At 38.3% G+C, this 72089-nt stretch overlaps 4 protein-coding genes across 9 annotated transcripts; all 4 read left to right on the top strand.

Annotated features, from left to right (window-relative positions):
- Nucleotides 1-19814: 19814 nt before the first annotated feature.
- On the top strand, nucleotides 19815-20391 carry LOC144715293 (uncharacterized). Its single transcript, XM_078590223.1, has 2 exons — nucleotides 19815-20198; nucleotides 20332-20391. The coding sequence occupies exons 1-2, from the start codon at nucleotides 19815-19817 to the stop codon at nucleotides 20389-20391; spliced, it is 444 nt and encodes a 147-aa protein (XP_078446349.1).
- Nucleotides 20392-33653: 13262 nt separating this feature from the next.
- Nucleotides 33654-37089, top strand: LOC144714848 (uncharacterized). The gene is made up of 4 exons (XM_078589638.1): nucleotides 33654-34340; nucleotides 35196-35804; nucleotides 35999-36070; nucleotides 36733-37089. The coding sequence occupies exons 1-4, from the start codon at nucleotides 34047-34049 to the stop codon at nucleotides 36961-36963; spliced, it is 1206 nt and encodes a 401-aa protein (XP_078445764.1). The 5' UTR covers nucleotides 33654-34046; the 3' UTR covers nucleotides 36964-37089.
- A 12327-nt stretch (nucleotides 37090-49416) lies between these two features.
- Nucleotides 49417-52620, top strand: LOC144714859 (inositol polyphosphate multikinase IPK2-like). Of its 4 annotated transcripts, none has more exons than XM_078589652.1 (4): nucleotides 49417-49556; nucleotides 49673-49870; nucleotides 50785-51589; nucleotides 51682-52619. In XM_078589652.1, exons 3-4 carry the CDS (start codon nucleotides 50790-50792, stop codon nucleotides 51827-51829), a joined length of 948 nt encoding a protein of 315 aa, XP_078445778.1. In that variant the 5' UTR covers nucleotides 49417-49556; nucleotides 49673-49870; nucleotides 50785-50789; the 3' UTR covers nucleotides 51830-52619. The 4 variants fall into 4 exon arrangements, with proteins under 4 accessions (XP_078445778.1, XP_078445776.1, XP_078445777.1 ...); XM_078589650.1 differs by having other exon boundaries at nucleotides 50777-51589; nucleotides 51682-52617; XM_078589651.1 differs by lacking the exon at nucleotides 49417-49556 and having other exon boundaries at nucleotides 49602-49870; nucleotides 50777-51589; nucleotides 51682-52617.
- A 253-nt stretch (nucleotides 52621-52873) lies between these two features.
- On the top strand, nucleotides 52874-61273 carry LOC144714858 (uncharacterized). Of its 3 annotated transcripts, XM_078589647.1 has the most exons (5): nucleotides 53013-54362; nucleotides 55576-55686; nucleotides 57992-58144; nucleotides 59725-59966; nucleotides 60839-61273. In XM_078589647.1, exons 1-5 carry the CDS (start codon nucleotides 53216-53218, stop codon nucleotides 61160-61162), a joined length of 1977 nt encoding a protein of 658 aa, XP_078445773.1. In that variant the 5' UTR covers nucleotides 53013-53215; the 3' UTR covers nucleotides 61163-61273. The 3 variants fall into 3 exon arrangements, with proteins under 3 accessions (XP_078445774.1, XP_078445773.1, XP_078445775.1); XM_078589649.1 differs by lacking the exon at nucleotides 53013-54362 and having other exon boundaries at nucleotides 55579-55686; nucleotides 57958-58144; XM_078589648.1 differs by lacking the exons at nucleotides 59725-59966; nucleotides 60839-61273 and having other exon boundaries at nucleotides 52874-54362; nucleotides 57958-58130.
- Nucleotides 61274-72089: the final 10816 nt, after the last annotated feature.

Here is a 72089-nt window from a genome sequence, read left to right as displayed (position 1 = left end):
ATAACTTGAAAAATACTGATCGTCTACAAAATTAAGTGAAGACATGTCAAAATATTTTGAGTTAAAATTAATGAAACATTCCCACCTCAAACACTTCTAGGTGCCATCCCTTAGAAAATATTGTTGTGACTCCAACTCTGCATATCGGTACAACCTTCTTTAAGTTTCTAACATTTGGATCCTTAACCCAAAATGTGCAAGCCCACAAGAGGGAGCTAGCTTCGAAGTGAAGGCTTAATTTTATTTGGTTGGGTTAATGAGTTCGAGTTCATTTGATGAATGCGATAATTTTTCATATCGTGTATACACAAATTGGTATTAATTAGATCAGCTTACCATGAAAATTTTTTTAAAATACTTTGAATTGATTGGTTCCAGTTTCTTGTATCAATATGATTTTGAAGGCTCATCTACATAAATTAAGATAAAAGTGTTTCTAAAATTAAGTTTAATATAAAAATAAACTAATAAGATGAAATTCATTGCTAAATATAATACAAATATTGATCAAAATTAAATAATTTTAAAAAAATTTCCCCCAAAAATGTTATTTAATATTTCATTAAAAATTGGTAGAGAAACATTCATTACCTGTGGTACACAGAAATGTTAAGATATCGGATAGTATCCACTAAAAATCATTAAGTTTATATCGATAATTTCATAAAAATCAGTTTTTTATTCATGAAAAAATTCCTTTGCCTGTCAAAAATAGATATTAGTCTTTAAATTTTAGATGAAGCCCATTTTTAATTAGTTTGAAGAATGATTGGCAGGATCCGCAAGAGTGATGGGAGATTTTCGACGACTATCTGTATAAGATGTGGTAAATCAAAGCCATTTATGTTCACAATTTATTGAATATAAGGTACTGACTGAGTGTTTAGTCACTATTTCTTAAGATCACAATAATGACATTTCTGAGCACGGGGATGTTGTCAGTAAAGTTGGTTAACATATCTACTCCAACTTGGAATATTAGCTTTTTAGTAATGAGCGGTCTACTGTAAATTATGAAGCCAGTACCTGGTGAATATATGTTTATTAATATACCTTACTCAACTGGAGATCATGGATACAAATGCTATGCTTCTTTATAAGTTTCTTTCTTCATTAACTTATACTTATCAATAAAGTATTTATCTGGTAGTATGAAAATAAATGAGACTTTCCCTAGTGTTTAGAGTCACCATTAGACACTTAAATAACTTAAGTAGTAGGAGATTAAAAAAAATACACATACTTTAAACACGAAAACTAAAGATGGGAAAAATTAATTGGCCCCTTCCTTTGACATAAACATTAGGGCATGTGTAAGCGCCTTAACAAAATGAGCTATAGACCTTGTGATAAATATCTTAACATAAAGATAATTTCTTTTCAAGATGGGTATGTGATGATCTCCATCATAGTTCTTTGCTCATTTCTTTTTTAGTAATTGAAGGATTGGCCTCTATTAGAAGCCTATTCTATGAATGATCCAAAAAGCAGAAGTCATCGGTTCAAATCCAATAGTAAATACAACTTATTAGATACCAGTTATTCTGTTATCCAATCAGTTTTATATCCATTTAATTTTTTGGTATTTATTAAACTAGACTTAATCTCATTGTTTTTCATTTTTGGACTCAAACACACAGTCTTCTCTAATAAATAACTTCATTTTATAGTTAAAAAAAGACATTATAATTAATGAACATAAGTTATTTCTTAAGATCACGTGGAACAGAGTTTATAACATACTCTTAAATAGAAATAGAATATTCCTAATATGCCATGACCGGATTAATAGTATGAAGCAAAACTTGTGTCATAAAAGCAAAAGCGATAACCGTCCTCAATTAAATAGTCTAAACCCAAATTAAGACTGCCATCCCCACAATATACCATTACCTGAATTGTGAATTAGTTTTTTCTGACTCATGTGATAATTTATAATTATTAAAATTTCCCACTATTCTTATTAAAATATGTGTAATGCGCCTTCCCCAGGAACAATGACATGAGTTTCATAATGATATTATATTGCATGGCTATCTGCTAATTTATAAATAAATACAAGGTCTTGATGTCGAGTTATTAAGGGAAGTTACATCAGATAAAATTCATGATTTTAAGAATAAAATATTATGAATTTGTGATAATCCAATGCATTGGTTAGATAAGTATGTTATAGTATGTTCCTACATTTTTATAATTTTTAATTTTATGTTACAAAACATATAGACTATCAGCTGAGATGAAAAAAGCTTGTTAACGTCAAGAATTTCAGATCTCACTTCAAATCTTTGCCATTTCACTTAGAGCTAATGCTGCTTTATTTTACTCTATATCTCTCTTAAATTGACAAAAATCGAAGAAACATAGTATTTTTTAATTCCAGGTAAACAGATCAGGCATAGTGCAACGATAAATAATGTTTTGGATTTGATGTATTAGGAGTTTTCATAGTCTAAAGTTCTAGGCCATATTGATTATGTATCATGCTCTTCAGAATAAAATGCAAACTTTATTTCAATACTTACCTTATCATTCCTATTTTCCATTTCTTTCATAGCTTTCTTAGTTCTCACTTCAAAATTTTTAATTTTAAGGATTACCATTGCTGATAGTGATGGAGATGGAATCAGGTATATGTTGGCAACTGGCATAGTGGAACAAGAGATATGGAGGAAGATATTCATTGGTGAGTGGCAGAGTTGGTGGTAGTGTGTAAAAAGCTTGATGATGAAGAGGGAGAAAAAATAGATCGCCAAGATTGTTCAGACCTCAAAGCTTGATATCTGATGATCTACAAGGCTGATTGAAGTGAAATTTTGTGGGTCACTTCTTCTTGATCCCTCTTTCAATTCATGTGGTCTTATATATAAATAATGGTGTACATCTATGTCAAATTCATCCTTAAACTTGTTTACTATACTTTTGGGCTAATTTAAAGCAAGTGATTTTTTTAGATCTATCAAACTTGTTCTCAATGTCCTGAGTGTGTGAGAAGATGCAATATAGGAGAGAGGAGCTTACCTTTAGTAACACTTACCAGGATGATGGTGAAATTTTAGGATCTACGATAAGTATATGTGCCTAACATTGGTTCTTTTGGTTATCATTGTTAGGTTACAACCGTTTCATTGTCACCGTATACAGTTGCTTTATGTCTTTATTCTATTTGATCATATCTTACTATTTTCGGGAACTACACTGATACCCCATCATTTGGATGCCCTATCACCCAAAACCTGCGGCCACATAAGAAATAAATAGAGAATTATCAAACAATCCATATGCTAAAGATACATTATGGTTAAAGATGAACCATACTTGTCTGGCGTTAGCGTCACCATCATGAGAAACATCACACCATTTTGTTTTTTTCTCCTCGACACTAACACTTTACACAAAAGAGTGCCTCCATAGTCGGCCCTTGTAAGTGACAACTGCTTGACCAGTTGAAAATGACCATTGTAATGGAGCACTTGTTGCAGATATTAACAGAAGTTTAATTCTAGTCTTTCCTAGTGGTTTATAGATAATACCACCTTAACTACCCACCAAGCCTGTAATTTATACCCCTCATTGATGTGTATAGAGAGATAGATCCATCCATCTGTCCAAAAAAAAGAATCGATTTAATTCAACATTTGATTCAAAGGACTACACTCCACCCTGCTCATGAAATGGCTCTACTGTAATAGCTGGCAGAGGGTATGTAGTATCCGAAGCACAACACTGATCCGGTTGCAGGGAAGGAGCCTAGAAGTGCCTGGTCTCAAAGCCCTCCAAAGGGGGAGCTGGTGATGTTATTCTTATAACGTATTTTGTCTGACGGGCCTGATTCACCCAAGCCTTCTATGGTTGTTGTTGATGAGGCATGTTTGCATCGCATTTGTATGGCTGATATTGTAGTAGGGAGAATTCATTGAACATAGGAGACTAACTTCAAGTAGGTTGCCTCATCAAACATTGACCCCTTGCAAAATGAGGATGCCATCATTGTTCCACAACAACTTCTTCTGGTCGGCCAGTTTTATTTACATGGTGATGCATGTAGCTGTCAAGGATGCTCCCTCATCCTGAGGCAATCTCCTATTGGTGAACCATGTGGATTCAGTAACACACTTCATGACATCCTCCATGTGTCATGATAAGGGCATCTCCAACAGTTCACACATGCCCAATAGGAAGGCAAACTCCTTGAGCAACTCCCATTCTTTGTGTGAGATCTTTGTTTAGCTTCCCCCTATTGTGAAGAATGCACCCCCTGCATCATTAACATATCTCATTGAAATAACTTCTTCTATAATTTTATGTGTGCTACTCTACTATGTCGTGCAATTAAGTGAAGCTAATATTGGCTTCAATGTATGTGTTCTCCACCGATCATCATAATTTATTCTCCATTTTGCCGTTCGACGAATAGCCCAAACTATTACTCTCACTTTAGCCAATACATAACCTTAAGAACTGGTGCATCCACGACATGAGTTGTCCTCTTCCACTCCCTCCTTCACCTATGATTCATGATCATAGACATCAGCAGTCATGCTGATATTGCTCAATTACTCACCTATGGTTGTTGTAGTAGGGATATCAAAACTGTTGAGTTTAGCTTGAATGACAATGTTTCTGTATATGTTATGTAGGGAACATGTTGTATGGTTCTAAACCCCATGTTTATATTGAAAAATTTTCTCCTTAATATAACCATAATTTGTTTTTGTTGATGCATTTTTAAAAGTTTTATCCGTTAATAAATTACTCCAATATGAAGAAATAAATTAAAACTTTACAAATTTCAGTCCAAGACAAATGCTTTCTACCATAAACTGCCCATCATACTTCCCATTGAGCTCATGAGCTGTGAGGACATATTCATGATTGGTCTACGGAGCATCAATCGAGTGAACAGTTATGCCCAAAAGTCAATGACCATTGCCTACTTTCCGCAGGTCTGCTATGACCAACACGCATGTCAACATTAGATAGCATGCACATGATCTCAACCTTCATCTTCTCAAACAACTTTATTATACATGCCTTGATGACCCGTGCACTAAGACGGAGCACCTTAAAATGCGTTGCATATCAGCACATCCCATTCAACACATTAGTATGAACCCAACACTATTAAAAGTCAGTGCAAGAAACTAGTTGACAAATGACATCCTTTGTATATTCTAGGGTTTGATCCTAAAAGGGTCACATTTGCCAAAGAGACCTGATATCTCCTCATTTGCTAGCTCCTTTATACAACATTGCATCCTTGTGCTGCCCTTATACCCATCATATGGATGAATGTGAAAGAGGCTAGAAGATGTGGACAACCTTTGCCGCATTCTTGGTTCAAAATATTTCACACTCATATGTGGAATCCCCAACAAGTGTAAAGTACTTCAATTTCTGGGATCATTTTGTTGGTCGACATAACTTTGACATGTGAATTGTAAGTCGACTCCTCTTTTATGTGTTATAAAGTGCTTCTCTCATAAATATGACAGCAGGTTGGGTCAAGATTAAGTTATAAATGTAATGAACATGATACATTTCTATTTTAAAAAATGAGATCTATAGAGTAAGTAGATGTAAAATGTATAAATATCTCCAAAATTGAAACATACGATATAGAAAAGTTGAAACATAAAAAACTCGAAGGGGGAACATTGAAGAATAGGGAAATGTATATTTACACATTTCAAAAATTATTTTAAAAATTCAGTTGTATTAAGGGGTAACAATAAGAAGGCATTAGATACATTCATATAGTTTCATTTGAAGATCCTTGTAAGAAGGCATTACATATATAGATATAGTTTCATTTGAAAAGCATTTTAAAAAGGCATTAGATACATCTAATTGATGAATCAGAAATTTTTTATTGATGGATTCAGAAAGGAAATTCTCAAAGTTGTATGTTTATTAATGACTAAATGTTTCAATATAGTCAAAAGCTTCCTCTTGATTAAGGCATTAAGCTACCAATCTAGCGTTAATCCAATCGATTTGACAATTGGTCTGAAATTTAAGTTCGTAACTCCATTTAAATCCAATAACATTCATTATAGGGGACCTGTGAATTAGATCATAGGTATTGTGTTGTATTAAAGCCATGACCTCAAATTCATGGCTTTAACCAAGAGTAGATTTTGTTCTGCAAGTTTTTAGTTAGTTTGTTCTGCCATAGGTCAAAGTATGTTGGAGAGTCACAGGGGATGATTAAATCTGATTTTAGCCTTTTGGTTTACTACAAAAATGCTTATTCTTAGATTAGTGTAATACAATAAGATCAATTCCAAGATCAACATAAATATCTTGAAGTTGTTTGACTCTTGGATTGGGTGGATCAAAAACGTTTGAAGATTAGGTTGAATTGAGACCAAATATTAAGAATTTTCTGATTGGTGTACATGGTCATGTGGAGACTTTTTAACTGAATCTTTTAAGGAGTCCTGCATGAAAATATTCAGAATATGTTGCACTGGAATCTGGTTTATACCTAGAATTCCAAGGGCGGAGAATGAGTTTGATGGTTGACAGACACATGAATTGATTTCTGAATTCGAATAAGTAAATATATTTGCATAAAAATAACATCTCTTAAAATTAAAATTTTACCTGACTGAAGTGACTAACATTGGTAGCCGATGTGCATTCCACTGTATTCCAACAACACATTGTCCTGGTTTACATGTAACTCTGTGAAGAGCATATGGTCATAGGTTAGGGCAACCAAGGCCCCTAGAAGTTTTGAGAAATCCATAATCAGGTGATAGAGGAAAAAAACTTCATGAGGGGTTTTGTTTTGAAGATAGGGAGTAGGCACGCATCTTAAAAAGCTTCATCCCAAAATTTTTCTGGCATAGACGCATGGCGTAACTGTGATTAACCAGTTTCAACTATGTGCCTATGTTTCCTCTCAACTGTTCCATTCGGTTTGTGTGTATGTGAATGAGTCAAGAAAACTATCTGGAAGTGATCCGTAAGTCCGTGGAATTCTCCATCCCAATCAGATTAAAAAGCTATAAATCTTTTTGAGAGTTGTCTCTCCATCTTCCCCTGAAAATCAATAGAACTTGTAATGCATCACTCTTCCTTTTAAGAGGATAGAGCCATGTATACTTACTAAAATCATCAAGAAAACTAACATAATAAGAAAAACTAAATGAGATAAAATGGGTGATGGATCTCAAATTTGTGAGTGTACTAGGCGTTAATCTTTGAAAATAAAGTAAATTCTTTGTTATAAAACTCAAAGCTGCAAGATGTTTTTCATTTGCTGAACTATGTTTTGATCAACCATAGGACATAATATTAAAACCTATGCCATCACCTATGTGAAGTGGTTTGAGGCCGTTTTATGGGGCAGTATGTTGAATTTATGATGAATCTGGTGAGGCATGATGAGTAGCGCCACCGGCTTGATACCAAGAAACTGATGAGCCAATTTCAGATGGGGATGAAGCATTAGGCATGAATACTTGAAGAGAGTGAGGGTACCTTTTGGAATTGGATGCCCATAACCTCTGGAGTTGTGTGGTCAGAAATTTTGAAGATGAGTTTGAACATGCCATCCTTGAAAATTTTGGCTAAAACAATATCTTGAGTCATGAACTTTGTGGCCAAAATATCCACTGAGTTGACATATTGGTGAATATAAATTTTGATGCCCTCTTCGTCTTTAATATTCCTCTCCCTCGTCCTCGATCAACAAACACATTGAACTGAGCTTGGTTTGCCATAGGTCAAAAGTTTGGTTAAATACTTCTGTTTGTTTAAGACATTAACTCATCTTTTTGTCTAATCTTAGAAAGGACATCTACAAGGCACAGGCTATGAAAATGATTGTTCAGACCCGAGACAAATACACTGTATTTGGGTCTCAATCCTCTACAAAAATGAAAATCAGGAGTGACTCATCTACTTTGAAACCTGCACCTGATATTTCATTGTTGATACTTCTCAGTTGCCATTCTCCCCTTTGTAACATTATGGAGCTTGCTATAGCGATGCATAATCTGGGATTTGTTTCTAGTTGAAACACTTTTCCAAATGGCTTCCCATGCCTCTTTTCATGAGTTTCATATCACAATACCTAGCAGCACAAATTCTGAGAGTGATGTGGAGATCAGCATGAAGACATGTTGATAGAGTCGAATCCACCTCTCATAATCTGGATTTATTTGAATGTTCCCATTTTCAACCAGAAAAATATATTACGGAAAATCTTCCACAATGATTTTGGTAAGCCGAGAACTCTTGATCTGTGGGCTAAACTCCACACAAGACGATTCTGCCGCCTTGATAGCAGATTGGTGCTGTTAGACAGATGGCTCTGAAATCATGTGAAAGAAAATGAGGAACATGAAGAATATGTATAGGACAGGAAGAGGAAATAGAGAAAGAGGATAGAGGAATAGAGAGATGAATTGTGTATTATAAATACATTCAAATAAGTGCAAACGACTGTGAAAGAATAGTATGTTGCAATTTATAGGCACAGTTATGTAAACCTGCATGCTTTTAAGGCATAAAAGTCAACAGCACTTATAGCCATTGCAATGTTCTACTTTCAATTTTTGATTGTTGGATTTTGGTTTTGACATTTCTTTTAGTGAGGTACATGTTCATTATCAATTTAATGTTGATTAAGAGCTTCCTTCTTGGTTGGTTTCCTATTTTGTTTTTATTCTATCCCTTACTCTATTAGGTGGTTTTTATTTAATTGTTCATTGTAATGTATTTTACTATTGGTTGACCTTAATAGTTTCTTGTTTGATCTAAGATGGGGCTGGATCCAAAGCCTACACTCGATTGAGATAGGCTTTGAGTCTAAAGCTATCTTTTGAGTCAAAGATCATATCATGATTCTTCAACATGGAAATGTCAGTTAGAGATTGCCCAAAAAAACCTCTATGTGAATATGACACATTCAAATCTAGAGCTAAGAACAATGCTTGGATCAAATGCATGATGGCCTCAAAGTTTAGACAAGTATACATTGCTTGGAGGTTAAGGAGAGAGGGTAGGGCTAGGACCTTTGCATCGAAAGCATCATTGCATTATAATAAGCATGATTAAATCAAAGGCTATATCTATTACAAGGAAAAGACCCTAGATGATAACAAAGTAATGAGACGGAGAACAACACGCACATTGGGTAGTGGCACTCTTGCATCTTGAAGCCCACAGGCCCCTACATGTGCTTGCAAGGACAACTGCTACGAGCCTGCCCTTGAGTCAGGAAGACCGCAGTCCTAACCTATGCCGTTCCATCCTACGTAGGCCCCCTTCACGCTGAACACGACCCTATTCTGCCCTAAGCAGGCTTAGGGTCTGTTCAAGCTGGGGGGGGAGGGGGGGGGAACCATTTCATTTTAAGTAGGTCCATTTCAGCCACTGAATGGGGTCTGTTCAAGCTCTAGAGAGCTCAGATTGAGACGGGGAACACATCTATATGGACATGAATCAAAATAGTGTGAAACCATCTTTTCACACTTGTTTTTTGCCGATTTAATATTGTTCTTCATCGGAATAAAGGCATATGTCTCTGATACCATTTTTGGGCTGTTAGAGCCCTTGATATGGATGAATACGAGGATCAAATGAACATAACAATATCCACAAAACACTGAACCAAAGCACCTATGCACGGTTCACATCTATGATTTCTTGTATCCCCGAGCAAGACGAGTCGAGCTACTCAAGTGTGCAGCCTCAAGACGTATGCATGTGATTCTCATCAAATGGAATCTCTTCCATCACCCTTGCAACTCTGTTCACCCTCTATTGTTGTCATTACACCATCTCGATGGCATCTCGAGTGGAGAGGGGTGGGGAGAAGGGAGAAGAAGGGTAAGGCCCCTGAACAATTCTGGTCGGGGTGAATTTTGTTTAGGGCCTTATGATGGAGGCAAATTATGTAATTATTTCAAATTGTCATTGTAATTTTAATTTGCCTAAAATAAAATAATTTTTTTAATAAAGTATAGAAACTTACTCAGGTGTATGATGTGAGTAAGGTCGTCTCCACAAGGAATGACCTTTAGGTATATATTTGATAAACGAGTAGTTAGTTAAGATATAATAATAGTACTAGACATAGTGAATATAAGAAGAAATAATTAATTAATAAATAGATATAAAATAATAGGATAAAAAGAGAAGTAGAGAAGAGAGAATATCTGAGATTATATGTATATATGTACTAGAGATACTAAGAATAATAAAGAATTGAAGAGGTTAGGTATTATATTTAAGATAATAGTAATATAATAATGGCACAAGTATAGAGTACTTAATATCTGTAATTAGTAATAAGATGGAAGAATAATTGAGGAAGGAGTCAGATAGAAAGAATTATTAATTATCTAATTATAGTATACTAAGCAAGTATAAGTATAGAGAGAGTATTAAGTAATTATTTAACTAAAATATACTAAGTATAAGTATAGAGAAATATTAAGGAGTAAAGAGAGATAGTAAAAGAAATTGATAAGCATTTATAATAATATAAAAGACCTATAGGTATAGAATACTCCTCAGAATTAGTATAGGTATATATACACTTGTACGATTTATAGTTTTTATGTCTTTTTATAGTGAAAAGTCGAATTTAGAATGCGTTATTTAGTCAAAATAGGACTTAATATAGTAATAATATAGTTTATTTAGTGTTTAGCTCATCCAGCTGTTTCACCAGCGTCTTTCTTAGTATGATTTATATATCTTCTACATATTTATTTATAATCGATTTTGATAATCAATGGCTCGATTTAGTCGAACACCCGAGAGGTGTTCGACCTACTACCTGTTAGAGTGTCAAAGAGGAGAGATAAATCTATAGTATTTAATTAATAATAAGTTTTTTGAATGTTTTTATATAGATTTTATAAGAGGAAATGAAATATAAGGGGTATTTCTATCTAACGACCGCGAGGTGTTCGACAGAATGCCCGGCAGAAGTCGGGTAATAGGAAGTCTTTATATTTTAAATTTTATAAAGTCTAGATGGTGGAACTTAGGTGAATCGAGCAAATAATCATCGAACACGTGAAGTGTTTGATGCAATGTCACGATGAGTTCCCGGCACCAAACTTCGATTAAAACTCGGGAACTAAGTTTATTGGACCAGAAATTAAGCATCTAGATTAATGGAAAAGATGAAAATTAGTCAAGGAAACACATAAATTAACCTCAATCACCCTGATTTGAAGAAGAGAGTGGTGGCGGCAATCACTGCCGCTGAGCTTCGGTTTAAGGCATCCCTCGTTCTTCTCCTCCGTCCGGGTGCAAGTCCAGGCTTCTTCAAAGCTTCTTCAGCTCCTTCCTCAGTGTCCACAACCGCTTGCGCTGTCACGATGCGGCAGCTTGCTTCCATACGTGGAAGGGATCTCCACCGTCCGACGAACTTAAGGTAAAAAAATGGGATGAATTGGGGCCTTCAAGGCCCCTTTAACGGCTTGGGAGGGATCCCTTAGGCCATCCGATGGAGGGAGACGGCCTTGATGGCCCTTTCTGCCTATTGGATCTCTGCTGGTCCCCCCTCGCCATCCAAAAATGCCCTTCGGTCAGCGGCGTCGACGGCCAGAGGCAAAATTAGATGGAAATGCCACTGGCCGTCTGATCATCCTTATAAAACTCCAACTGCTGTGATTAAATAGCAGTCGTGGACCCATCTTATGGTGCACCTACAAGCCACGTCATCCAACCTCATCAGCATGCCTCGTCAGCCTCGTTTTCTTCTAATTCATCCACTAATGGGCCCATGATCCACGTCAACGTCCAACGGCCAATCAAGAAGGCCTGCAATAGAAATAAGAGAGATAAAATAGGACAGCCAGATCTCACCACCTGATCTTCTTTACAAAGATCAGATGGACGAGATAGTGTCCCTCTTTTTAAATAAGCTCGAAAAGACACGGGCTTCGGGCCGATCTGGTTCGAAGCCCGGTCTTAAGTTTCTTCTTTTTTTCTTTAGATCTTGGCCTGTTGGGCCACGATCAAGCTATTGTGCCCGGGTCCGTTGCGACTAAAAACATAAGGGAGTTTTTATCTCATATGGAGAAATTCTAAAACATGACACAATATATAAATGCCGGCGAAAATTAGATTTCAAATTGAAATAACATACCTCTCTATTGCGCGCTTAAAATCTCCATGGGCCTCCCTATGGGCCTCTTATCCATAAAGCCGACCGGATGTGCCTGCTGGGCACGCAGGCCCTTGCTGGCTGTGCGCTGGCTTGAGCCCTGTGCTTGCTGGCCTACGCCAGGCCAGCTCTTCAGCTGGCCCAGTAAGCCCCCTTTTTTATATTTTTATTATTCATTCTTCTTTCTTTCTCCTTTCAATAACTCTGTCTTTCACTTTGAATTCTTCTTTGCTAAACATATAAGCTGAAATACTAGATAGAGCATTAGCAATTACAATGTCTTAAACATGTTTTTGCTAAGAAATTCTTGATTATGTTAAACATGTATAAAAAATGACAGTAAAAATGCATTATTTTATCATTTGATCTATTTAGTGAATGAAATAGAAAATCTTATTGATAATCTCAATTTTAGGGTTAAAATTTATCATTGGTAATTGAGATTATTCAATAAAAATATATGTAACCATACTTGAAAATACTTAGTGATGAGTACGGATTGTCTCCACAGGGAACAATGATTAAGGAATTATTTTCTTATACTAGTGATGATTGATGAGAAGATCGATGGAAACAAGATTCAAGGATGTTAGCTAGTGATATTGATAAAAATTATGTAATTTATAAGTTAAATTAACTTAAAGAGAAGAGTGAGTGATTGTGATGGATATGACGATGAACGATGGTATAAACGAGGATAGTGGTTGGTTATGGAGTGGTATGACAGCAAGGATGGAGAGACGAGAGAAGAGAGTAAAATGAGAGTGCAAGAACAATGATTGATACTAATTATGTTAACTATGGCGTAGGGAAAGAGACAACGTAAGACGTAGATACTTATCTTAGATCCTTACGTTCCGCCGGGATCACGACGATTTACGAGTGGCGGTAAGCTCCCCCTCTTCTCCAATGCTTCTCCCCACACACCTAGGACACCAAGAAAACTCTTGATGGATCTCAAAACTTACTATCTTTCAATCAGCCCACAAAAGTAGGAAGCAAGTTCAAGATGATTTTTACAATGATCCAGGCCTCTATTTATAGATCAGAGAGTATGGATAAAAATAGGAGGGGAAGATGAAGTAACATTGAAAATTTCAGCTCAATAGGAGTAGTAGATAAAAAGTTATGGCTGTTTCAAGTTGAAGCAATCCTAGCCTTTATTTTCTTCTTTCTCCTCATCAATGCCATGCCTGTTAAGAAGTCAAAACACTTGGTATTGGGTGGCATTTTGTATTCTGTGGCTTTTCTTATTCCTTGATTTTTCATATTCCGTGGCTTTTTGTATTTTATGCCACGTGTACATGACAAAAGGACAAAAAACAAAGAAAAAAACCTCTTTCTCGATGCTGATGTGGCGGCGCATCAGCACGCCACGTCATCCTACACTATAAAAAGCCAAAATACATAAAACTTCATATTAAATAAAATAAAAAGCCAAAAAATATGTATAAATATATATTTTTTGACTCAAAAAATCATATCTTTCCAAATTTAATCTCAAACAATTCCAAAAAAATCATATTCCATCTCAAAAAGTATATTATTTTAGAATATATTATTAGACAAATCCCAAAGAATGCAGAAAATTCAAAAAAAAAATCTAAAAATAGATTTAATCATTTTAAGCTTGATAACATGCAAATATGAGTAATTTAATGCAGAAACATGTAAATATAATAATATAAGGCACTAGAAATGGATGTTATTACTTATAAAATTGGGTAAAATATACATGAAATCATCCCAAAATGATCTTAAAATGTGTATAATTACATGACACATTTTGGGTTTATCATCTTACCCTTCTTACAATAAGTGGGTATTCTTCATTAAAGCCTCCCAAACTTCAGTATATCTTTCGACATCCAAAGATCATTTTTGTGTGTCTCTCTACGCACTTGTATTAATGTAGTTAATGACTCCAACAACCTAACTAATGGGTTTTAGAGGCCTAGATCTGGATGAAGAATTCATGACAATTATGAGCAAAAGACTTTGGCGGAATCGTAATGAAATCGATAAAGCCATTGAACGAAGAACATGTACACGAATCGTATCGGTGATTTCATGGATTCCAGAGTGAGACAAGTTAAGTTGCTCAAGTGTATAGCCTCTAGACGTATCCACATGGTCCTCGACACCTCACATTTCCTCCTCCTCGTTGACAAGCCCTGTTCAATCTCCGTCGCCATCATTACACCATCCTGATTGCATCGGGAGTGGAGAGGAAGTCCGGGGAGAAAGGAGAAGATGAGGAAGGGCCCTGAACAATTCTTGCCTTGGTCGATTTCATTTAGAGCCTTACCCTATTTATACTAAGTGGGTACAACTTAAATATATCTTGCAACGTCCAAAGATCATTGGTGTGTGATCCTATAGGCTCATGTATTAGTCTAGTTAATGACTCAAACGGCCAAACAACCTTTATTTGCCTTCCAAATTAAGTAACTATATCAACATTAAGATTAATAAAATTCCAATCAATTTAACCCAATTGATAGATTGAGTCTCCAACACGGAGTGCCAAGCTACACCTCGTGCTCTAGAAGATACAATGGAGTATGTATCGACTCACTCATAGAACCTATTCGTCATCAGTTATTGTGTATGTATAGTCCCTCATCCACTTGACGCTCTTAAGACTACTTAGGGTATGGTAAACTAGCAAACCCTAATTGGTCATCCAAGTTAGTACTAATGCATTCAAAAATCATTTGAGAAGTATTTTCCCAATATTTCACTTCTCTTGGCCAAGTACTTCATCGCATCGTCTTCCTTGAGCGGTCACCTCTTATAGCGAGGGTGGACAATCCCATCTTGACCACTCAATCATCTTCGTAAAATTATTGATGAACCCGAACTAAGAAATTTTTTTAGAATCCCATGATTAGGGACACGTAAGTAATAGTCAAAGTACAAGTGTCCATCCACAAGACATCTTTAATGTCTCAAGTCTAAGGACCACTTACACAACCATAACGTGAATCAACTTGATTGACAGTTTGGTATAATACCATTTAGGGATTCATATGGATCAATTAAGTGAACTCTTTCCACTAAAGAGCACCCACTATCTATCCTTAGTGTCTCCACACTAAAGGCTAAGGGACCGCCCATACTTATGAGTGAGGCTAGATAGTGCTATTCTATCCAGATACTTTGATGTCCTTCTCAATTATCCTTTGAATAAGAATATTTAGAACACATGCTTAAAGACTAGTGATCTATGTTTTACGATCTCATCATAATTCATTAAGTTAGATATTGTATTCATGGACTTCATTATAAGCATCACACGTGCACTATAATGATATGTTTTATTAATGAACAGAGAACAAGATATGGAATGTGTGATTGGCTTATCAGGTTGCTATATTTCCCCTTTTGAATGGCAAGTGCCCCCATAGTTGAGCCAAGTGTCTAGCAACTTCACCCAATTCTCTTGGTTGGGTGAGACATAGAGTCACAAATATTCTTTAAGCATTACATTAACGACTGGCCATAAGTTTGATGTTGATGCTCGTTGAAACTTTGAGCTTATATCCCAAGTACTTGAATAGCCACTCTAAGAAACGACTTGTGAATCTTATATATTGGTCGTTGATGATGTCTTGTGGAATCCCCTATTGCTTCAACACGTGTGACATGAAGAGCAGAGCTACACTGTCAGCGTGAACCTTTGTCGTGGTAGGGATAAAAGTTGCATGATACGAGAAATGATCCACGACCATAATACAAAAGCTTCATCACCTGCCTATGAACGAGAGGGAGGCAGGTGATGAAACTCATCAAGATGGATTTCCATTGTGGGCTCTTACCTACGAGAGGTTCCAACATTTCAATCGCTTTGGCCATCTCCATCTTATCTTTCTTGAACATTAGTCATGAGAGAACATAAGTTTCCACATCTCAATCAATTCTTGGCCAGTGCTAGCTATTGGACTGTAAGAATTGGTGGCCTAAAGAGCCAATCAAAGTACATTCTTGAGTTTATAGTTAATTCTATCGAGACTCTTGTTTTCATTATTTCTATATCGTACATATATGATTAATGAAGTCCCAGGTAATGTCCATATGTTTGAGTGAATTATGAAGAGTTCATAATTTAGGGATCACTAGACTCAAAGGACATTAACCTAAACAATCCCATTCGAAGGAAGTCTAGTAAGGGACACTAGATATTCCGGAAAGAGTGGTGACATCTTTCATGATCACTTGGATGATGATAATGGCCGTTCCCAATAGCCATTTGTGTGATGACACTAATGATGGATGTCAGGTGCTTCTTGGTAAGAAGAAGTTCACTGTATTGATCCGTATGAATCACCTGGATGGTTAAACATCTAAGTCAACCAGGAAGATTCATGTTGTCATAGTATCAATGGTCCTTTGACCTAAGGTATCAAAGATATCTTGTGATGTAAAGTTGTGCTTTGATCATGTTGACAAAGGCTTCTATTTAGAGGCCCGGTATAAATATGATTGGGCACTTCTAGAGTATCATGGAGGTAATTGAATAGCCGATTAGGAATCATTCAACCGATGAATAGAAGTTATGGTCTTACTAATAGATTGCAGTGAATCTCTGGCCAGAGTAATAAAGGAGATTCCAATGATGTGATTCATTGGAGATCTCTTATGCAATCATATTAAAATTGATTCATATGATTGGGATTTGACTGAACCACCATATCCCAGATATCAATCATGAGATCATTAATGAATGAAGGACTATATTGATATGGTATTGATAACAGAAAGGTTTTCATGAAGCAAAATGCATGGATGAAATTCATTTGTCTTCTAGGCTAATGCAAGTGAAGCTTGTCCTTATGGCATGGCAGGAGACTCAACTAACCAATTAGGTTAAATTGGTCAAGGTCAATTAAATTATAAGTGAGTTATGAATTTAATTGACTGGTAAAGTTGATTGGATGATCATCAACTATTAGAGTCATTAAACTAGAATGAGAAGTGAACATATAGGGTCACACACATAAGATCTTATGAGGTGAAGTTATAATTAATTGATGGCATAATGGAAATTAATGCCAAAGGACATGTGGAGAGCCCTATTTAAGGAAATGTGGGCCCTGGGCACAAGAAACCAACTCCAGGTCGAATTTGGTTCTCTCTCTCATCTTTTCTCATCCCCTTCCTCTCCTACTCACTTGGAATTGGAAGAATTCCAAAGAGCATGCAAAGGAGAACAAGGAGGGGTCAAAGAGAAGGATCTGTGAGAGCACCAGTGAACTCACCTCCAAGGGAAGATCGTGTGGATACCGGTAGAGGCCAAACACAAGGGAGGCTCAAAAGTCCATCATCTTCTTCAAGAGGAAAGCTTCTTAGATTAACTTCAACCATTTCATCATTACCAATGGCAATGGTATGTTATTTATTTGCTTTATGATGGAAATGTATTTCATACAATCATACTATGAATAGATGATTGTAATCCAGTTGAGTTTGAGGTTCAAGAAAAAGTTTCAAACCCCTAGAACTCATAAGAGAATCATAGAACGCTTCCGCTTAAGTCACGTTTTTGACCAAGTTAGATATCAGAATTTTTTCAAATGGTATCAGAGCATGAAAGTAGACATCACAAGCTTTCCAAAACATCCAAGATCATCAAATTTGGATTAAAATTGGAGGAGTTATGATCATTTGAATTGTTGTGGCAAAAATGGCGCGCTTGGCGCGCGCTGCGCGCGGCCTGGCGCGCGCTGCGCGCGCAAGTGGTGCGGGCATGCGCGCAAGGTAACCGCCAAGGTGGCGGTTACCGCGACGTGTCATAAGATAACACGTCGCTTAGTGGGGCCCGCACGCTCCAATAAAAAAACCATTTTTTTTTAATTTTAAAGGGACGTGGGCCCCACCGGTTATATTAAAATAACCTCCACCATGCCACGTCATGTCCGCGTGGATGACGGTCATTCGCGGACAATGACGTGGCATGGTGCCACATGGACAGATGATGTGGACGGTGCCACATCATCGAAACCCTAAATTTCAAAAAAAAAAAAAAAAAAAAGAAGGGGAATGTTCTTCCCCAAATTGGGGATTCGATCCCCGATCAAGATTGATCGTTAATATTTTTATTTTTTTTTTTTGTTTTGTTTTGTTTTGATTAATCCTTTTGAAGGATTAGTCGATTGAATCTGATTCAATCGATGAAATCAAAAAAAAAATAAAAAATAATGGATCGCGGGATTAAAATCCCGCGATTTATGTTCTTCCATCCGGAAGAACATTGACGGCGGATCGAATGATCGCCGAGAGAAAAAAAAAAAGGGGTTTCAATCCATTAAATCGTTAATGGATTGAGAATCGGAAAAAAAAAAAATTTGTTTTGTTTTGGCGAATCGCGGGATCAAATCCCGCGATTCAGTTCTTCCGTCCGGAAGAACGAACAATCATCAAAAAAAAAAAAAAAATTTGATTGATTGTTTTTGATTTCATTAAGTTGTTAATGAAGATCAAAGCGAATTTAAAAAAAAAAAATTAATTAAAACACGAGATCGCAGATTTTGAATCTGCGATCGTTCGTGACAAACTTCGCTGCGCGCGGTGAGCACGCGAGCAGGTGCTGCGCGCGCGCAGGCGCTGCGCGCGGCAAGAGCGCACACACAGGCGCCGCGCGCTGGGCGCACAGGCGCCCGCGCTGCCGCAAGAGGCGCTGCGCGTGCGCACGGGCGCGACAGAGCCCTCGCGCAGCGCGCAAAGGCGCTGCGCACGGCGCGCGACGCTGCAGGCGCTGGCGCGCACGCGCAGGCGCTGCACACGGCGCGCGACGCGCGTGCACAGGCACTATGCGCAGCGCACGCGCGCTGGCGCAACTCGCGGCGCGCGCACAGTCGCCCGGCGCGGTGCGCAGCAGGCGCTGCGCTGCGCGACGGCACCACAAGACAGCGCGCTGCGACAGCACTGCGCGCGCGCGCATGCGCCCCAAGCACGGCGCACAGGCGCTATGCGTACAGCGCGCAGGCACAAACACCAAATTAGAAAATTTTAAAATAAATTTTTATGATTTATTGTTTCAATTTTCATGAGATTTTTCATTTGTGACTTCATTGTTAAATGAAAAATGTATTGTTTTAAAATAAATCCCTCAATTTTAAAAATCAATGACTTAAATGCATGATTAACAAATCTTGCATGGTCCTCCTATGTTATAATCAATATTACATCTTGTGCATTGAGGGAATGATTGAGTTACCCCAAATTCTCTTCCTAAGTGCTTGATGGTAATTATGATTAAGTATGTGATACAAGGCTTAACGATGAGGTAGCATGAATCTGATTGGAGTTACCCCAGGGTTCTTGTGAACTCATCGGAAAGCAAGTAACATGGGTATGTCTTGACTGAAATCGATGGTTGTTTGGAGCTACCCCAGGCCATTCGAAAGTAAGGGACCGAATATGATTGGATGTCATAGGTGTATGAATCTTATGAGATAAGTTCCTCTGGAACATAATGTAATTGTTTGGAGTTACCCCAGATTACATTATGAGAAGGAGGATTCCGATCCCCACGAGAAGATAATCAGAGTCTTCGAGTAGAAAACATACTATTGAGGGTTATGTTTCTTAGTGGGAGAATTAATGATTGAATTGACTATTTTTCTGCCTAATATAAATTTGTATGGTTTTCTATGTTTGATAGGATACCATGATGGGCCCTAGTCCTCTACGAGGGATTATGGAATCGCAAAAGTTGACGGGTCCAAATTTCGCTGACTGGCTTCGTAATCTCAGAATCATTCTGAAGAACGAACGCCGTCTCTATGTCCTTGATGAAGATGAACCCGAAATGCCGCCAGCCGGTGCCCCTGATGAAGAACTTATGAAGTTCGAAAGATACAAGCTAGATGTTGACATAGTTCAATGTTACATGCTTGGAACCATGTCAAATGAGTTGCAAAGGCAACATGAGGACATGCACCCTCGGACAATGTTGGCTCACTTACGTGAATTATATGCCAAGAATAGCCGAACAGAACGCTATGAACTTGCAAAGAATTTGTTCCGAGCAAGGATGCCCGAGGGGTCTTCGGTAGAAGCTCATATTCTTAAAATGATCGGACTCATTGAAAGAATGGCTTCTTTGGGTTTCACATTCACTCCGGGACTTGATATCGATCTCATCTTGCAATCACTCCTAAGACTTTCTCCTCTTTGTTATGCAGTATAACATGGGCAAGTATGAAAATACTCGCCGAACTCCTCAATATGCTAAAGGAGGCTGAGGGAAACATCCCATCGGATAAATCCCAGGTTCTTCTTGTTGGTGAGACTAGCAAGAAGAAAAGAAAGCCCAATCGAACTTTGTAAAGTACAAAGGGAAGAAAGCAAAGAAGGAGAACCTCAAAAGAGGAAGAATGCTAATGTCTCAAAGGACAAGGGAGAATGTTTCCATTGTGGCATCAAAGGCCATTGGAAACGAAATTGCAAGAAGTATCTTGAAGAGATAGTCGCAAGAAGAAGCATGCCAATGCTTGGAGGTAAAATCAATATGATTGATTGTTACTTGTCTTCTTGTGATTGTTCATTGTGGGTAATAGATACCGGATGCACAACTCACATATGTAATGACATGCAGGTGATGACAAGTAAACGCAAGTTAGCGACGGGAGATGGTGATGAGGCTTGGCAATGGGGCAAAAGTTGCTGCTATGCATGTGGGAAGAGCCAAGCTATCATTATCTCCTGATTTCGTTTTCATAGATGACTGTTATTATGCTCCGATATCGTATCGAACATCATTTCAGTTTCATGTCTAGACCTTGCTGGTTTCTGTTTAACCTTTGGAAACAAATGTTGTTTGATTTACTTTCAAAGTAAATTGGTTGCTACAGCTCCTTTAGTGAAAGGGTTGTATCTTCTAGACACGTAAAAACGAAATAAATCTAAATGTGACTTCTAAGAGAAGTGAACATGAGGTGAACCCCACTTATCTATGGCATTGTAGATTGGGTCACATTAGCACAAAAAGAGTTCAAAAGTTGCATCAAGACAAAAGGTTGGGTGAGTTTGATTATGAATCATTTGACACCTGCGAACCTTGTCTTATGGGCAAGTTGCCAAAGCAACCTTTCAAAGGAAAGGGAACTCGTGCTAATGACATATTGGAACTAGTACATACTGATGTATGTGGTCCAATGTCCACACAAGCAAGGGTGGATATTCCTACTTCATCACATTCACGGATGATGTGTCAAGATACGGATATGTCTACTTGATGAGACATAAATCCGAATCCCTTGAAAAGTTTAAGGAATATAAGCTTGAAGTAGAGAAGCAAACCGGGAAAAGTATAAAGACTCTTCGATCCGATCGGGGAGGAGAATACTTAAGTACCGAGTTCACCAACTTCCTAAAGGATAATGGGATCCTTGCGCAACTTACGCCTCCCTATACCCCACAATTGAATGGAGTTTCGGAGCGTCGAATCGAACTTTGTTAGACATGGTTCGATCCATGATGAGCGCTGCCGAGGCACCACGCTTTTCTATGGGGATATGCGCTGGAAACAGCAGCATATTATATCAACATATTGCCTAGCAAATCCGTATCTTCTTCACCTTATGAGATTTGGTGGGAGAAGAAACCAAGTTATAATCATATTAAAATTTGGGGATGCTTGGCTCATGTTAAGAAACATGATCCGAATAAGCTAGAGTCTCGCACCGAAAGGTGCATGTTTGTTGGTTATCCTAAGAATTCTTATGGATATTATTTCTATCGTTCTCAAGAGCAAAATGTTTTTGTCTCGAGAAGGGCAATTTTCTTAGAACAAGATTTCATCTTGAATAAGAAAGTTGGAAGTAAATTTGAGCTTGAAGAAGCTCAAGACCAACAAACGGAATTGAGATCTTCAGAAGATTCTCAATTGACAGAATATGTTGATCCCGATACGCAAAAACCACGAAGGTCTACAAGGGTGACTAGAATCCCTGATCGATACATTGGACGTATTGATGTAGAGGATGAGGAGTCAATCACCACTATGAGTGGAGATCCCTTGAGCTTTAAAGAAGCTATAAATTGTTCTGATTCCATGAAATGGAAAGAAGCTATGGATTCTGAAATCCAATCCATGTACACCAACCAAGTTTGGAACTTGGTCGACATTCCAAAAGGTAAGACACCCATTGGATGTAAATGGATCTTCAAGAAGAAGATTGGTGTAGATGGATCCGTTGAGACTTATAAGGCCCGGCTAGTTGCGAAAGGGTATCGTCAAAGGTAAGGAATTGACTATGACGAAACCTTCTCTCCCGTGGCAATGATTAAGTCGATACGGATACTTCTTGCAATAGCTGCATACTATGATTATGAGGTATGGCAAATGGATGCCAAAACAGCTTTCCTTAATGGAGACCTAGAAGAGGAAGTGTATATGACACAACCTGAAGGTTACACATCCAAGTCCCATCCAAACAAAGTATGTCATTTGCGTAAGTCCATTTATGGACTCAAACAAGCTTCAAGAAGCTGGAACAAGAAATTTGATCATGCGATCAAGACCTTCGACTTCATTCAGAATGGAGATGAACCTTGTGTGTACAAGAAGACTAGTGGGAGCTCCATTACTTTCTTGGTATTATATGTAGATGATATTCTTATCATTGGGAATGATAAAGTGATGTTGAATTCAGTGAAATCATGGTTTTCTAAGAACTTCTCCATGAAAGATCTGGGAGAAGCAACTTATGTATTGGGAATACGGATCTATAGAGATAGATCAAGGAAGTTGCTTGGATTAACACAATCCATGTACATAGACACGATAGTCAAAAGGTTTGGCTTGTCGAATTCCAAAGGCGGGTATCTACCAATACGCCATGGAGTTAAATTATCCAAAAGGGATTGTCCAAACAATCCTGAAGAGATAAAAGCATCTGAATCGATTCCTTATGCTTCGGCTATAGGATCGATTATGTATGCCATGTTATGTACACGACCAGATGTAGCATATGCTCTAAGTGTTACGAGCAGGTTTCAATCTAATCCAGGTTTCAAACATTGGATTACAGTCAAGAATATTCTTAAGTATTTGAGAAATACAAAGAATGATTTTCTTGTTTATGGAGGAGGTGAACTCAAAGTTCAAGGATTCACTGACTCTAGCTTCCAGTCTGATCCAGATGACTCTAAGTCAACATCTGGATTCATTTTCATGTTGAATGGAGGAGTTGTTTGTTGGAAGAGTTCCAAACAACCAACAGTCGCTGATTCAACTACGGAAGCGGAGTATATAGCAGCTGTTGAGGCGGCTAAGGAAGCGGTATGGTTAAAGAAATTTGTTTCTGACCTAGGTGTGGTTCCTTCAATAGAAGAACCCATTCCTTTATTGTGTGACAACAATGGGGCGATTGCACAATCAAAGGATCCAAGGTCTGGACCAAGATCAAGACATGTCTTGAGACGCTTCCATCTCATTCGTGAGATCATAGAGAGAAAGGACATAGTCATACAAAAGGTTGACACATCTGACAATGTGGCAGATCCACTTACCAAGCCAATGACGAAGAACGTGCTAGACGAGCATAGAAGATCTATGGGTCTCAAATGCAAACCTGATTGGCTTTAGTCCAAGTGGGAGATTGTAAGAATTGGTGGCCTAAAGAGCCAATCAAAGTACATTCTTGAGTTTATAGTTAATTCTATCGAGACTCTTGTTTTCATTATTTCTATATTGTACATATATGATTAATGAAGTCCCAGGTAATGTCCATATGTTTGAGTGAATTATGAAGAGTTCATAATTTAGGGATCACTAGACTCAAAGGACATTAACCTAAACAATCCCATTCGAAGGAAGTCTAGTAAGGGACACTAGATATTCGGAAAGAGTGGTGACATCTTTCATGATCACTTGGATGATGATAATGGCCGTTCCCAATAGCCATTTGTGTGATGACACTAATGATGGATGTCAGGTGCTTCTTGGTAAGAAGAAGTTCACTGTATTGATCCGTATGAATCACCTGGATGGTTAAACATCTAAGTCAACCAGGAAGATTCATGTTGTCATAGTATCAATGGTCCTTTGACCTAAGGTATCAAAGATATCTTGTGGTACGAAAGTTGTGCTTTGATCATGTTGACAAAGGCTTCTATTTAGAGGCCCGGTATAAATATGATTGGGCACTTCTAGAGTATCATGGAGGTAATTGAATAGCCGATTAGGAATCATTCAACTTCGATGAATAGAAGTTATGGTCTTACTAATAGATTGCAGTGAATCTCTGGCCAGAGTAATAAAGGAGATTCCAATGATGTGATTCATTGGAGATCTCTTATGCAATCATATTAAAATTGATTCATATGATTGGGATTTGACTGAACCACCATATCCCAGATATCAATCATGAGATCATTAATGAATGAAGGACTATATTGATATGGTATTGATAACAGAAAGGTTTTCATGAAGCAAAATGCATGGATGAAATTCATTTGTCTTCTAGGCTAATGCAAGTGAAGCTTGTCCTTATGGCATGGCAGGAGACTCAACTAACCAATTAGGTTAAATTGGTCAAGGTCAATTAAATTATAAGTGAGTTATGAATTTAATTGACTGGTAAAGTTGATTGGATGATCATCAACTATTAGAGTCATTAAACTAGAATGAGAAGTGAACATATAGGGTCACACACATAAGATCTTATGAGGTGAAGTTATAATTAATTGATGGCATAATGGAAATTAATGCCAAAGGACATGTGGAGAGCCCTATTTAAGGAAATGTGGGCCCTGGGCACAAGAAACCAACTCCAGGTCGAATTTGGTTCTCTCTCTCATCTTTTCTCATCCCCTTCCTCTCCTACTCACTTGGAATTGGAAGAATTCCAAAGAGCATGCAAAGGAGAACAAGGAGGGGTCAAAGAGAAGGATCTGTGAGAGCACCAGTGAACTCACCTCCAAGGGAAGATCGTGTGGATACCGGTAGAGGCCAAACACAAGGGAGGCTCAAAAGTCCATCATCTTCTTCAAGAGGAAAGCTTCTTAGATCAACTTCAACCATTTCATCATTACCAATGGCAATGGTATGTTATTTATTTGCTTTATGATGGAAATGTGTTTCATACAATCATACTATGAATAGATGATTGTAATCCAGTTGAGTTTGAGGTTCAAGAAAAAGTTTCAAACCCCTAGAACTCATAAGAGAATCATAGAACGCTTCCGCTTAAGTCACGTTTTTGACCAAGTTAGATATCAGAATTCTTTCATGGACAGGAGTGCGAATGTGCGCAGTTGCCCCGAGTGCCTTGTGTGGGGTGCATTGTGTGCTTCATACAGGAGCTTGCAGCACAGTCCACCCACGCGTGGTACACATGGTCATTTCCTATGTGCATATATGATATTATCCTCCATCTAGAAGCATTCTGTCTCACTTGCAGCAATGCGCTTCATTGGGCAAATGGAAACTGTATCGTCTTTTAGTGCCAACTTGATATCATCTAAGATGCTCCCTCGGATCGCTAAAAGTGCAGCCACAAGAGCTTTGGACTCTTTGTGGCTCAGTGCATAGGCTACTTGGTTGGCACACCCCGCCTTGCTTGCTTTAGTGTTAGTTTCTTTTGGAACTTAAGCAACTAGCGGCCACATTATTTGTGTAGACCATGAATTTTCCCTCGAGGAGATAGTGGTGCCACACTCGTAGGCAGTGTGCCACAACCATTCTCGTGCAGAAAGTATCTCCTCTCAATGTCATTCAACTTTCGACTCTTGGATACCACCAAATGCCCCTCTTACATCAAGATGCCTCTAAGAGCAATCACATGCATTGTTGTGTGCTTCATACTACTTATCAAACCTGGGCAGTCAAAGCAGGGGTTCACTAGTGACTGCTCTCTTCAATTTGTTGAAGGTCCTCTGGCAAAGCGTAGTCCACTACCACTTTGTGCCCTTCTTCAAAAAAGTCATCAACGGAGCAGCTAGATTATAGAAGGTCTTGAGGAACTTCTGATAGTAATTAGCTAATTCAAGGAAGGAATGAATTTGCGGCACCCCTTTTGGTGCTACCTAGTCCTGGATAGCACACCTAGTAGGTATCCATGAGCACACTTCCTCGCGCAACTAGTGTTGTAGGATTTCAATTTCTTCTAAAGCAAACTCACACTTCTACAGGTTGATGTAGTGCTCCTGCTTATTAAACTTGGCCAACACTTTCCTCAAGTGCCTCACATGGTCATCCAAGCTCCAGTTGTACACACGAATATTAACAAAGTATATCACCATAAAATCATTGATATACTCTCAAAAAATGAGTAACACATGCTGTCTTCGGCTAACACCCCCTTAATCTACATTTGGTGATACCCCCACTTGAGATCCATCCACGAGAAAAAATGAGCATCCCAAACTCAGTCGAACAGCTCCTTAGTATTCAACACGACGTACTTGTTCTTCACCATGACCTTGTTGGGCGCTTGATAGTTCTCATAAAGTTGGAACGACCTGTCCCTCTTCAGAAACAGGACTAGCACACTACATAGTACCTTGGATAACCGAAATTAAGCCCAAAACTCTAGTAGCTAATGGAGTTGTCGCCTCAACTTCTCCAAGAAGGCTAGGGGAATCTTGTTGGGCAAGCACATGTGGATGAGTTTCTAGTAGCAGTTCAACTGTGTGGTCCATGTCTTGCCAATCTAGTAGGTACGCCAAGAACTCCGCAGATCTCACCCCAATGAACTCCCATAGTATGTTTGCGATTGCCTTCGATAGTCTCCCCATAGCAGCAGCAAGGTTGTCTTCATCGTTATCACCCCAATTATGTGTCGCTAGGTGGGCTGGTGCAAACCTTTGCTAGCCATCCCTCTTATTTGGTGTTGGCCTACGTATCGTGACAAGGAAGGTCTCTTCCCCTTAACTCAATCCATCATTGACTTGCATTGTGGACATGAGAGCAGTATCTCACGGCCTCTAGCCCCTTGGGCCATCACAAAACAAGGGTGAGATCCTTCAGGGAACAAGATATTGCAATTTGGGGAACACAACTACACACGCTCACAATAAGAAGTCGAGACTCAAGATGACAAAGAAGTCATCCATGGGGGACACCATGAAGTTGGTCCGACCTTCCAACGTGCTCACCCGAATTGACACTCCCTTAGCCATGTCGATGATGTCATGGGCCTCTAAGTCCTCCCCGCACTTGGAGAAAGATTCAAACTGAGCTGCTTTGCTTCCTTTTGGGCAAGGATGTTGTGCATTGCCCTCATGTCGACCATGGCTGTGGTGGGTTAGCTATTGATGAGTACTTGGACATGGAGGTCAATCACTTCAAATCGGAATGGGGCACCACTTTGCAAAGTCCCAAGGAATTAAAGGGATTTCAATTTCACTGTAGTGTTACCCCCCAACGTCCGGCAAAGCTGGGGCCACGTCCATTGGATTGACATTGGTGGCCGCCTCCACCCTTCATGAGCAGTCCCTCAAAAAATGATGTCCTCCACAAGAGAAGCACCTCGGGTAGTTACCCCACCACCTAGGGTCATCGTCATGTCCTGATGGAGTGGTAGAGCATGTCCTTGTTAGACATCCCAATGATCCGTAGGAAGAGAGAGGCAAATTTCCTCACATCCTCCCTCGGAGCCCCATTCATCTTGAGGTATTTGAACTCCTCCTGTGCCATCCAAGAAATATTGTACATCATAAAAGTCTCTTTTCTTTCCTGTACAAACTCCTCAAATGTAGTTGAAGGCCGACTCTCCTTGCCAAATGCTGTCGCCACCAGATCTTGGTGTCTCCCGAGAAGAAGAAGCTAGCCGTTAAGACTTTTGTTCCTCCAAAGTACCCATTAATTTGAAATATCATTTCAAATCATAGAGGAAGTCGAAAACATCCTTTTCCCTCTGCCCGTGGGTGAATTTCTCTTGAGAATACCTCTTGCCCCCCCCCTGTTGGATGTGGAGAATGAACTGGTATTCTGCCAGTCCCATGTGGGAAGGTTTTGTCCCACATGGAAGAAAAAGAAAGTTGATCTCCTCCTTGGGCTATAAAAGGAGGTACCCCATGTGGGTAAATATGCTTTTTGCTGTTTGCTTTTGCATGGTTGACTTGTGGTATCTCCGTTGTTGAGATTGTAACCACTGAAGTCTGAATATATTTGTTCAACGTTTTTGCTTCTTCACATCTTGGATTAATTCCGTGACAGATAGAGAAGTCTGATTGGGCTTACCAAAGCCGGGTATTAGACTATCTTTTTCTTCTCTCTACAACTGGTATCAGAGCCCAGGTTCTGAATTTCCTGATTTGGAAAATTCTGGTTGAAAGCAAGAGTGGGAGCAATGGCTGTTGAACAAGGAAAGGTTCGAATTGAAAAGTTCGATGGTACTGATTTCGGGTACTGGAAGATGCAAGTAGAAGACTATTTGTATCAAAAAAATCTTTATTTGCCACTGGCTGAAAAGAAGCCAGAAACAATGTCTGAAGGTGATTGGGCCCTGCTGGACAGAAAAGCCATGGGTTTCATTCGGTTGACGTTGGCAAAGAATGTGGCATTTAATGTAAAGAATGTCAAGAGTACATCAGAAATCATGAAGACTCTGTCCGACACCTACGAGAAACCGTCCGCGTCCAACAAGGTACACCTTATGCGCCGCCTATTTAATTTGAAGATGGTTGATGGAGCGAGAGTAGCAGATCACGTTAATGAGTTCAACGTGATCATCAGCCAATTATCGTCTGTTGATATTCTGTTTGATGATGAGGTGATGGCTTTGATCCTGCTATCTTCACTGCCTGAAAGCTGGAATGCTACCGTGACGGCCGTTAGCAGTTCTTCCGGAAACCAGAAGATGAAGCTTGAAGATATCCGAGGAATGATCCTCAATGAGGATATTCGGAGAAAAGATTCAGCTGGTCCATCAAGTTCTGCCCTCATCACAGAGAGCAGGGGAAGATCTCGAGAACGAGGCCACGGAGGTGGAAAGGAGAAGTCAAAAGGAAGGAGTAAGTCAAGACCAAGAGCGGATAAGTGTTGGCATTGCGGGAAGACGGGGCATCTGAAGAAAGATTGCAGGCTCAGGAAGGGTGATGATGGACAGAAGAATGAAGATCATTCAGTAAATGCTGCTGCTGCTGAGGTACAAGATGCTCTAGCAATGAGCGAGGATGTTCCAGATGAATGTTGGTATTTGGACTCCGGGGCGTCGTATCACTACACTCCTCATCGAGAGTGGATTAGTGACTTTATTGCCAGAGATTTGGGCAAGGTTTATCTTGCGAATGATGGTCCGATGCACTGTCATGGATCAGGAGATATGCATATCAAGACTGCTGGAAATATGATGTTCAAGCTATCCGGTGTGAGGTATGTTCCTGGCCTTAAGAGAAATCTGATCTCTGTGGGACAGCTTGATGATGCAGGATATGGGATACACTTCAAGGATGCCTCTTGGAAGATCACCAAGGGGGCAATGATTATGATGAAAGGCTTGAAGGGTGGTACTCTATACAAGACGACTTTGAGCAGGGATTGCATAGCTCTCGTTGGGACAGAGGATGATACCATGACTTGGCATAGAAGGCTAGGTCACATGAGTGAAAAGGGAATGAAGATCATGCTGGACAGAGGCATGTTGCAGGGGTTGAAATCACTTGAGATGAGCCACTGTGAAGATTGCATTCTTGCGAAGCAAACAAGAGTCTCTTTCTCCAAGTTGGCAAGGAGGCCGAAGAAGGAGAAGTTAGAGCTGGTTCATAGTGACGTGTGGGGTCCTGCACCCGTCCCTTCACTTGGTGGATCGAGGTATTATGTTACTTTTATTGATGATTCGACTCGAAAGGTGTGGGTTTATTTTCTGAAGAATAAATCTGACGTATTTCTGACCTTCAAGAAGTGGAAGAGTCAGGTTGAGCTCGAGTCCGGCTATACAGTGAAATGCCTGCGATCAGACAATGGCGGTGAATATGTTAGCCATGAGTTCAAGGAGTTTTGTTCACAACAGGGAATTCGGATGGAGAAGACGATTCCCAATACACCACAGCAGAATGGTGTTGCGGAGAGGATGAACAGAACCTTGAATGAGAGAGCTAGGAGTATGAGACTGCATGCTGGATTGCTGAAGACATTTTGGGCTGATGCACTGAATACGGCGGCTCACTTGATTAATAGGGGACCTTCTGTGCCTCTTCAATCTTGGCTTCCGGAGGAATGTTGGACCGGGAAGAAGGTAGATCTCTCTTATTTGAAAATATTTGGCTGTCTTTGCTATGTTCTTGTTGACCCTGAAAGCAGCGATAAGTTGGACGCAAAATCCAAGAAATGCTACTTCATTGGATATGGTGGAGATGAATTTGGTTATCGACTATGGGACGATGAGAACCGGAAAATCATACGAAGCCAAAATGTGGTGTTCAATGAAGCCGTTGTCTTCAAGGACAAGGACACCATGGAGCAGCAGCAAGATGTTTGCAAAGAGCTTGTGGAGCTTGAAGAGATTTCTGAAGAAGATCTACGAAATGGGGTTGCGCAGAACCCTGAGAACGTCGAAGAAGAGGCAGAAGAGGTGGAAGTAAGCACTCCTATTGTTGAGTTACGGAGGTCTACACGACTCCGACGACCTACGGCGAGGTACTCTCCATCCTTGAGTTATATCCTGTTAAGAGATGGAGGAGAGCCGGAATCATATGCGGAGGCAATGCATATGGATGATTCGGTAAAGTGGGAGTTGGCGATGCAAGAGGAGATGGATTCTTTGCACAAGAACCAGACTTGGGAGCTAACTACTCTACCGAAGGGAAAGAAGGCGCTTCACAACAAATGGGTGTATCGCAAGAAGGAAGAGGCCGATGGCAGCGAGAGACACAAGGCAAGAGTTGTTGTGAAGGGATTTCAACAGCGTGAGGGTGTTGATTATAAGGAAATCTTCTCACCTGTTGTGAAGCTCACTACGGTGAGGTTGGTGCTTAGCATTGTTGCTACGGAAGATCTTCACTTGGAACAACTTGATGTGAAGACGGCTTTTCTTCACGGTGAGCTGGAGGAAGAAATCTATATGGTTTAGCCGGAGGGTTTCATTTGTGCTGGGAAAGAAAACCTTGTCTGCAAGTTGAAGAAAAGCTTGTATGGGTTGAAGCAAGCGCCAAGGCAATGGTATAAGCGTTTCGATGCATACATGATCGAGATCGGTTTTGTGCGGTCTGATATGGACCATTGTTGCTACTTGAAGAAATTCAGTGGGAGTTATATTATCTTACTGCTTTATGTAGATGATATGTTGATTGCAGGCGCTAGCATGAAAGAGATCATGAAGCTCAAGAAGTTGTTGGCAAAGGAATTCGCCATGAAAGACTTGGGAGCGGCGAATCAGATTCTCGGGATGAGGATCAAGAGGGACAGACAAGCAGGTACTCTCAAACTGTCCCAAAAACAGTATATAGAGAAGGTGCTTTGCAAGTTCAATATGCAGAATGCAAAGCCTGTGAAGACTCCGTTGGCGGCTCACTTTAAACTTACACATGAGCAATCTCCAAAGACAGTGGAGGAGCAGAAAAATATTGAAACTGTCCCATATGCATCTGCTGTTGGGAGTCTCATGTATGCGATGGTGGGAACACGACCGGATATAGCCCAAGCAGTGGGAGTTGTGAGTCGGTTCATGGCAAATCCAGGGAGAAAACATTGGGAAGCTGTGCAGTGGATTCTCCGATATTTGAGGGGAACCTCAGGTATGTCTCTTTGTTTTAAGAGAGGTGATCTGAATCTTCAGGGCTTTGTAGATTCAGACTTCGGAGGTGACATTGATACCAGTAGAAGCACAACTGGATATGTTTACACCTTCGGTGAAACGGCGTTGAGTTGGGTCTCACAACTACAAGATGTTGTTGCTCTGTCTACTGCCGAGGCGGAATATATGGCTATCACAGAGGCTAGCAAGGAGATGATTTGGCTGAAAAATTTACTTGCTGAGTTGGGGAGGAATGGTGTGGATTATAAACTGTTCACAGACAGCCAAAGTGCTATTCATTTAGCGAAGAACCCGGTGTTTCACTCCAAGACGAAGCACATCCAGCGGAAGTACCACTTCATTCGAAGCTTGTTGGAGGAAGGGGAGCTGAAACTCGAGAAGATTTCCGGAGCAGAAAATCCTGCTGATATGCTGACCAAGACGGTTGCAGTGGACAAGCTGGCGTTGTGTGCAAGCACCATTGGTCTGCAGGGCTAGCTGCTGATGATGTTTTTTTTAAGAACTTTTATTTTCTTTTCTTGTTTGCATCCATTCTCCAAGTGGGAGATTGTTGGATGTGGAGAATGGACTGGTATTCTGCTAGTCCCATGTGGGAAGGTTTTGTCCCACATGGAAGAAAAAGAAAGTTGATCTCCTCCTTGGGCTATAAAAGGAGGAGGTACCCCATGTGGGTAAATATGCTTTTTGCTGTTTGCTTTTGCATGGTTGACTTGTGGTATCTCCGTTGTTGAGATTGTAACCACTGAAGTCTGAATATATTTGTTCAACGTTTTTGCTTCTTCACATCTTGGATTAATTCCGTGACAGATAGAGAAGTCTGATTGGGCTTACCAAAGCCGGGTATTAGACTATCTTTTTCTTCTCTCTACACCCCCCCCATGCGCCTTGTGCACAGCTTGCGCGACCCGTGCACGTGCAATGCTTAACACCCGCACCTGTGCTCTCGTGGCGTGGGCGGCCTCCACCTGCATATCCTTGGGAGCTTGCGTACGCAGTGCCTATTGCCTGCACTCGTGGCCTGCCCTGATCTGGTGCAGATGCACGCTAGTAAGCATGAGCATCTCGTGGGCCTTGGCTTTAAAAATCAAGGTCAAGCATTACCACCCATGATGCGTGCGGTGTCCACTCTACCACATCAGTCTCTAATTCTGAGTCCAAGTATGGCGGCATATCCTCCACACTAACACACAGGCCTCTGCATAGGGATGACGCCTACTTGGGGGACTTAAACTGAGGGTTGGGACGGTTTCTAGAAATCGGGCAACTAGATTTGCATCCACTGTGGAATCATTTATTCACCGTTGGTCCGCAAACGAACCTAACAGTATATGTTGGCTGTTCTTTCAACGTCGATACAATCAACCAACTTTCCTTCTCTGGTCATGCTCTAAGTTCCTAGCGTCCCAGGGATAGCTATTATCTAAAAGTGGGAAATCTTTTTGGAGCCAATTCGGTCGGCTATGTGCAAAACGGCTTCATCCAATCAATCAAGTGGGTAAAATGGTATGCTTTCTTTAATAGATAGGTAGGAAACTTATTAAACCAATGAAATCTTTCGTCGGCAGGCTAATTGAAATTAAAAATAACTTCATTTCGGATAAGATATCGCGTGAAGCATGTGGGACAGTCTGTCGGTGGTCCTCAGAAAGTGACGCTTATGATTCCGAATCAAAGAAGGGCGATTAGAAGCAGAAATATTTAAACAAATACGTAGCAATGAGACTGTGCAAATGATTCACAGATATACGTTAACCGTTGAAGGAATTGCTATAGATTTTCTTCGAGTGAAGCTAAACTCTAATTGAGTTCACATCAAGATCTGCGAAACCACTCTGAATTCCCAAAAGTCGGCATGGTGCCATGTTGACCTTGTGGGAACACAGAAACGACCAACCCGGCCTCACCGTCTTCTTCCTCTTCCTCACCGTTTCATCCAGATCTCTCTCTCTCCCCCCCAATATCTCAATCTTTCTCCCTCTCTTTGTGCTCTCTCTCTTTATCTCTTGCTCTCTCCATAACTCAATCTCTCTCTCTATTTGTGTTCTCTCTCTCAACCTTTCAATTTTCTCTCTTTGTGCTCTCTTTATCTCTCGCTCTCTCCATAACTCAATCTCTCTCTCTATTTGTGTTCTCTCTCTCAACCTTTCAATTTTCTCTCTTTGTGCTCTCTCTCTCTCTCTCTCTCTCTCTCTGTCATGGAGGGCCTGATCAAGGGGCTGATCGACGTGGCCCTTGGCGGGGGAGGAGACGATCAACAGCCCCACCGCAGGCGAGGAAACGATGAACAGGGCGATGGGTCGCGGCAGAACGAGCAGCCAAGATCATCTTCCTGGGCCGACGTTGTCTCTTCCCAAAGCCAAGAACAGGGCAACGATTACAAACCAAGTAATCTGGCAAGGCCACAACATGTAGAAGAATCCAGCGATGGGGAATGGCAAGTCGCCGGCGACAACCGCCATAATCGCCGCCAGCCACGCCACGGAAGGATGGTCAGATCTTCCTTATTTTCATTATCCCGGCAAATTTCTAAAGTTTTTTCTAATCAATTTTTCGAGTTGATTGGTCTAAAGCCTCTCTGCGATTCCACTAATAAAAGTTTATACGCCATTATCAATATTTCGAGTGAACAATTTTGAAGTTGTTAGAAATTGATGCCCTCCATTAATAAGCGTGTAACTCGGATAGTATTTTAAATTTCCTAACTCGGTCTCATGCAACTCGAACGCTTCCTGTAGAATAGTAGAATTTATGAAGTTGTTGGAGTCCTCTTCAAAAAGATAAGTTCTGACATTCACAATCTTTTTCTCGTATTCAACTACCAAGAGCCGTCGTTTACAGCTCCTTGGAACAGTTGGGTTTGTTTCCTCTCCTTGATTTCTCGTTGACAAGAATTAACGGCTCCTGTCTTTAACGCCTTGTGCACTAATCGTTGGAGTTTAATTTCCGAAACGGGAAAATAATATGTATAACTGAAGATTATAAGCTATCATATAAATCGCCGTAGCGTGATTCAATTAAATTAAAATGGGATCAATACATTCCAGTAATGTGGAGCTTAATTTATGTATAATGATGGGATAAATTATCTCCTGTAAATTAAATAATTAGTTCTTTTGAACAACATCTTCTTTGATAGTCCCCATTACTATTAAGAGATAGTTCCTAGAATTACTACCCCTCTAGAGCAACCTAGGTCAATATACTCAGGTTCATTTTCCATCCTCTGTTCAGTAATTCATCCATCCTAAAGAATGTCAAGAGAGAAGACCCTTAAGTCAACTTCACCCAGATCCTAAATAAATGTGTGTAAAGCGGAATTTCAGATAAAAAAATTTTAATTTCAGGTGCCAATTGAGGAATGGAGCGGATTCAAGGTACCTCCAAGCCAGCAGGAATACTCGTCCCATGTTGAGGATGGAATCGACGTAGAACCAACGGCTGAAGAGCTCGGCGACCTGTCCATGGCTTGCAACAGGTTGTGGGCACTTGATTTGAACGGCCTTGTTCCAGGAAAAGATTTCATGATAAACCTCGGAGAAGGCAAAAGAGTTTATCAGAAAGGCGACGCGGCGTCGGAGAGCCTCTTCAGCTGGGTGAAAGAAGATATCTTTCAACGACCCACTTACTCTCGCTTCTGTTCTCTCTTGGATAACTACGAACCCAGCCAGAGAACGAAAGAGGTTGTGACTGAAGAGGAGAAGTATGAACAGGATGGGTTCATTGAAGAGATTAGCAGGACTGCACCCGTGCAGTATCTCTTCCGGCTCCTTAGCCTCAAGGGAGCTGTTCAAGGAGATTACGAAGAGTTTAAAAAACTCCTAAAATCCCTTTGGTTTGATCTTTATGGAAGGGGCGGCGTGTGTGGGTCGTCGTCTGCGTTTGAGCATGTTTTTGTGGGCGAGATTAAGGAGCAGAGCGAAGCCCAGGTTTCGGGATTTCACAACTGGATTCAGGTTATACATATGTTTTATTTTTTTCATATCTTAGTACAGTCTTTGAATATTTTTCTCTTCTCTTTTTCTCTTTCATTCATTCATGCGTCTTTTATTTATACATTTGCTTTGTGTTCTTCTTTTGATCTTTGTGTATCTTATCAAGTATTAGTCTATCTACTGTAATACGCTAAATCTAAGCATCTAAATTGCAGTTTTACCTCGAGGAAGCCAAAGGACGAGTAAACTACCATGGCTATATCTTCCCCAGGAACCGTTGTGAAGTAGTAAGTACAACCCCTCTCTTTCTGTTTTTCTCTATCTTTCTTTCTCTCACTCCCCTCTCACTCTCTCTCTTTCCCTCCCTCTCTCACTCCTATCTCTCTTCTTCCCCTTCTCTCTTTCTTTCTCCCACTCTCCCTTCCTCTCCGTCTCCTCTCCCTCTCCTCTCTCTCTCTCGTTCCCCTTCTCTCTTTTCTCTCCTCTCTCTCTCCTTCTCTGCCTTCTCTCTCTCCCCCCCTTTTTCTCTTCCCACTCTCTCACTCTCTCTCTCTTCCTCGCTCTCCCTCTCTCTCTCTCTCTCTCCTAACCTCTTCCTCTCTCCCTCTCTCTCGCCTTCTTTCCTCTCTCTCTATCTCTATCTCTCTCCCCCTCTCTCCTAACTCCTCTCTCTCCCTCCCTCTCCCTCTGTCTCTCTCACTCTCCTTCTATCCTCTCCGTATCTGTATCTCCCAAACCCAATCTCCCTCTCTCTTTCTCCCACTCCCTTATCCTCTCTCTCGTTCTCTCTCCCTCAGCCTCTCTCTCTATCTCTCTCTCCCTCCCCTCTCTCTCTCTTTCTCTCTCCCTCCCTCTCTTCCTATCTCCTCTCTCACTCCATCTCTTTAAGTTTCTCTCTCATCGTTTCTCTTTCATAGACGGTGGGTTTTATTTATTTCTCTGCTTACAGCCCGACGAAGAGAGCAAGCTCCTGACGATCCAGTTCGAATGGAACGGCGTTCTTAAGGCCGTGTCCAGCACCCTCGTCGGGGTCAGCCCAGAGTTTGAGCTCGCCCTTTACACTCTCTGCTTCTTCCTCGGCGGCGAAGATAATCACGTCAATCTCGGACCCCACGATGTCAACGTTAAGTGTTATCGCCACCAGGGCCAACTCGGATCAGTTTTTCCCATTGCCGAATGATAGGACTGTCCACATCTTCCCCAAGTGTTTGTTCTTTCAATTATGCAATTTCCTCTAGTGGACTCCAGAGAATTTTGTGTAATAAGCCAAGAAACTATTCTGCCAGTGGCTTCAAGCTTTTCTAAAGATTCTCCGGAGTAGAGGTTTAGATGGTCAGGATTAAATCATGAGTTATAACGGTGAGGATTAAGTCTGAATATATCCGTCATACACGATGGGACCATAGCACCGATCAACGGCTGTGATCGGTGCACCCGAGATGTTATAACGGACAAGATTAGTTATAATGTTTTGTTATAAAAGACGGGTACAAGGCACCGATCAACGGCTGTGACCGGTGCACCCATTCTGTTATGACGATCAGGATTCAAAACAACCTTTTAAATTTGCATATCTGTTGTAAACTGTTACAACGAATATATACATATGATAACTACCTATACTTATAAATATTTAACCAATGTTGAATACAAGACTTGCGGGTTAATACAATGATCTTGATCTATCTCTGTGTCTCTTCTTTCCTTTTCTTTCTCTTCTATCTCTTCTCTTTTCTTCTCAAGTTCTACATTCTTTCCCTTCACCACTTACAACGGTGATCCAAGAAGATCAAACAGATACCTTGTGCTTGTAGCTTTACCTAATTTGTGGATATTAATTTCACGAGGTAAGACCATTTATCTAGTGAATCACTGCAGTGTAGCTAAACATCCCGTAAAATAGTAATCTAGAGAAGCAAATATGATCATCTTGTTTTAAGCCTTCAACCTAAACTTTGTCAATGAAACATACATTAAGTATCAGACCTATTCTGAATGACAAATTAAACTTGAAAGCATCTTGGGAGATTTGGACATAACATTATTGGTTTTCGGACACCATGAAACTTTAACACATGGCTAATTTCTCAGCATCAAGATAAGTAGTTTTAACAGACAATGCAGATGTTTCCTTTTATACTGAATAAAATTATGAAAATTATAGTTATCATTTTTCTTAATATTAAGAATAGTCACAAATTAATAATGTTATTATCCTATTTAAATACTGACAGAATTCGCCAATCTTCACATCAACTATTTCAATCAGATAGTATTCATCATTTAATATTTTAGGTGTTGATATACTGAAGAAATTATACCTCCAATGATCATCATACTATCATAGAATTCCCCTATCTTCACATCAACTATTTCAACCAAATAGTATTCATCATTTAAAATTTTGGGTGTCACTATACTAAAGGAATTATACCTCTATTAATCTTCATACTATCATAGCATGACTGTTTGAAAAAATAGTCCTACTTTTGCTTACATAGCTGTCTTTATTGTGGGCAAAAAAGTAACATAGCGATAATTAACACTGATGATAAACTGAAAAATATCTTATACTTAATTATATAAATGATAAAGCCTCTCAGGATGTCTTTTTATGTGTAAACTTAATAAAAAATTGCACAATAGTGCTTGAACTGCTTCTCCTGCTTCAATATGGGAAATGGGAGAGACAATGAATTACACAACAAATTCCAAATTTTTTTGATAAATCTTGTTTTTCCATTTGACTAAATGGTCTTAATGTTCATAAAAATAATGTAATGAATAAAGTCGATTGGTATAATAACTTGTTCGGTTACAGTCGTCATTTGTAATGACTTACATCTTATCAGTAATTATATTCACCTCAGTTGATGATATTCAGTTCAGCAGTTATTCTAGTACATCTTATCTTACATATTTTCAGTATATATATATATATATATATATATTATAAAACGTTTAGAAAAAATGTAAACTAATTTTAAAATCCAACAAAAATGAAGATAATAAAAATGAGGAAATATAAATAATATAATGCAATAGTGATGTGACTTTCAGAAAACTATGAACATGGTACATTTAAGTTGAAAGTAGGTCAATAAAAAATTTTAGAAAAATATATTTCTTGACTCCAATATGAAAAATGAAAATATGATACCAAATCATTCAATAATACACTAATTTCAATAACTGCATGAATCCAAAATTATGGCTGTACTCGATTTTTACTAATGCAACTATTGAGTATCAAGGCATGTGGAAAATGAATTTTCTCAAAATCTCATCAGTATTGGAAATAAAATAATAAACCCCTCAATAAAATATCAAGTAACCCACAAAATACTTTATGTAAATAAAAAAAACATCATTATGATTTCAATAAATGAGATTATCTTTTTGCTCACCAATACTGCTAAAATATATAAATTTCCTCTCTACAGATAGTAAGATTAAACCCGCTTGAAATGGCATGCTGGATTTTTTACGCTACTAAGGAAAACTTAGACTATGATAATTATAGTTCATGCATATATTTTTCTCATTGCCATCTTAAATTATCCCCTTTAACTAAAAAGGGAAATATCTGTAATATTTAAACTATTTATATATACCTATTGTTTTAAACTTATTTTATCATCCTTCCCCATCCATATGTGATAATAACCATATTTTATACCAGTTATGATTACAAAACTATTTTCACTTGGCCCAATGTTGAATTTTTTACCATACATCCTTGATATCATACGGATGATGAAAATTATGTCATCAATTTTTAAATTTTTTTTGAAATATTTATGTTTGATAACAATCAATGTTGGTATATTTACACCATTCATACCATTACTATATAAGTTGGATGTTTCTCACGTGCTTAAATTGGTATACTTAGTTTTCCAAAAGCCTAATGTTTTTCTGCATTAGTTGGTATTAATATGTAATTTCCTGACATCATATTCATTAAACAATAATATTCCTAATTCAGAATATATATTTTACATATCTCTGATTTACATGTCATAATTCATCAATGTTTGAATTTCCTAATATTTACTGCAGAGAGTTATTTTTTTACGTCAGAATACATATTCTAATGCTTTTTCAATATTATATATATTTATAAATTATTTAAGAAGTTTTATGAATCTTTGCCAGTTTCCAAAGTCTGTGATACACTGGGATATTTGCACGTGGATGCATAAGTATAGAGAAAATATAATTGTTATGAATGATCCAGCTTGGAATTCGAATATCTAACAATCTAAGAAGTTTCAGCTGAAATTTTGAGTGTACCTTTGTCTCTCTCTTATCTACACATTGATACACTATAATCTATAAATCTCCTGTCCTTCCATGGATAATTTATTGTGGAGTATCTCATACATTTGTAGGTCTAGTGAAAGACAATGATTCGTGATCCATCACTTTTTGTTGGTCTCGATTGTTGATTGAAGTTAGAAATCAAAACAGAAGTGGGGGGATGGTTCTCTAGTTGCCACAAGTTTCCTGGATCCTTACAGAATATAAGTATCAATGTTAAGTCTACTTATGCTTATGGTGTCATCTTCTTCTCAAAATGCATCCATTCACTAATATTCATTCATCCACACCCATCCATCCTTTTATACTAATCAATCTATAGCACAAATATTATTATATGTACCTATCACGCAAATCATGTCATTGTATTATTAAATTACAAATATATTGTTATCATCTAATTACCAACTCATGTGGCATTTGATTCCTAATTTATGTTCCTTGTGAAAGGGCCCTACCTCATCAATAGCTGATCATATTCTTTTCTAAGTCAAGGTCTTAAAATTTTTCAGTTTATCATGAGGGGTTTTATTTGTTACATTAATCAACTCTAATAGTATAATTAATAAGGTTATGGAAATATTCAAAGAAAGATGTTAAATCTTAGTCTCTCATAGGTGTCTTCTATGATTTATTTATCAGGGAATGAATTCATACTTTATAAAAAATATTATGAGTATTATAATTGTAGATATGAGAAAATGCTATGCATGTTAACATTACAATTTTCAGTTCATTCAAAGATATTGTATGGTGTTCTCTATTCATTCTTTCAAAATCAACAAAATTATTATGGTCATTGCAAACATAATCAATACTCTCATAAACCATATTTCTTCAAGAATTTCATTGAGTGATGTTGAATTGCACAATAATGATAAAAGAAGAACAAAAAATAATAATCTAACTTATAATAAAGCTGACTTCGATCTATGCCCTTGTGATAATATTCATGATCATCACGTGTATAATCTAATTTCTTTGAAACTTGTCAAATCCTACAAGAATGATACGAGCATAGTTGAAGGACATGCCGTTTTCAATGATAATGAATCTGAAGGCCATATGTCCAATTTTCATTTGAGGTTAAAAACTAAATGTCAGCGAATATGGGTGAATCTTATGAAAACTATTTTAATGGAAATGAGGTTTTTTAGACGATAGAAATAACATTTCTATGAAAAAAATAGGGTCAACCAAATATAACTGAAAGATATAAATTTTCTGAAGAGTTCTTTGATTCACCATTATATAGGAATTTCCACCTGTTATGAGACAAAAATAAATTTTCTTTACGGAGGGGCATTGCGATATCATATATATTACTTTCATAGTTTTTTTCTTCAAATATTTTATTTATATGTAGGAATTTTTTGTAGAACTATATTTAAAGCTCGATACTTTACAGATTTTGGATGATCATTTTACTGAATAACTTATTAAGTTATTAAGTCAGTTTAATATTAAAGTTTCATTCTAATGATCCCAAAAACCAACCTTAAAGTTTGATTTTTTTCAGATGACTATTAAAAATCTCATAAATATTCCAAGGGTAAATTATTTTTGCATGAAATTTTGAATCGTTTAGTTTGGTTATTACTATTATTTTCAATCTATGGTAGTAGTTGTTTACTAAAAAGTCTGGTGAATTGTGAATATAATTATTTTTCTTGTAAAATTTGCAGAGCTACTTTTGGTTATTATTTTTATTCTCAATCATTGATTTTTTTAATTTTTTTCTGTTTTTAACTTAATAATAGCTATACATATCTTTCAGTTTCTATCTTGTCGCTTTGTTAAAAAAGGATTTAAAAAAAGATGCAAGCTAAACAAGCACTAAGATTCAAGGTGAAAGCTTTGCCATTTCATAAAGCTAAATAGACTTAAGGAATTACAATTATACATTCACTTTTTTAATTCCATTATAGACAAAGAGTGTTTTATTCCATATAATAACATTCTATTATTTTAATATTTTTAATTTTAGCATCACTTCAAGGTGATGGATAATTTAATCTTAAAAAAATACACCATAATTATTTAAAGTATTAGGCACATAATTACTTTACTTTGACCCATCAAAATCTATCCTTCAGCCCTATTCTAAGTTTACCATACAATGTTCCACCCATTATTGTTTATTCTTATAGATACTCGTCTATATCCTATCCATAATTACTTATTGTATGATTTAGTCCCAAGTTTTTTTTCTTATCCTCTCGTGATACCATTCTTGAAAGGATTTACACATTTGTCAAATTATGTTCCAGGTTTCTTGATTTTTTTCAGTTATTTATGTGATTTTCTCGTATCATATTCATCAAATATTTTTTATGTGATAATTGATTTTTTTGAAGCTTTATGACATTGAAGTTATGGAACAATAATTTATAGTTTGGAATATTATTTTTTTCTAAATTATTTAGACATTGAACTCAGAGATATATTGTTTTAAGTCACAATAAATGTTTCTAAGATTATTATGAATTAAAATATATATTGTAGAACTGTTTGAGGGGTTTTAATGATTTTGAGTGGGGTTTCCCTTAATTCGGTGACACATGGGTAGTCGAATATGTGGATTCCTGAGGAGATGTAAAATGCAACGGTCATCCAACCTGGAGTTACAATATCTCATTTTTTTTGGAGGATTTTAGCTAAATTTTGGATGTAGATTTATCTGAATCTACATCTTCTTCCAATAAATCCATACCATAATCTATCAATAGTCATCTTGATCTATCTAAAAATCATCTGGTAATTGCTTCTACATTGGTAGTGTGAATAAGATAAAGGAATTATTTAAAAGTTTTTATCAATCTTTAACAGTTTCCTACAATCTGTGGCATGTTGGAAATCCTACAAATGGATAAATGCGAACATAGAAAATCTGTTGGCTAAGAATAATGGTATTTGAAATCGCGATATCTAAAAGTCCAAGAAGTTTTGGCAGAAATTTTGAGCGTAGCTTTCTCTCTCTCCTCTGTCCATTAATACCCTCTATTGCTATGGAATTTATTATTATGAGCTGATTGAAAGAAAGTGATTTCTGATCCATAAATTTATGTTGATCAAAGTTAGAAGGCATATCAGAAGTAAAGGTGCTCTCCCATTGTAACAAATTGTCTTGATCCTTGTCGCATTTAAATATCTACAATGTCTCCTTGTGCTTAGGCCATCATCATATTCTCCACATCATTTTGACTTTTCATCATCATCCACCATGCCAAGTTATATTTCATGAATTATGATGCATTTACATCGTTACCAACCTTCTCATCTCACCATATTTATGTCTTATGTAATATCTTGTTTCATCCACTAATTACCATTTTAAAATAATCTAAGCTCAAAGTATATTCCCTCTGTGGGAAAGAGTCTTTCTAAACACTAGCTAGTCATATTATTTTCAAACTCAAGGTCTCATTAAGTTTATTGATCATGAATTAGCACCCCACATTTGATTTCACCAGATTACTTGGCATAGTGAACCTAAGACAATCTAGCACATATATGATGTATTCAGGATGAACATAAGTTGACTATTAATTTCTGATTCACTTCTAATAACTTGGTATTATTAGATATTAGGTTTCTGCATAGATCAAACCATATTCCAGTCTACGCAGTATCTTTCCTTCCTTCCACTCAGATGATCAAATCACCTTTGATTGCAAATATCTTCCTGTTTTCATGGCTTCCATTGTACTCTTTGACAATGAAACAATATTTCTCCACATTAAATTTGAGCTAACGTGTTACAACTTTATTTTTTCTAACAGTAAAAATCCTCGCTGTTCGCAATGTCCATACTTGTGAAATCTGTGGTGACCTAGGTTGTAAATTTATTTTATTAAAAAAACATATCTATGTTTTTTGTATTGAACTGAGAGAGGGATTAACTCATAGTGATAAGTGGGAATTTAGGAACTCGTAATGAAATTAAACTAAATTCAGAGAAACATTCGTTCTAGAAAAGATATCAACAAAAACTAGAAAACAAAAACAGATATGCAATCAAATATAGTTCAATTTCAAATCTTATGTGGAAGGAAGAATATGGATATGAGGGTATATGGATCAATTTATCTCCTAACTCACCATAGAATAAAACAAAGGTCATTCATAGTGAAATTGTTATTTGGTTTCCAACTGGATTGATCTTATAACTAACAAAATATGTGTCTCATAAAAACAAATCCATGTGATAGAGACTGATTCAGGAAGAATTTTATCCGTCCACTATTTATCAATTCAAAGGAATGTAAGGTAGTCGTCTCTATACAATATCAAGAGCAAATTCTGGAACACAAGAGGGTTTCACTAGAAGAAAGAAAAATTCAATAAAAAGATGAAAACTTTTTGCATCTTTCATAGACATTACATAAATCAGCATGTATAGTGGATTGGAGAAGAGAAAGATGGCCAATTCCTCAAGGTTTGAGACAAATTTATTCAGTTTTGACATATTGCATGACTAAGTTGGACAAAGATGGGCCAGTAATCTTTCCCACGACTTTCATATCCCCCACCAAAATAGGACGGATTTCCATGTCCCGTACAGATCCAAAATGTCAGCAAATGTTGTCAAAGGAAAGATTTTGTTGTTCACATAACACACTGATGTGGTAGTGAAGATTATGTAGCCTCATGGTGCATTTATTATGCGCCTACATCCTCAAGTGACATCAGCCTGAAATAAAAATGATTGAATAATATGGCATCTTCTACAGGATACTAAAAATTCAACATCCTTTGGGAAATTAGAGTTGCAATTATTGCAAGAAATAGTATTTTTTTATCTTTTTTTCATGTATGCACAAGAATCCAAATCACAATTAATAAAATGGTGACACAAGGCACAATGCGGTGCAATCTGAATAAAAAATTATTTAAACATAAAACTCTATTTAAACCCAATTAGAAATTATGAATATAAAGAAATTAAATTTAATTTATATATGAAATAATATGAAATATTTCGAATAATTTCTTTAAATACATAAATAATCAGGAAATTTTCATCAAAATAAAGGGTTTGATTTCATGCATATTATTAGCTCTGTTTTTGTAAAAAATATATAAATAAGATTTGATATGGTTCTGCATGAATAATTTAATTTTCCATAAAATATATGGTAGTTACCATTTATGTTCCTAAAATGATGGTAAAGGATGTGTAATGCACGATAAGAATGATTTTAATCAAGTGCTAAGTTGAGAAGTTGACAGTTTAGGGGTGATGAATGAGAAGTCATAGATTTATAGAGCTAAATAGCAGAGGTGAAAATCATGCACCTTAACAACATGCAGTATGAACAATATCAACATGATCCATTTGGTACTTCCATCAGCATCTATATCGGAACGGATAATGTCATTCCATTCCCACAAAACTTGGGTACTGATGGGTTGCGCACTCACGATCAAGAGGTATTCAGTTCATTAGTTTGGTTACAATAATAGAAATAAGGAACAAATAATTAATTAAAAATACATGTTATCATGCAAATGTGTAAGTATGTGGCTAGCAAGCCAAACACACATTTCATATCTCATCCATTATTTATTAATACACCATATTCATTGTAGCCATGTATGATTATTATAATTAAGTCAATGAATACATGATCCAACTCCGTGAAGTATGATGATATGATAATATGAAGATCACAATTCTTCAAGCATGTGCTCTAAATGTTCATAATTGAACAATACTCAAGACAGACATTAAAGTATCCTAAGAAAATATCATTATCTAGTCTTACTCATATAATGAGTATGTTGATCTGTAGTGTGAAGATACTACGGATAAATAGTGGGTTCTGTTCAATGGAGCGAGTTCACTGAATTGATACACATAAATCCTTGAATTTGTATTACACAAAACTGACAATCAGGTTGATTCATGTCACACTTGTGCAAGTGGTCCTTAGCTTAAGATACCAAAGATGTGTTGTGGATGGACTGCAAAACTGTGACTGTCAAATCATGGATTTTTAAAAAGTCTTATTTCAGATTCAGCAAAAATTGCACGAACGTAACTGAGTGTTCGATATGGGCACATCCACCCTTGGTAGAACAGGATATAACTCAAGGAAGATGAAGTGGTGAAGTGCTTGGCCAAGGCACTAGAATATCACATAAGAGTATGATTACTAACTTGGACGACAATTTAAGTTTTGATAGTTGACCATACCCTAAGTCATCTTAGGAGCATCAAGTAGATGCGGGACTTTACATACATGATAACAATTGGCAGGTGGGTTCCATGAGTGAGTCGATGCACACTCTTTTGTGTCTTCTATCAAACAAGGAGCATCTTGGCACTACACCAACTAGAGACCTGACTTATTGATTGGGTTAAATAAATCTGTCATTAATTAATCCATACGATGATATAGTTAATTAATTTGGAAGGCCAACAAAGATCCTTGGGTGACTAGAGTCATTAACTAGACTGATACATGGGATTTGAGGGTCACATGCAAATGTTCTTTTGGATGTCGGAAGAAATACTAAATGTTTAAGGGTTTTATGAAAAATATATAGTATGAATAAGAGAAGGCCTTGACGGAAATTCAACCAGACCAGAATTTTTCATGGCGCTTCCACTTCATTATTCCTCTCCTTGTGTCTCCTCTCCATTACCAATGCCATTAGGACAATGTAATGACTGATCCATTAGTGCCCCTTCTACAAGATCTGAATCCTTTTAAAAGGTCTCTTGGACCTCCTCCTTGGGTCTTCTCTCAAGTGGAGGCCTATTAGCCCAATAAGATCTCCTTTGGCTTTAACTTCATCCTACCTATTTGGCATATTATTATTCATATCAACGTTATTAAATAATTATTTTGGCCATCTGAACACCTCGTATTCATCACATTAAAATCTCCTATTTTATACATATCTATTCTCATCCCTCTTGAATCATCATTTAAAGAGTATTTAAACCCTAATATATGTTCCCCATGTAGACGACCCTTGCTCATCGTGAACTAGTCTAATTGTTTTAGGAGCAAAGGTTTATAATTTATTTATGATTTACTCAAATATCAATACCACCCTAAATTCGAGTTCATTACTCATCCTCATGCATAATATCTTTACACAGAGTACTAAAACATGGCATTTCACAAACTAATTCATCATTAAAATAACAAATTTCAATAAACATGAAAATATTAATGTATGCAGGGATGAGTTAGCGTTCAACCTTAATTCTGGAATTTAGAGCTTATTTAATCTAATTCACCTTTGTATTTATCATTTCTCAAGTTAACCTTGATTCCCTGACCTCATTGCCGCATCTTGAGCCTCCATATTTAGAAAAAAAATTTAGGGGTATAATTTGTTTATCATTATGATTTTGATTTTTTTTAATCAACTAAAGTTTCATTGAGGGAAACTCACTACGAACTACTAGTTGTGAGTGAGATGTCTTCATAGGAACTGGTGTTTAAAGGAAAATCTAATTTTAGAGTTAAAAAATGAAGAAAAATATATTTAAGATGGTAACAGGTGTGCACCTGTATAATAATCTGAGCTGAATAAGATAGTGATGTCCAAGGTGATAAGAATGTGAGAAGAATGATATTGAACGTTATTAGGTGAAGAGATCAATAAATATGATTTACTGATATTGTAAGTAGAGGAAAAATACAATAATAGTGATTTTGTTTTTAAGAGACAAAATATTGTGATTATTTACATTATTTTGCAGAGAGAGTTAGTAGATGTGTATGAAAAAAAGGATCCATTATTGCATTATATGAAGGATATAGACTTGGTTAGATAGTGTAGAAAAGTATATTTATATTTTAGTCAGATATAAGAGTTAAGAAACTGAGAGATAGAGACATGGGAGTAAGATGACTACAATGAGGCTTTTAAGGATTAACTATATGAATGAATCAAATAATGAGGGGGGATTATATTAAAAGAAGGCAAATGTAGTGATGCATGATGACTAAGACATACTCATGATAGGCCATTTAAAGGCGAACTATTGTCTGATAAAACAAGATACAAAACCACATGATCGATTTGAGTCTTTAAATTTGGAGTGAAAAATGATGGTGTAGCTTGTTTCCTTGGTCGAGGAAGGGAGCTCTCTCTTAGAACAACTGCAGTAAACCAAAGTTCAAAACTCCAAGTTTCAAATTATGGAATATGTGAACCCAAGGTGAGAAAAACATTGGATGGGGTAAGAGTGGAGAGTAGAAAGGTCGCACAGTAGGGTGGCGAGGATCGGCAATGCAGAGTGGCTGAGATTGGTTGTGAGGGTCGGTAAGAGACGATGGCGGTTATAGATCAGGGATGCGGACGGGAGGATTTGTTCGTCCTGGGACGAAAAAATCGTCCCGTCCAAAACAAGGACAAATTTTGGGAAGAGAATTCATCTGGGAACCACCGGACAGGACGGTTTTCGTCCCTTGGGACGAAAAAATCGTCCGTCCCGACGTCTACGGACGATGGACGGACGAATCTGGATGGAAAACCGCCAGATTAACATCCGACGGTTGAGATGTCACCACGTGGCTTGCACGTACAATTTATAATATATTATAACATATTATAATATATTAAAAATAGAAATGTGTTTTTTCGTCCCGGGACGAATTTTTGGACGAAAATTCATCCTGGGAGGACTGGATGGGATGAAAAATCATCCCGAGATTATTGGACGGGATGGATTTTTTGTCAGTGGATGAAAAACCGTCCCGTCCTTCATCCCTGAGCTTATGTGGGACGTAGGACGGGACAAAATTTGTCCCGTCCCGTCCTTTGTCCATGTCCGGGATGATCCGGATCTATAATGGCAGTGCACTGTAGGGCAATAGAGACACAAAAAAGATGTTGTTGCTTCAAAGGTGGGGCAAAGGAGTGCTCCCCACCAAATAGGCAATCATAATCCAAAACCATGGACAATCAAATCAAAGATCTAGAAGTGACATAAATTTATATTATTTAATGTTTTATACATTTCACTAGGGATGGGAAAAAAGGTCTTGTTTGTATCCGAACTCCGAACGTGCGAGTGAACACGAACAAACATGAACCACAAACGAAAACAAATGAAGCAAACACGAACACAAACCCCGAGTTTGACTTGTTTGGTTGTTGTCGGCCATCGTTTGTTCAGCGCCGAACAAGGAATTTTCCATCCCTACATTTCAGATAGGAAGACATTCAAAGTGCATTAAATGCCTGTTATTATACCTAAAACTGAACAAACAATAAAATTATGATCTTCCTAGTTGCCCCTAGATCTTGGATAATCATATCAGAAATATCCAATAATGGGGTATCATCATTGAAATGTATAAAATATGAAATAATATAAATTTATGTCACTTCTATGTCTTTGATTTGATTGTCTATGGTTTTGGATTGTGTTTGCCTAATTGGTGGGAGTATCATTGAAATGATCTATCTTCGCTTAATCTTGTAATGTTCATAGGCCATCCCTCCATAAATTTGATTTTCTCTGAAGTTACCATCACTCTGCGTTGTTTATTTGTTTCTTTCTTGGTTGTGACTTGAATATCTCTGATTGGCTGCAGTGCATTGGAATCGTCGTTGCCGGAAGCTATTTTACCGATCTCTCGTCACATAAATTTGTTATTTTTGTTGTGAATCGCTCCAAAATCTGCTGCAGGGAGCGAAGATCAAGAGTCAAAGGCACTTTGATCTGATTCAATTTGCTCGTTTATTGGATCAGATTGTCGAGGATCTTCAATTTCAACGTTATTCGTCGCTAGGTAATTAAAATTATTGTCATAATTCTTCATTTAAATCCCTAGTTTTTTTAAAAACCTGTCCGAAATCATCACGGGGATCGAAGATAGGTTTCTTCGCGTTCTGTTCGATCATTACCGAATTCGATCACGCTCTCAGCTTGCGCTGGTGATCGATCTGATTTAATCTCTTATCTGCACGATCAGATCCGCGGTAAGCTTCTGTTTTACCGATTGTTCGTCCTTAGGTAGTCAAAATTTCGTCCTCATTCTTCTGTGAAATCCCAACTTTTCTAGTTCTGTACGATAGATACCGAATTTGATCAACCTCGTACTTCGTTCTTGCGACCTACATAGTTAAATCTCATCTTCTTTTCAATAGCTTTTGTTGTTGAAACGTCATCGATAATTTCATCTTCCTTCTTCCATGAAGTGGCTAATTTTCAAGTGAATCAGTCCGAAATATCCACCGGGAGCAAAGATCGAAATCTCTCTGATTGACTTTTTTGTGCCATCAATATCGAATTCGATCAACCTCGTAGGTCATGCTTAGGATCGATCCGATGCGATTTTCACCACTGGATCAGATAGGCGGTCCCTTTTTTCTTGAGCGGTCGTTCATCGCGACGTAATTGAAATCCTTACTTCCTAATTTTCTTGAGAATCAATCTGAAATGATACCTCTCTGCTTGCTATTTCCGTAATCGCTCGCATTATTGGAGATTAGTAATCGATAGTTTAATCGATCTCTCCGGTTCAAATTCAATCATACTGGTAGTGATCTTTCATTCGACAGAAATCCCAAATCTTTGTCGGCAACTCTTGCAAGACTATTTCCCTCGCGATTTGAACGATCAATTCCGAATTCTTTCAAGCTCGTACTCATCGTGCTTGCTGCAATCGATCTGATTAAATTTCTTCCTCGGCAAGATCATCAGAGAAGATGTTCACCGCGCCAGATCATCAGGTAGCAGGCCATCAAGCGCGGGACGGCCAGCTCGGCCCGCTGATCGATTCCAGTGGTCGATTCTACAAGCCGCTCCAGACCAACGGCCGAGGATCTCAAGAACTCGCCTTCTACCAGTCCTTCTCCTCAAACCCTAGAATTCCAAATCAAATCCGCAATTTCTTCCCCAAATTCTTCGGCACCAAAATTCTTGAAGCTTCCGACGGATCAGGCCCCCGAGATCACCTCATCCTCGAAGATCTAACAGTTCATCTCATCAATCCCTCCATCGCCGACATCAAGATCGGATCAAGAACATGGTTCCCCCACGCATCAGACGAGTACATCAACAAATGCTTGAAGAAAGATCGAGAGACGACGAGCTTGACTATAGGATTCAGGATCTGCGGCGTTCAAATTCAAGAATTATCAGGGATTTGGAGGCCGAGCAAGAACCAGGTGCAAGGATTTGAGAAAGAAGAGGTGAGGGAAGTTCTTGAAAGGTTCTTCAGGAATGGCAATGGCGACGGGTTGATTCTTGAGCAATTGAAGGAATTGAAGGGATGGTTTGAAGAGCAGACCATCTTCCATTTCTACTCTGCTTCCGTGCTTTTGATTCGCGACGATGGCGGCGAGGAGATGGTGAAGATCGTGGATTTCGCGCATGTTGTTGATGGCGATGGCGTGATTGATCATAATTTCTTGGGAGGGTTGTGTTCTTTGATCAGGTTTGTTGCAGAGCTGGTGGAGAAGAAGAAGAAGAAGAGCAGCTCATCAGTGGAGAATGGCTATCTGAGGTGAGTATTTTTACATTAACTAGAATTCTCAGGAGAGAGAGATGTGGTTGCTTTGATTTTTAAGGGTTTAATAAATGGAAAATTTTCTGCAGCAATAAGAAATTTTTTATTTCTTGGAAGTATTTCTTAGTTCCTACTGTGCTTGCACTTTTGGTGTCGGATGACGATATCGGATATCGGGGATGGATACCACTGTCATGTGGACAGTGGCTACAATTGAATTTTGATATCTGGATTTAGAAAAGGAGCAAACAAGATTGAGGCAATTTGTCTCATACCCACGACTTTATTAAAAAAACTCCCATGTAAACTGCTTCATGAAATTTTCAGTGCTTAGAACAATAAGGAAACACTAAAAATCAGGGGCAGATTTCGGGTGTTCATTCGTCAACCGGCTGGAGTGCTTAGATCCTCTGATCGATAAGAACGTCGCCGATTCGGCCACGTGGAGTCCTTACATTGTTCGATCCTCTCTTGTCTCTCTCCCTTCTCCCTTTATCTTCTCTCTATCCCTCTTGTCAATCTATTGTCTCTCTCTTCTCTCTCTATCTCTTATCTCTATTCAGTCTTCCCTTTCTCTCTCTTCTCTCACTTTTGTCTGTCTCCCTTCTCTCTTTTAGGGATCCGGGATTGAATCGGATCTGATCGTTCAAATCCAGATCGAAAGATTTGAACGATCAACTGCAGATTAGAACCGATCTGTTCGAATGTTTCGATTACAGTTCAGGGACCCAGGACTAAAAAATCGTCCCGTCCGAGGATACGGACGAATTATGGGATGGAAGTTCGTCCCATGGGACGAAAAAACCGTCCGTCCGGAGGTCTCGAACAATGGATGGACGGATGTGGACAAAAAACCGCCGGATTCACATCCGACGGCTGAGGTCTCGCCATGTGGCCTCGCTATGACAATTTGCATCCAGGTCCTTATGTTTTTTCGTGCGTGCAAACTGACGTTGCTCAGAATTAATTGTACATATGTCCATTTGCATTCTCTCTCCTCCATATTTCCCTTAAAATACTTCTAAAAATCTATATTAATATATTAAAAATATAAAATGGGTTTTTTTCATGCGGGACAAATTTCGGGACAAAAATTCATCCCGGGAGGACTGGACGGACGAAAAATCGTCCCGAGATTATTGGACGGGACGGGTTTTTTGTCAGTGGATGAAAAACCGACCTGTCCTTCGTCCCTGAGCTAACATTGGACATAGGAGGGGACGAAATACGTCCCATCCCGTCCTTCGTCCATACCCGGGACGAATTCAGAACTATAGTTTCGATCGAACAAATATATCGATCGGAGTATTTGGTTAGTTCGTGTTCGATTGGTCATTTGTTCGAACTGTTCTAACAAATGGCCAGTAAAAAAATATGGCACCAGGTGAGCAAAATCTACATGCATTCACTCAAACTTGAGAAAAAAACTCAGAGAAAAATGCCAGTATTAAAATCAATACGGAAGATTCCTAAAATGCCCTGTATTAATAATGAAGTTTCCTAAAATGTCCTGTATTAAAATCAATACGGAAGTTTCCTAAAATGTCCTGTATTAAAATCAATACGTAAGTTTCCTAAGAACACAATATCCCTCAGGAATCATTCAAAAGAACACAATGTCTGATGGCTAGACCCCACTTTGTATCTCTCTGTCTCTCTTCTCTCCATCTTTCTCTCTCTATCTCTCTTCTCTCCCTCTTTCTCTCTCTATATCTCTTCTCTCCCTCTTTCTCTCTCTATCTCTCTTCTCTCCCTCTTTCTCTCTCTATCTCTCTTCTCTCCCTCTTTCTCTCTCTATCTCTCTTCTCTCCCTCTTTCTCTCTCTATCTCTCTTCTCTCCCTCTTTCTCTCTCTCTATATCTCTTCTCTCCCTCTTTCTCTCAATATCTCTCTTCTCTCCCTCTTTCTCTCACTATCTCTCTTCTCTCCCTCTTTCTCTCTCGATCTCTCTTCTCTCCCTCTTTCTCTCTCATCTCTTTCCCTCTTTCTCTCCCTATCTCTCTTCTCTCTCTCCCTCTCTCATCTCTTTCCCTATTTACTCTCTATCTCTCTCCCTCTCTCTTCTCTCTCTATCTCTCATCTCTTTCCCTCTTTCTCTCTCTATCTCTCTTCTCTCTCTCTCCCTCTCTTTTCTATCTCTCTTCTCTCTCCCTCTCTCATCTCTTTCTCTCTCTATCTCTCTTCTCTCCCTCTTTCTTTCCATCTCTTTCTCTCTCTCTCTTCTCCCTCTTCTCTGTCTGCTCTCTCTCTCTCTATCTCCTCTCTATCTGTCTGCTCTCCACAATGGCGCTCCTATCAGCTCCCTATCTACAGCTCTACGCCGCGCCGGCCCCTCCCCCTCTCCGCCGCCTCTCTCTCTCTCCCGCGCGCCCCTCCCCCTCCCTCTCCCTATATAAACCCCCACACCGCCCCGACTTTCCCGCCACGAGAATTCAAATTTGCTGCAGCGCGCGGGAAGCCCTAGCCACGGTGGTCAGCCCCAGCGACCACTGGGGCGTCTGGACCGCGCTCTTCGCCGCGGCCGCGCTCGGCCTCTGGTCCGAGAAGCGCACCCGCCTCGGCGCCACGCTCAGCGCCGCCGTGGTCAGCACGCTCGCCGGCCTCGCCGCCAGCAGCCTGCGCTTCATCCCCTGCGACGCCGCGCCGGCCTACGGCGTCGTCTTCGAGTTCTTGCTGCCCCTCGCCGTGCCTCTGCTGCTCTTCGGCGCCGATCTCCGGCGGATTGTTGATGCCACCGGGCCGCTGCTCCTCGCGTTTCTGATCGGATCCGGTGAGAAAGGGATTGGTTTGAATTTAGTGTCTGTTTTGTTTTGTGTTTGTTGAGAGGTTTTGGTTTGGCTTCGAGTGCCTTTAGTCGAGTTTTAATTGGTGATTTTAGAGTGTTTTGGTTGAGAATGCGAATTTGACCGTAGTGTCTGTTTTGTTTGTGTTGTGAAAGAGATTGCATTGTTTTCCTCGTCATTGTCGAATTTTAATTGGTGGCTATAAATCAGATTTTTGAGTGTTTTGGTCGAGAATGCGAATTTGACTGTAGTGTCTGTTTTGTTTGTATTGTGGAAGAGATTGCATTGGTTTCCTCGTCACTGTCGAATTTGAATAAGTGATTTTAGAGCAGATTTTTGAGTGTTTTGGTCGAAAATCTTTGGTTAGTGAAGAGTCGTGTGTCCTAGAAGAGCACGTTCGTAGTTTTTTTTTAATTTGACGTTGCCTTGTCTTCCTGGTCATTTGTTGAATTTATATGTTGATTTAGTGATGATTTATATGTTCATGACGGGATCGTTATTGTTTCTTTTCTTAAACCTGAATAAATTATTTTGCTTCCAACATCAGCTCTGACATCATAGATTTCCCTGTATTATTGCCATACTTCACTCTCTGTATTATTTGTGTAGCTGAGAGGTTTTCTTGTCTTCCCTGTCATTGTGTCATTTCGCAGTAGTGCCGTCTTAGTTCGTTTACGAACTGAATCAGCTATTTTTCTTAAGAACAGCAGCCCTGAATCTGTGGATTTTGGGCCCTGCAATCTCGTTCCTCGTTCAACCTGATAACAGACATGATCACCAGACATTGAGTTCCTGAAGTTTCTGACATTGTAAAAAGTTTATCCTGTTTCTTATTTCTGACCTCTAAGCACGCTTTGTTTTAATCTGAGTTGCTGAGTGAGTTTACCTGTCGACGCATTGTAGGAGTTTGCAGAACATCACAGCGTATGGTTTCTTGGATGACCTCGCTCAATTTTTTGTGTTTTTCTTCTTGCGACTGAAAATGAGAAGTGATCCCTTTGTTTGAATGTCTTTTACAGGAAAACTTAAGATATTGGATTCTCTTTGGGAAAATATAGTGTCCGTTAATACGCTTACTTTGTTATAGCTTTTCTCTGGCCGTTCTCTTTGTTGTCAGTGATATCTCTTTAATCTTCAGGAGAAGGGTTCCAGGTGTTTCTTCTGATATTTTGGTTTTCTTTTGTTTTGGACTTGTTACAGTTTCTACTGTGGTTGGGACATTGGTAGCGTACCTGCTTGTGCCAATGAAGTCTCTTGGAACTGACAGCTGGAAGATTGCTGCGGCTCTAATGAGTAGTTATATTGGCGGCTGTAAGTCAATTTCTTTTGTTTCAAACTTTTTTTCCATGCACTTCTGAAATAAAGAATGGTGTGTATTCTTATAATATTTTTTAAGAATTATGTGCTTTTTTAGTGTCAAACACTATAAATGTTGCCAAGACTAATGTTGAAGAACAACATCCTGCTTAAAGATGAAAAGTAGCACCCTTGCTACAACTATAACTTTTTGCATAGTTGGTGAGCGCTTTAATCTAAACTAACAACCTCAAAACATTTATTTATTTCATTACTTCATACAACATCTTTGGAAAGGGGAAACTTGTAAAACCAACCATTTAACAACACAATCAGCATTTGCCTACAGTTCAAACCTTTTCTTTGTGCTTTTAATTTGCTGAAATATTTTTAATGCTGTTAGATTCATGATCACGATTGGTGGAATATATATTCACATCGTGTGCACATCAGCTCAAAATGAAAAATGTGGCACAATTTGTCCTGTGGTCACAAACCCTCCTTGTAACTTCAATCCACTTGTACTTTCAAAAGATGGACTTGTCTAAGAGAGAGAGAGAGAGAGATGAGGAAATCGAATTGTGAGAAGAACACGAAAAGAAGAGAGAAACAGAGAGAAGGACGGCCAGCAGGGTTGACACGCCCGGGTGACGGAATGATGCTGGCCACGAGCTCCAAGTATGTCTCCTTACTGCAGGGATGGTCTTCTGCAAAAGGGAGCGATGAGCCAAGGGGGACCTTGGATGGAATTCGTAGAGATTACTTACGATGGTCAAAGGTGCCTCTCGTGTCTTGGAAAGACCTTGTTAAGGTCTCGGTATTGGGTTTGTCGGGGCCGGTTTGCCGCGTTGTTGGATGGGCCGAGGCCGACGTTCGTTGATGCGGGAGTGAATAGTATCTATTTCCTAGTTCCTATTTCATGGAAGCTTGTTCTCCTAGGAATATCATTCCGTTATTCCATGTCTCAACGTTACCCATTGCGACTCTAATTGGCATTGCCCCAATGCTTTGAACATCAGGGGATTACATTGTGATACACAACAGTGTATCGTAGTCCAACAACAACCTTGAACATATCTTGAATTGCAAATCCTCTAGGGCATGACCAATAGTAGAATCCAAAAATAAAACGAATAGTATCAATGTCACATCGAATAGAAGAAGAAACGATGAGAAGATAGATGGAGAAGGATCTCCCTCCTGGTCGATCTTCTCCCCTCCGGCTGCAGTCACCCGCTGCTCCGGCCTCTGGTCTCTACGACCGTCCTGATCTTGTAAAACAAACTCCCTGCCGTTTTCTTGCTCAGCTTGCTCTTTTAAAGGGTCTCTCACGTGCGGGCCCACACATGCCTGTAACTAACTTTCATTGTCTTTGGGCCCTCTCTGGTATTTTCTTGTGAGGAATGTATCACATTGGCAGTGTTTGAGGGACAACTATTAGTTGTAATGGACTATTTGACACAGCAATTAGTTGTCACATGTGGAGCCAGGTTCTACAGCTCCAAACCTTAACCGACAGGTAAATGAGGAGAGAAATGATTGTACTTCAATAGAACTTGCGGTTTCTGTCACTAACATATTTGGTATATATGGGAAACACTCACATCTTACACGCCCATTGTGGGACATAAAAGATGTATATTTTTGAGAAAAGGGCCGTAAAGAATATTAAAACACGTTTCTGCAAACAACACTGTATGCACATCACCAGCTGTTTGCCTTGCTATTAATTAAAAAAAATGAATTTTGAGTATAGCACTGTCATCATGGTCATAATATCCTCTACAGTATTTATTTCTTTTCCTTCACTTTTTGTATTTATTTACTTTTTTAGTTTCTTTGCACCATCTTACCAAATACTCAGCCATTTCCACAGGTTTGGTCCCTCCAGAGAACTTGAGATGGATATATAAGATAATTAAGAGATAAACACGTATAGTACACGTATAGTACAGTTTTCACCATTCAACCGCTGCTTTTTCAGAAGGGCTCCCATTTGTACATTGATTGCGAGGGCTTGCGACAGGATATGTTGCATGGTTTTCTTCCGTCGTTATTGTTCATAATTAGATTTGTTGGTCATCGGGATGATCACTGATTTTGTGTGTTCACTTTATCTTTCTTCAAAAGAAAATTACATTTGCAGTAGTATTTGCGGGAAAAGCAAGTTGCATTCTATAGTTTGTCTTTTAATTAATTTTTAATTTTTGTGCTTTATCTAATTATGGTGACAATTTCATATTTTTAACTTCACAATTTTCTTCTTTTGTTATATTTTTATGATAGATACTTATACGGCAATCTGTGGTATAAAAATCAGCTGTTAACTATGTGGCCGTCTCGAAGGCTCTTGGTGTTTCTTCGTCAGTTATGGCTGCGGGAGTTGCCACCGATAACATTATGTGTGCAATATACTTCACAGTTTTATTTGCATTGGCTGCAAACATACCTTCAGAGACTTCTTCTAGGAAAGGTATGCTGATTGTTTGGCAATAATTTTGTTTCAGGCATATTTAGTCCTCCCTGTTAAGGATTGATGCACTAACCATGGGCCTAAGGCCATGTAACTGTAATAGAATCGTTAGGGTATTAATAGAACTGCTAACTCCCCTTAGAATGCTGCTAATGGACCCCTGGAAGGCCCATTAGCAGCCCAGTAATGGTCCACTAAGGGCCCATTACAATCCCACTAAGGGCCCATTAAGGGCCCATTAGTGAAGGCCCACTAAGGGCGGGAATATCAGGCCCACTAAGGGCCTGATATGTTCTGGGCCTGTCCTGGACAGGCCCAGAGTCCAACGGCTAGTAAAACTAGCCGTTGGACCCTCCAACGGTTTCTTGTTTAACAAGTAAGACAGTTACTTGTTAAACAAGTAACCTCTCTTTTGAATTTGAAAGGGCCTAGTGCCCTGGATTTTTTGCGTATAAAAGGGGAACTCTTGGCAGTAATAGACCATCTTTTGTGCCCCATCTCTGGTGTTCATCTCTCTCTCTCTAATTCTCTCTCTAGCTTTCTCTCTCCTCGGATTGCTCCATTTCACACTCCCAAAAAGCTCACATAGTTTTTTCATAATAATAGCCACCAACGCTTTACAAAAAGTTCTTTTTCATGCTCTGTAATAGTTTCTGAGAGGGTAGACGCATGAAAAGTACAAAACACTGGAAACTACTTGGGGTCGTGTTAGGAACTGTAATAAAGAGACTTTACTGTTAGCTTTTTATTGTAGCTTTGTATCCTTGGGAAACTTTCATTCATCAGGAGGAAAACTGGTCTCTGAGAAAATAAAGAAGAGATAAATTATCTTACAGAGGAGAAATGATTATTTTCTCTTGTTTTCTTGTTGTCCTTCATGGTTATGCGTCCCACTTTAATTGCTCCCCACTTTTTCACACCTCAATGGAAAGAATATCTTGATATCAGGGGAAAATAATTTTGATTGTATTTGAATATTTACCACTTTTTTTAATTGAAAAAAGTGGTAAATATTATAATATTCTATGCTTTTTCGGCCGTACATTTTAACTATGGGGGCAAAGAAAGGCCTCTGCTGTATGACATGCCATGAGAAGCAAGATAGCGTATTTGAATAATGGTCTGAATCGCGTGAATTTTTTATTTGATAAATATTTTAGTTCCTGTAAGAAAGTTCTTGGTGTTGTTTTTTTTTCTCAAGGGGAAAATAAGTCTTCATCTTGCTGTGGAATTCTTGTAGCAAAGAGATATAATCAACCAACCATCAAAGATACTGGCATTAACTCTAATACGGGGGTTGTGATTTGCTCTCCTATGTCCTTTAATCCCGTCCATTTTTTATAATCCTGTGATTTCAGAAATGTCCATTTATCATGGGGAAATTAGGTCTCTTTTTTGCCGATCCATTATTATAAGAAATAGATATAATCAATTAACTGTAAAAAATGCTGTTGTTATCGAGAAAACTTCTGTAATTTAATTGTGTTGAAATCAATGCGAGAAAACTTTTTTTCTTTTTTGAATTTAATCAAAGAAAATTCAAACTGTTAACCCAAATATTAAATCATTGCGCCGTTCAGATTTTCCGGCAGAGGAAGGATCTAAGTTTGGGGGGAGCTCCTCGGTGATGCAAATTTCTCTTGCGCTTACACTATCGTTTGCTATTTGCAAAGCATCTGCCTTTATCACGAAGACTTTTGGAATCCCAGGGGGCAACCTTCCCTGTGTGACTTTGATTTCAGTGTTCTTGGCCACGGTTTTCCCTGCAAAGTTATCTTCCTTGGTTCCTGCTGGAGAGGCATCTGCTGTCATTCTAATGCAGGTATGTCGGAATACAGGAATTTCCGTTTTTTAATTACGATTTATGTTTTTGATCCATTGTTTTCTTAGTAGATTTTAGTGTTTTTTTCGTGATATAAGCTGTACTCTTTATAAAATAAATAATGTCTTTGATCTATTTTTCTCCCTCAGTCAGCTCATATGGACTCGTTCTAGGTTTTTCTTTCTTATTCACATATTTTTGTAATATACAAAAAGATAGTCTGCTTTTTTTCTTGGAGTGATGATGCATTTTGAATATTCATTAAATAAAGTATTTCATTATTTATTTGTAGACTTAGGTATAGGAAAGACGAATTGTTTAGCTTTTGCAACAATTCTTCAATAACTGGAAGTTTTGAAAGTGTTTTAAAGTATAGCGCCTTATCATCCTTCAGTATTGCAATGAAGATGCAGATATCAGAAGCAATAAACAGGTTAACTAGCCTCGTCTAGAACTCTGATATGCAAAGAAATGAAATGATGATAATGTTACGTTTATATTGGTCCGACTAGTAAATATTTGTGTTTTTTGTGCCTGTTATATTCCTTTTGGAAAATGGACTAATTATTGTGAATGTGTTTATAATAATGATACATTATTTCTCAGAGAACAAATTTTCACGAAAAAATCATGATCGTAGTAATTTTCTGAGGAGCTTGTGAGAAGCTAGGGTTAAAACCATAGTAGCTATTCTTTTTGCAAACTACACCTGGCCATAATGTGTGATGAAAGATTTAATGCCTCATTTTCTTTAATAAGCATCTTAAACGCGTTTAGATCGTCCCCTAAAACATTCCGTCTTTAATTGTTCGGTAATTGAATCTCTTCGACTTCATTCTTTTAGATTGAGCACCTTTAAACTCTCAATGCAGCTGTTCTTCTCAGTCATCGGGGCCAATGGTAGTGTGTGGAACGTGGTGAACACGGCGCCCAGTATTTTTGCCTTTGCCTCGGCCCAATTAATGATACATCTTTGCTTGGTTCTCGGCGTGGGGAAGCTTCTAAGGATTGATAAGAAGCTTTTACTTCTGGCCTCGAATGCCAACGTCGGGGGACCGACAACGGCCTGTGGAATGGCCACAGCCAAAGGATGGGGATCTCTCGCTGTGCCCGCTGTTCTCGCTGGTATCTTCGGGATATCCATTGCCAATTTCATTGGGATTGGACTTGGAATCGGGGTTTTGCGAAAAATGTGAGAGTATTCGCTTCTCTGCAGTGTTCGAGTTACTGAGGTAATCATCTTATCTTCATTTTATCTTCTGGGTTATATTCTTAATTATTATTATTTAGGAGTAACTTCTTTTTAATTACTATCCCTTCAATAATAATGGTCCAATTTTGATCAATCATCTTATCTGGATATGACCAATCTGTCTCTGTCAGATTGGTCATAGTATCAGTGATCTTTTAGTTCGTTGAACTCCTAAAGTTGCACCTGCTTCTGTTTTGATTCTCCTACAGTTAAACCTTCAGATCTTTGGCCATACCAAACTCTTAATCTTGTTTATAATTGAGAAAAAAATTCTAATGACTATCCCTTAATACTGGTCGTGAATTTTGGATCAAGCATTCCATCTAACTGTGCCTGCTGTTCTTGATAGTATGTTTGAGAAATCAATTTAGAGAGCCATTCAGGTTGCAGGACATCATACAATCTGGTGTCTAGTCTTAATTGCTTTTACCATAATTATAGTATTATCCTTTCAATACTAACGATAATTTTTTTAATAAAGTATTTCATCAGGAGAGATTCTGCGTATTCTCAAATCATAGTTAAGCAAATTCAGATATTATATAAGGATGTAGTAGACAAAAATGGATTTCTCCAAACATTTTTGTACATTTCAGATATCGTGTCCAACAGTGAAATCATATACTTGTCTAGACTGCTCTTTATTACGTTGCATTTTGCATCGTATATAATCGATTTTACTCAGTCATGTTTCAATGTTTTGAACGAGGGAAAGATAATGATTGCATTCATCTGACCTATCAACTATTCTTTAAAAGAAACAATCACTAACATGTGTACTAAAAAGCTATAATGTATGTAACTATGTAGGGATACAGTTTCGTCAAATTAAACAAGACGATATTCCCATTTTTGAAACATTAATGAGAAAAATCATTAGACAATATTTAAGTCACATTCTTGATTTTGGTTTTTAGATTCTTGTACCAAAGATAATAGTGAACCCTTAAGAATGGGAGATTTAAAGTTTTCTTTGGCATGCCAGTTTCTTAGAATGTCATCAATATTCTTGGAAAAATGTCCAAGGATGGTCCAAACCACAGGTTACTTTGTTACACTTTGATATAGACTGATTAGAATATACATATTATTGAGCAGCTCAATTTTATGAACATAATCAGTTACTCTGAAATGATAGTAGTAATAGTTTTTTTTTGTTTTTAAAACAATGCATATATTGAAAAAACCTATTCATTGTAGGTGGTACATGACTTATAATATTAAGTATTCGTTATGGTGCTCGACAAAAAGCTTGTTTCTCTCATAGTTGATAATGAAATGACACAAATATTTATCAGTATAATATTCTCAAGTCACAAAGGAGGTTAAGAGTACATAACATGATTACTTGACCACAAGGGAGAAGGTGAGTTCCTTGGTTGACATTTTATTTAAGCCAAGATAGTACTGTCATAATCACCAAAATTTCCCCCATACCAGGTGTAGTATATTCAAGTTACTGTAAAAATTATATCGGAAGTAGAAACAAGTTTAGAATAATGGAGGAATCTTTTGCATTAACTGTATATTCATTCATCTTTGGAAGTTATATGAGATACAAAATATGGGGCATTTCTCGGTTAGTCATTGACATATGTATAATATTGACAGATGACATTTAACCCAACAAAAAAGGTTTCCATTCATTAATTAACATGCCCATTATCCACAGAGTCTTCCATTGAATAGACAGTCAAATATATTCATCTTCATGAATATGAATATATTTAACATTATTTTCAGCTGTTGTGATTTGAACCCAATTATTCAGTTATGATTATAACTTATTGAAACTTTTATATGATTAGCCTCATCACAATGAAAAATGAAGTAAATATAGATGGGAGACAGGGAGCATTGTAGGGCAGGTATAAAAAATGCAGAAAATGATTTACAAGTAAATTTAATACCCACATAAAAAAATTGGTAAAATGTTTCATTAATAACAGATTCTTGAATTCATAAATGTATTTTATTTTGGAACTGAATCTATCATTGGTTTGATGTCTAGATTATGTCTAAATGGTTCCAACAGATATTCATGAAATCTATTTTCGAAGTTTTTGGAATGCATAAGAATTCAAATTTATCTTAGAAGTGTTGGTGGGGTCAAAAGAAAAAGTTCTTTTCAAAATTTTGTAGTCACATGAGACTTTTGACTGAAATTTGATGATCAACCACTATTTTTATTTGGTTTTATTCTAGCTTTGACTTTAATATTGATAGCATATAATTATTTTTAATTTACAATGTTCCCCCTTATTAGTAATAAATTAAATAAATTATGTTCAGACTCAGTTCTTCTTGTTGGAGAGACATGGCTTTTTACATGCCAATATAACCAAACGATATTTCAATGGATATATATAAACTGGAGCTTCTTATAGCCATCAAAATATTATTATTATAACTGAATTTTTCTTGCTAATTGATAACTTCAAGATTAACATATGATAAATATCAACTTCATTTTAAAGAGGTCTGATAGTACAAAATATTAATTTTGTGAAATAGTGATTGTGCTTTATTTGCCTAAATGAATATGTAAAGTATTTATAATTTGGGTAAATTTACACTGTGATTAACGTTTGAACTAAATCATATCGTGAAAGAAACTAAAATGAGAGAACCTAAATATTGACACCCCTTGCACATAATCAAACCCACTTCCTTCTAGGTCTTTGATTGAGTTGTTTCATGAGGTATGTATTTCTCAGCTTTACACATTTTTACGGGGTCCTCCATACGTCAAATCTTCCTCTCTTCATTCTGATACACATACCTAGACATCCTTGAATTTCTTATCATCATTCCCTATCATGCCTAGAGGGTTGGGTACCAGATCATAGAGGAGAGGAGAAATGGGTGGTACCCATGGAAAGGTGTGCATGAATATCTATACCATTGGACATAATGTGAATTCATACCTACTTAAAAATTCCTTAAAAGCCCTAAATTAAAAGTATATTTTCTGATGTCCATTCAACCTTGTGTGTGTGATGCTCTAGGCCAGTGCACTTGTCTGGTTAATGGCTTCACTTTCCCAATAACTCCTGATTGTCTAGCCCACTAAATTTAAGGTGCCTGAATATATATTATCTAGTCATGAAATAATTTAACCTAATCTGTTTTTTTAGTCACCGGTACGTCTGGTTTCAAGCTATATCAAATCCAAAGTTTTACAAGGCGTTTAATTCACTCTTTCATGACACATGTTGGCAAGAAATGCCATCTATGTATAATCCCTCCAATATATGTTACTAGTCTAAAGGCATAAGTCGTAACTAATGGTGTAACTACAATCGGTTCTGCTTGGCAAATGATAAGTTAAAATATTTTCACTTGTGTGTAGCAATAATCATTAAATAGTCTTCTTAGAATTTTTATATGTTCATACCGAGGTCATATTATATATTTTGAAGCTCTGTGATTTTTATAGGTCATAGGTCATATTTAAAACACAACTACCCATCTGCAAGTTTTTATTGGTGGATCAAGTATATGTATTGCTTACATAACCTTGATATTAATTAACCTCTTTGGAATTTTGGGCATGATATGGAATCATATAAATTAATTTATTAATCTGGTACTCAAAATATGATCCATCATCCCTCACACTATTTTCTTAGATGATTATAGGATCACCACTCCTATCACATGACAACATGTTACTAGCAATATTTTATCTACATATTTTGATGTCCTTATTGAATATCCTTGTAATAATAAGTGTATGGATACAATTCTCAATGAACCTCATTATTGTATAAAATCCCTTTAATCAGTGTGTATCCTTGGACTTCATTATCAACATGTCACATGGTTAATAATGTACGCAACTTGAATTAATAATTTTTAAATGACATCACTAAACTGAATTTCGATGGCAAGCAATACAAATGAATCAGCTGTACACGTAAATTCAAGTATTTATTCAGACTGATTAATCTGTAAATGTCCCTTAGTTATATGGTTGTTTATGGTTGGTAACATTTCCAGATGTCCATGGTGATAAATAATTAAAATCCATAATTTAACCAGAGAAGCATTAAATTAAGATAAATTAAAGGCATTCACTTTATAAGTAAAAATTCTTAAATATAAACACATTGATTAGATGTTTCAAGCGACAGTTATCTCTAAGATATCATAAAATATAGCTAATCTTAATGCCACACTTCTTACTTAGGAAGGAATGTAATGGAGAAGTTGAGGTCATCCAAACGAGTACTGAGACGAAATGAAAGTGATGTTTAGTTTGGGGATGAATAGTAATATAATAGAAGAATAATAGAAATTGAGATAATCATATTATATACATGTATATCAAATTATAGGAAACCCTAATGTATGTGTAAAACTTTTAGAAAATTATCCATTCTCTTTTATTTATTATTTTTTACTCTGTTTTACCTTATGCCATCATTGTATGGATAGCTCTCATTGCAAAAAAGAGCTATTACTACATGTGTTTGTTCAATGAATTTGTGCTGAAACTGAAGTGGCATAAACTAAACTTTGATCGAGCAATGTCATATTCACAAAACATGAACGTCTTAACCCAAAAGCTTTATTAAGAATGAAGCTTTTGTGTCTTCTATCATTGTCCTCGCAAGCCCAAATCTCACCAATCAAATTGATCCATTATCGAAGGCATGCCTATAAATGCTTTAGACACCTTTGTAAAAAGACATCCGAAATTTTAATTTGGAATTTTAGTGAAAGGGTGAGAAGATTCTTTCTTGCTCTCTCTAGAATTCTGAGAGTTAGTGAGGGCCAAGTGGAAGGTGAGCTGACAAGGCCTAGGTGAGAGAGAGATATCCTCTCTCTACTTGATGGAGGACCATCCAGCTGACCACGCCCCGATCCATCGCCAGCCACGTGGTGAAGCTCGAGCGGACATGAAGAATCTACAATTTCACTACCAAGCTTGAGAACCGACATCGTCTTATCGCTTTACGTTGTGTATCTTTATGTTCTTTCGTTGTCTTTGGATTATCGGGAGGCCCCTCCTGTGTGAGTACCGGCCTCCCTCCTGCGTGTTTTATTTTAATTAGGTTTAAGTGTCATCTTTAGGGGGAGGAAATCCATGTTGGGATTTCTTCTCCCCCTAAAGACCTCTCTTAAAGAGAAAGCCCACTAAGCTTTCTCCCTTAAGAGGGGCCCAACTTAGCCTCCACTACGTCCACTTCCCCTCTATAAAGAATAGAGAAGGGTGGACGTGGAGGCTAGAGGCCAGAAAAAAGAAGTCTTGTTGAACAATCCAGATCTAAAATTTCGTTTGGTAGTTATTTTTCCTATCGTGCTTGTTTTCTTTCTAAGAAGAAGAAGAAGACTTGTGACAGATCGACAGCATCATCTTGAGAAGAAGAAGAAGAAGCCGATTTCGTGGCAGAACGACAACCTCAACGCTGAAAAAGAAGAGTAAAGAAAAGCCTACGCCCCCGTCAGACACTCTCCCGACTGCTTGATTCATCGTCGAGAAATCTACTTCTCAGTCCCGGGGAGGCCGTAGAGGACTTTCGCTGATCGTTGGGAATTGCTGGGATATCACTACCGAAGAAGGAAAGTGCCTGGAAGTTTACGGCTTGGCTTATTTATTTACCTCTCCCTCCCTTTTCCCCGTCGACGGTGAATTTTCCATCGGTCGCTGGTCCGCGTCTACTCAGCATTGGAATTGTGGAACTAATCAAAGCTTCAGGGAGTTAACGTGGAAATTTGCTAGCGACGGCGACGGTCACCTTGCCGGCAACAGCCGTCTCCTTTTGTCCCGCTAAGCATCCTTGTCGTGGCCGCAGAATTGCCGTCTCTAATTTCCTTTAGAAAGGAAAGTTGGTTCCTTCAACGGCATTTGGATTTTCTTGAAGAAGATTATCGCGACGTACTTGTTCTATCCACGGGTGCTGCTCAGTCAACCTTGACTGCCCATTAACGAAATTTTGAGTCTGCAAATTCACGGCGACTCTCAAGTTCCTCGATATAATTCTACCCCCGGACTCTTACCTCCTGAAGATCTGATTAAACGACGTCGCCGACTGCAAGCTGCAGACCAGGTTGCCTGCGATCATATGATCTGATAACTCCAGCGATGATACATTCTCATCAACGACAGAGGATTGTCACTCAAGATTCCGGGAGCACCAATTACAGCCGGTTCTACACCCTGAGTAAGCGTATTCTCCCTCACCCTTCGTTGTGTTGATTAGTTCTTTCAGTACTGGTCTCTAAGCTGCTCTATGCCTTGAGTGATCTGAATCAAGAAAACTTAGGAATAGCCACCCCATTGTGTTAGGAATTTTCTTGACGGTATCGGATTTGACCAATTACGTTGATAGTATCGACGCTCTTGGACGAGAAATCGTTCCCCACTACGTTGTCTTTTCAACCCGTTTACATCGATCATTGGGAACCTGATTAAGATGAAACCCTTCTCGTGTCGTGTAATTGATCTGTGCCTCGGATCATTCGGCGATCTACGTACTCTCCGTTATTATTTTCTTGGACGAGAAATTTGATCGTCGTGTTACATCACTACTCCCTCTCCCAAGGGTTCCCTTCTCTCTCTCTCTTTCTACATTGGAGCTGCCAAAGGATCCATGACGTGAGACGCGTCCAAGGCTTGTGGAAGTGGAAGTAGAGGCCTACAACCCAGGTAAGCCAATATTCTCTACCCTTCTCCTTCTTGACTAATCTTGATTTCTTGCAGTAGAAATCAAGATTAGTGGATCTTTCTCTCTCTAAATAACCTACCCTGTGGGAATTGGATGTTTTTGGCCCAAGAACACACCCAATTCCATTCACAACACTTGGCAGATCCCACAAGTGTGGGGTGAAACAGAATCTTGCAACCAAGACTTGACCAAGATTTGGGGTGAAACAGATCCCACAAGTGTGGGGTCAAAACTCATTTTCTTCTGAATTTCTTCCTGATTTAATTTTGACGAATTAAATACCTAAAATCACTAAAACTTATAATGAACTTATCAGATTCTTTTACTCTCATTAAAAATCATTTAAATGGAGAAAGTCATAATTCACTATCTTTTACAATCCATTTAATCATAATAAAATTGAATATATCCTAAAATTCCTACACGCCTGCTTTTAGCCTAAATCCACTCAGATTTGGTCTAGTGCTCTCGGTGGTTTGGCCTTCAATCCCCTCTCAGTGAGGAATATAAATATATTGCTTAATCCATGGAACTCCTCACATGACCTAGGTTAGTGATACTTAGTGTCAATAACCTAGACCCGTAGTTCCCAATTTTCAGTGTTACAATGAAGCCAAATTCTCTTTATGATAATTTAAATTTGGAGACGCAGATTATATATTTTTATGCTTTTAGTTAAAAGATTACTCAATTAGACAACCCTATGTACCAACAACCCAGACCCTTTGTTCCCAGATTTTTAGTGTTACAATGAAGCCAAATGCTCTTTATGATAATTTTAATTTGGAGAAACAGATTATATATTTATGCTTTTTTTGATAATCTTTTAAGCTATTCATTAAAAGATTAGTCTATTAGACAACCCTATGTAAGTTATTGTGAATGTGGAATAGTATTTTTTCCTATAGACTTTCAAGGGAATAATATGTAGACCTTTCTGAGCCATGATCCAAGGAACTACTGATTTGGAAAGGACATGAGAAGGTAAAAAATATTTTGAATACCCTAAAGTTCAAGTGAATATCCATATGTATGTGTTGTGTTAAAAAATGAAGATATTTATCTATATGCATCTCCACATCCTACATGAACCAAATGACGAGGATGGAGAATTTAGTGATCATGATATATCATCCTATAATGACATCCCCCTTGTTAATTAGAACATTGACTAACTTTGTGAAAAATGGATTTTGAGGAACACAAATACATATCATGACTGCCTGCCATACTCATGCCGCCACACCTCTGCTGCCACCACCAATCAACATGCCACCATTGTGTGCAACTTTCATTCCTCTTGGGTAGTGGTCTTACCTCATTTCCACCATGCGGTCTCCATAGTGCAGCAACTAGGATTCACCTAATCAGAACTCAATGGCACAACAAAATATTGAATCAAAGAAAACTTTGAAAACCAAAAACATACAAAGGGCAAAAACATCACCGTTACATGGATCAAACAAGTGATTTCTTGGTTCTTTGAGTGAGAATATTCAAATATGTTTGGATGTCTGGCCTCTAAATGTGTCCACACTATCATTAGAGTGTTGGATCTCCACATCTTTTTCCAAACTAGGCTTATAGAATTTTGATATACTCTCCATCTAGTCTTATCAGAATCAAGATTAAAGGAAGTGGGAGAGAAGGAAGTTCCCCTCTATGTACACTTTTTGGGAAAATTCATAAAAGCTATCAGGAAAATTTCATAGAAGTCTCCATCTTTGGCAACATTTTATAAAAATCCCCAAGCTGATAGTATACTGATCAAAGTGAATTTTTTTTACACATGTCCCTTTAGGTTATATATCACTCTAGGTAAAATAACCTTAACGAGCCAAATTTATTAATTAACTATGTCACATTTATACTGATTAATGAAGGATCAATTTAAGCCAATCAATTGGTTAAGTTGTCGGGCTTTGGGGTTCCACAATACACATCGTGACCTAGAAGAAACAGAGTATGTCAACTCTCTCATGGAACCTTAACCATCAATAGTTACCATGTCTATATATAGTTATGGATTGTCTAGAACGTGGATGATGGATGGGATGGGAGGCATATCGTCCCGTCCGACATCCGTATATTTCAGAATCGTCTGAACCATTCCCTCCAAGAATTCGTCCGTAGATGAAATAGTTCGTCCACGTCCCGAGTCTGCCAGATTTTTCCTATCCTGAGAAAAAATCATCCCGTCCCTAAAATTTAGGGCATTACTCTGGCTCTCTGCCCCTCCCCCTCCTCTACCCCCTCCTATGCGACTCGCCGGCTCCCTCTCACTTCCCGCTCTCCCTCCTTCAATCTCTCCCTCTCGTTTTCTCCCTGCTCTCCCTCTCCTCTCTCCCTCTCGTTTTCTCCTTCTCTCTCTCACCCTCTCTCCTGCTTTCGGTCTTCTCTCTCCCTCTCTCCATCACCCTCTCTCCCTGTTCTCACTCTCCTCTCTCCCTCTCATTCTCTCCCTGTTCTCACTCTCGTCTATCCCTCTCATTCTTTCACTCTCTCCCTGCTCTCACTCTCCTCTCTCCCTCTCATTCTTTGACTCTCTCCCTGCTCTCACTCTCCTCTCTCCCTCTCATTCTTTAACTCTCTCCCTGCTCTCACTTTCCTCTCTCCCTCTCATTCTCTCCCTCTCTCTCTCACCCTCTCTCACGCTCTCTCTCTTCCTCCCCCACTCTCATCCTCTCTACCATTCTCCCACTCTCTCTATCACACTCTCCCTCTCTTCCGTTCTCAGCCTCATTCTCTCCCTCTCTTATTCTTGCCCTCTCTCGCTCCCTCTTTCTCTCTCTCGCCTTCTCTCCCGTTCTCACTCTCTCCCTCTTGAACTCTCTCTCTCTCTCTCTCTCTCTCTCTCTCTCTCTCTCCTCTCACGATGCCACGTGGTAAGACCTCAACCGTTGGAAGCGAATCCGATGGATTTTCGTCCATCCCTTACTGTCTATCATTCAAGACCTCCGGAGGGGACAGTTTTTTTGTCTAACGATAGGAAAACCGTGCCGTTCGTTCGTCCTGAGATGAATTTCCATCCCATTTTTCATCCAATCTCACGGACGGTCAATTTTTTCATCCTGGGATGAAAAAATCATCCCGTCCGCGTCCCTGCACTATGTCTATATCATCCCTCATCCACATGAGAATCATAACTGACTTAAGGTACAGTTAATTGTCAAACTAAGTCGGTCAATCTAGTTATTTGATGCATGGTGAGATCATCAGAGAACAACTTTTCTAATATCTCCATTACCCTGACAAGTATTTAACTTTATCATCTTCCTTCAGTCAGCCTCCTTTAATACACAGGGTGGAAAATCCCATCTTGGCCACACAATTACCTTCATGGACTTCTTGTATCCGAGCTAGGACAGTGTGGAATCATCTGACTAGAGATGCATAGGTCATAGTCAAAACACAAAGGTCCATCCACAAGGAGCCTTTGGTGTTGCAAGTCAAAGGACCACTTACACAACTATAACATAATCAACCTGATTGGTGCTAGGTACAATATCATTCAGGAATTCATACAAATAAATTCAATGAACTCTTTCCCCAAATAAAACCCGTTATACGTCCTTAATGACTCCACAAGTCAGCCATAATCATCATATGAGTTGTACTAGACATCACTATTTGATCCTTTGAATATGAATATTTTAAACACATGTTTAAAGACTAGTTATCACTAAATTATCATCTCATCATAATATAGTGTTCACTAGTTGGTCATTGCATGTATTCATGGACTTCAATTATGATCATTGAACATACATTATAATGAATATATTGTATAAATAAATACTGAATGAGATGTAGAATGTGTGATGAGCTTGCATGCCACATATTTTTAAAACAATACCTTTAAGTGACATATTATAAAGAGGTCTGACTTAGGGGGCCTTTCTCAGTCCCATTTGCTACGGCTTTCACAAATCTGAGGTGGATATACAAATGATAACATTAAAAACTCCGTCACGTTTTATAAAAAAATGGAGTTCACCGTATTTTCTATCCCATAACATGCTCTTGAATAGCATTGATAATTGTATTTCTAAAAAATTCTCAAATGAGATAATTATTTCCCACCTTTTCGTTAATCCATTGCCATATAAACCTAAAGTTATTTCATTTACATACTTTTCATCTAAAGTATTACTCTTTATTATTGTATTTGTTGATATAAATAATTCAATGTACACA

Source organism: Wolffia australiana, chromosome 18 (assembly GCF_029677425.1).
Source record: "Wolffia australiana isolate 7733 chromosome 18, ASM2967742v1".
NCBI classification, from domain to species: Eukaryota; Viridiplantae; Streptophyta; class Magnoliopsida; order Alismatales; family Araceae; genus Wolffia; species Wolffia australiana.
Note: the sequence above shows the minus strand (reverse complement) of the source record. Positions and strands in the feature narration are given on the sequence as shown.

Bases quoted from the DNA above. Each gene is read 5' to 3' on its own strand.
- LOC144715293 (XM_078590223.1), top strand. From the start codon at position 19,815: ATGATGGGCCCTAGTCCTCTACGAGGGATTATGGAATCGCAAAAGTTG. The intron at 20,199-20,331 runs GTAGAAGCTCAT...TTTGTTATGCAG, and splicing joins GGATGCCCGAGGGGTCTTCG to TATAACATGGGCAAGTATGA.
- LOC144714848 (XM_078589638.1), top strand. From the start codon at position 34,047: ATGGAGGGCCTGATCAAGGGGCTGATCGACGTGGCCCTTGGCGGGGGA. The intron at 34,341-35,195 runs GTCAGATCTTCC...TTTTAATTTCAG, and splicing joins AGCCACGCCACGGAAGGATG to GTGCCAATTGAGGAATGGAG. The intron at 36,071-36,732 runs GTAAGTACAACC...CTCTGCTTACAG, and splicing joins CCAGGAACCGTTGTGAAGTA to CCCGACGAAGAGAGCAAGCT.
- LOC144714859 (XM_078589653.1), top strand. From the start codon at position 50,790: ATGTTCACCGCGCCAGATCATCAGGTAGCAGGCCATCAAGCGCGGGAC. The intron at 51,590-51,681 runs GTGAGTATTTTT...AATTTTCTGCAG, and splicing joins GTGGAGAATGGCTATCTGAG to CAATAAGAAATTTTTTATTT.
- LOC144714858 (XM_078589647.1), top strand. From the start codon at position 53,216: ATGGCTAGACCCCACTTTGTATCTCTCTGTCTCTCTTCTCTCCATCTT. The intron at 54,363-55,575 runs GTGAGAAAGGGA...GACTTGTTACAG, and splicing joins CGCGTTTCTGATCGGATCCG to TTTCTACTGTGGTTGGGACA. The intron at 55,687-57,991 runs GTAAGTCAATTT...TATAAAAATCAG, and splicing joins GAGTAGTTATATTGGCGGCT to CTGTTAACTATGTGGCCGTC.